This window comes from Opisthorchis viverrini, assembly GCF_000715545.1.
Source record: "Opisthorchis viverrini unplaced genomic scaffold opera_v5_328, whole genome shotgun sequence".
Classification (NCBI taxonomy): domain Eukaryota; kingdom Metazoa; phylum Platyhelminthes; class Trematoda; order Opisthorchiida; family Opisthorchiidae; genus Opisthorchis; species Opisthorchis viverrini.
The window spans coordinates 337,951-403,454 of NW_008751981.1; the positions used below are offsets into that span (position 1 = coordinate 337,951).

The 65,504-nt window shown below is 43.9% G+C and overlaps 2 protein-coding genes across 2 annotated transcripts; one reads left to right on the forward strand and one right to left on the reverse strand.

Moving 5' to 3' along the window:
- Nucleotides 1-30,335: 30,335 nt before the first annotated feature.
- Nucleotides 30,336-41,230, reverse strand: T265_15017 (hypothetical protein; the record flags this gene model as incomplete). Its single annotated transcript, XM_009176245.1, has 4 exons — nucleotides 30,336-30,445; nucleotides 31,569-31,826; nucleotides 35,128-35,224; nucleotides 41,159-41,230. Coding segments are annotated over 4 exons (537 nt in total), but the record flags the coding sequence as incomplete, so codon positions are not given.
- T265_09998 (hypothetical protein) lies at nucleotides 31,713-55,490 on the forward strand (the record flags this gene model as incomplete). Its single annotated transcript, XM_009176235.1, has 2 exons — nucleotides 31,713-31,990; nucleotides 55,409-55,490. The coding sequence occupies 2 exons, from the start codon at nucleotides 31,713-31,715 to the stop codon at nucleotides 55,488-55,490; spliced, it is 360 nt and encodes a 119-aa protein (XP_009174499.1).
- Between the last annotated feature and the right edge of the window lie 10,014 nt (nucleotides 55,491-65,504).

The following is a 65,504-nucleotide window of genomic DNA, read 5'->3' on the forward strand; positions in this document are numbered from 1 at the left end:
GTCAATAGCCGAAAGGAATCTGGATCAAGTCAGTCATTACCAGTGATTGATTGGGGGACACGCGTTTTTGTAGACACATTTCGCAATGTGTCATCAAAGCTTGAAAAATCGCTTGGAAAATATTCAGAATTTGTCAGGTTAAAAATTTTTGGGATTTGGGCTTTTCCATTGGTCGAAATTGCGTGATAAAAACCAGCAGCCGATTTCATTAGGACGTGTGTACAATCTAGCAGTTAAATCAATGATTTATAGCGGAGTTTAGTGGGCAGAGCTTATAGCAATCTGGTGGCTGTAGGTAATTGATTATTATCCAATCCTACTTACCGATCAATACTCGTAGGTTTTTGAAAAGTACGTGTTGGTCTGATTGGTGTTTATTGGTAAGTTAGGAGTATAAGATTGACAAATGACAAACGCATGGGACGAGGCGACCACTAATCGCTTCGGTAACAGATGTCTTCTGTTATATTGGCACCAGTACCAAAGCCAATATTTTGTAATGTACTACTCATTAGGTTGCTGAAAATCCGTCGGCAGCCTACGATCGGTTTCGCCCTTTTTGGGGTCTGAGGACATCACAGACGAGAGATTCAGCTGGGTTCCAGGTGAGTCTCTCGAAAAACCATATTAGTTTGCAAATGAGTGTATATTCTCTAACCAGTATTTTGCTTTATCTGGTTCATCGTCGCGTCTGTGCATTGCTGGCGAAACCGTGGATTCCTTCTTGACTTGGCCCGCTCAGTGGAGCGATGTGCTATCCGTTCACGATAGGTGACTTCTTGGTGCCTGGAATTACTCACTGTATTCGCCAACCCAGTCATTCCGGCAGCTCAACCCTCAACTCAATTTGTAAATGGGTACGCGTACTTCACCAATTGCGTAAAGTTTGATGTTCAAGCAGAACTCTCAATGACGATTCCTAAGGAAGGTTAAACTGGGGGTTAGCTGTCAAAGTGTCCTCATCTTCCTCATGAGTAGTGTGTTGCGCCAACAAGACTAATCACATTCCGTTGTCACATTAACCTCTGTTTAGTATGATTGAGAACAATGAAATCCGCCCACGTGGCCACGACATTCATTGCGGAAAACTTGAGCTAGGTGACGAGAATGGACCGCTCGGTTAAATGTGGGGGGAGAGGTGACTCAGACCTGAAGGTTCGCGGTTCGAACCCAACCTCTGCCTCTCGATTTCCCTTGTCTGGGCCTAGGCAATCTGGCAGTATCCCAGCCCTCGTGCTTCCTCTGGGTGCATGATAGTTAGGCACCGAAAGGGTGTTACAGATGAACGATATATGGTTTAACTGTTGTCTGTGGGTTGAGAAGAACTGGAGTAGAATCTACTGTTTAGTTCAGTCATTCCAGCCTTTGCATGTTTACACCAGAGTATTTCTTCCCGAGTCTATGGGAACGTGCTGGCCATTGTGGAGGCTGCTACGTCTCGTGTAGTCAGAACTCGAACAACTGCGCCAAAAACAACCTGTAGAGTATTTTCGTTTGAGAATGCCTCTCGGGGTGGACAGGAATCTTTCAAGGTCAACATTTTACAATGACTATAAAGTTACATTTCTATGCGTACACTTCTACATCCCCCGAAAAACCGAAAGAGACTGCTTTCTGGTACACCTTCTGGACAGGCTTTGGACAGAAGTCCTCAAGTAGTTGAATTAACAGCAAACGATAAGTATCAAAAGGGAAGCACCCTAAGACAATGTTACGAAAAAAGAATTGGAGTGCTGTACCGTCACACTTTATTTATTACGAGTAAGAACAATTCAACGTGACCGCGCCACAATTTAAACCGTGCTGCGGCTGCGATTAAATACGAATATCATGAAGCCGCGGGGGGTGGGGCGAATTGTTCAATTAGTTAGAGTGCAGATTTACTGACCGGAAGGTCCGTGGTTCGAACCCACCTCTGCCTCTCGACGTCTCCCGTCTAGGCTTGGGCAACCTGGCAGTATCCCAACCCTCGTGCTTCCTTTGAATGGCATGGCAGCTAGGCACCGAAAGGTTGTTACAGCTGGACGGTTTCTTACGGTTTCACGTCAGTTTGAAGATTTGTTCTAAACAAGTGAGCTATTGTTCTGTCAGTTTTGTCAACAAAGATTCCTGGTTTAATTTTTCGCTCATTATCTTTTGACAGCGATGGTGGATTAAGAAAAACGCCCCACTGGAGCCAACTGGAATTGAATTTGTGACTGGGTGGTACTGCTTATGTCTACCACATTCCGGTCTCAAATTCAGTTCATTGTAGAAAGTTCAGAGGGCCACTCACCTACTGAGCGCTCGATTCATGACTAAACCTACCTGCAACGTGATGAACAATATTTTCCCTGTGTTCAGCTAAGGTAAACGTGAGATGTCGTGTACAGTAAATAAACTGGAGATGCTGTTTCACATGTATTGTTCATATTTTGTTGTCTGATCATCCTTCAGACAGTTATCATGAAAATATATCGAAGAATGCACCCGCCAGCTTGAGATAACTCACTGTTGAAGGCGTGAACTTACTTACTGACCGAAAGGTTCGAACCCGACCCCACAATCTCGACTGCTCCTGTCTAGACTTGACCCTCGTGATTCCATCGGATGACGTGGCAGGTAGTCACTGAAATGATGTTACGGCTTGGCGACAAAGTACACGTAACTCGGATTACGGGTAGTGATTCGTCAGGTCGTTGCAGCAGGACTGTTCCATTTTCTTTGTAATGTACTACTCATAAGGTTGCCGAGTAGTACATCACAAAGATGTACATGCATCGCGATATCTCGAAAATCGTAGCGCCTGAAACATGAGGCGGGCTGGTGCAGCACATTCAATTGCCTGAGAACATCACAAACGAGAGATTCAGCTGGGTTCCAGGTGAGACTCTCGAAAAACTCAAATTAGTTTGCAAATGTTTGTATGTTCCATTTTCTGTTTATATTAATTATGGTTGAACCGAACACCACCTACACCTGGCCGGTTTTTTGCACGGAGACAAGGCCCTATCGTCAGCCCGCAGATTTGGCTGACCGATCGAAAACGTTTAACTTACATGTGCCAAGTCAGGGGTTCAACGTTTGTAAACAAGGTTTGTCCCGTAAAAGATACAGCGTTCCGCTGAAAGTGGAAAAAGGCTTATTGTAACCCGTAAAATGTGAGGCGTTCATGGCTCAGACACCAAAAATGGAATGGAGCAATGCTGCTCTTTTTTATGGTGTGTGACTTACAGGCGACACATTAGATCACGTGATCCGTCAGATTCTTTTGTGGCTTGTTGGTACCTATTGCACAGGCACCGAGTTTTGAGGAGTCTTTCTTTAGTGTTGGCTTGGGTATCCTGATTAGTCCTCGGTAAATTGAAAGGAAGGCAAAAGGAGTCGACTCTCTGCCTGATTAGGACTTATAAATACGAAGTCTGTACCACAACTGCAGAAAGGTCTTAATTCCCATGGTCTACTGTAAAACTTGAAGTACTATACTGTTGTGCCACTGTCTGAAGCGGCGGAGATGCTCTTAACTGATCGATACGTGTAGCTTGGGAGGCATTGAATAAGTTCTCGTGTTTTTATCGATCAAAGTACTACTACTAGATTTGAGGACTTCCGCGTCCAACAACGGGAATTGCAGGGAAACTCTAGAACGAATTCGAATGCTTCCACCTCGCTTGGATCGATCTTCAAACCCTTGCGTGCTGCAGATGATGAGGTTGAAAAAAGTTCGCTAGTCTCCATCAGGGTTCGTAGAATAAGCAGAGCGAAAAGCAAAACCTTTCCAAACACAGTAATGTAGATACAAGATGAACAAACCCGATTATTGCTCAAGAGTAGTCTAATCCAAAAATTCTAGCTAAACTTTTTTCCGTCATCACCTGAACAGCTTTTTTTATCACCATCCACACAGTTTTCGTGGCTCTGCTTTGCTGAACATGAGTCGTGATTTCACGGCCAACGCTTTGAAATGGAATTTGTCAGTGAACGTTGATCTGGTAGTGTTGTAAAAAAGTGTTGTATAAGGTGCACTGGAAATCAATACTGAAAAAGTCTCGGCTGGTTGATATTCAAGTAATCAATGCACTGTGTCAATCATCTATCGATTCGGTCACATTAACTGTGATCGTGAATAATTAGAGCTGGTGACGATTTCAATAGCGTCGTGCAGCGCTTTCCAACTCAATCACCACGTGCTGAACCTGAAGTGATGTGCTCAGGCTCAGAGAGCTGTTCTCTGGTGTCCCCGCGTCCCTTTGATTGGGTACTGAATCGGTATCGTATCTGTTTACCTAATCCACCAATCAAAATCATGAATTTGCCGTCACGGTTCCCCGCGTCTGATTGGGGAACGAAACGGTATCGAATCTGTTTACCTAATCCACCAATCAAAATCATGAATTTGCCGTCACGGTTAATGGATCGATGACATCCTCATTCTCATCAATACATCAAAGCGCGGTGATTGGGTGGTTCGTTTCGCGTGTGGCAGATGATTCACACAGGGCGTCTTCCTTTTGTTAGCATCGAAAAGACAACAGCGAATGGACTGCTCGATTTGGCTGTTAGATCTACAGAAATGTGAGTTCTGTCGAACTGGGTCTGACTGTTTTACAGATGTCTCGTCTCACCGTCGAAAATATGATGCCAGTGTTCAACGCTGATGCTTCGCTGCATGGCTTTTTTGAAAGCCTTATTGAACATGGATGGAGAGGGGACTCGGTGCTAGCTTACCACACTCATTCTAATGTACATACGCCTCAAGATACTCATTCAGGCATTCTGGATAGAAACTGACAACAGGAAAGCAACTGTTTTCGATTAGCAACCGTGTCTTGCAGCGTCTCCAACCAAACAAGGTGGAGATCAGCCGGACCTCATCTCGGAGGGCAAGTTTCACCAAGAATTTTTGTAATCAGTTCATACCCCTCTGCCAGATCAGACGCTTAGTAAATCACTTTTACCGATGTGGTGCGGCAGTATTGTTAATTGTGGGAATAAACTTTGTAAGTGGAAGATCGTCAGGGCCGGGAGCACGATGAGAGATATAGATTTGAACACTTTTGAGGCAGATAGTGTTCACAGTCCAACTTTTTGTTGTGGCTCGGCAGTCCGAATAGTTTCGCTGACAAGAGGCTTCCGAGGACCAGTTGAACGAATCCCGTGGAATAACCTGCGGAAGTTTGTAGCATTTTTCGCATCTTCCATTTCTTCGGTCTTTCGGGTCCACCAAGCTTTCTGGTCTGCACGGACACTCCGTTTCATCTGGCACAGATTTGGGGCAGGCAATCCTATTGTCTGTGTGTTTCGTGGCCAACACAAGGCAGGCACCCAGTAGGTCTTAGCCTACCTACATGGACGTTCAAGCCACCAGCAACCACAACGATATAAGGTTTTGAGGTCCTAGAACGTCATGAAAACTGTCTTTGGTAAATTCAGACCTACAAACACAATAAACAGAGTGCGGCGGACCTCACTCTCAAAATTCTCTTAGATGTTGTCAAACGAATCGCGCAGAGGCGAATATCAACGGGCATCCAATCAATTAGAGACGCCCCTGCAGGAGTATGAAAACAGAATTCTAAGTGTTTAGGGTTGTCACTGAAGTCGCATGCACAGGAGCTGCAACTGAATGTGAAGCACAGCAAGAAAGACGGTCAACCCTAGCGCCGGGATCTAAGGAGAGAGTATTCAAATGTGGATGGGGTAGGGTAGAAGAAGGAAAGACGTGAAAATGTAGGGGAGGCGTCAGCAGTACTGTTTCCGCTTACCCGCCCTGCTGTATACAGCAAGTAAGACGACTCGACTGGTGACCCTGCGCGATGGCCGATGTGCTATGTGGTTATTTTCAATTATAAGTATCATGTTTCTATGCCGGCTGGGGTACTGTCGGGCCGCCCATACCGAGACAGGAGGACGATTAGAACCCTCGACCAAAGCCTTTGGCTCAAAAGCCTGACCTCAAGGCAGGGGTGTTTGGAAGGAACTGCAAGTGCATTGCTATTTTTTTAGAACAAGTCGCAAAACATGCTCTAACACCTAACCAGGAGGGCCATAAGACTGTGCACGCCTACCAGCTTAACGTACCAGAGCACTACTTCCCCGCCGCCAAGGCTAAATATATATCTGGCAAGCTCTGAAAACGTCTATCTGAGAAAGGTGTTTAAGTTTTGTGGATGACGTCAGCAACACATGAAAATACTTTTAGCACATCATATGCCCACATCCGAAGTACGAACAGTAGAACGCAGAGCAGTGGCGATACTCATAGCGCATTTAGATGTCTTGTACAATAAGCCCTGGAATGGAATTGAACAACCTAAGAATCTTGCACGATTACAGGGATGGATGACTGGTGTCGTCAATGCTTCTCAAAATTCAGACAAATCAATGCTCTGGTCACACTACAGCAAGTTAGGCGACCTTATGTTCTACTTGGAACCAAATTACACGAAATTAGAGAAATGCACTCATTTGCTGTGATATCTCGAATATCGTAGCGACAGAAACATGAGGCGGCCTGGTGCAGCACACTCAGTTTCCTGGAAACATCACACACAAAGGAGATTTAGGTGGGTTGTAGGTGAGTATCTCGCGAAACCGAGTTAGTTTGCAAATGATTGTAGTTCGATAACCTCACACTGTTATCCAAACGAGTCATGCATGCGGCCGAATTTCGCGTTCCAACAGTACCAGGTTGCCGAATTCTACCGCCATAACCCTCACTGGACAAGCGTGGGTAGAGGAAGAACTATGAAATCGCCAACATTTCTAGACGAGTCTATGGAGAACTACTGCAGCCATCCCAGGTGAAAACGGTTTCGTTCAGTCTCGAAACTACTCCCAAGTAACTAAAGTCGTTCGTAGTTCTCAATCTCTTGGGTTTCTCTTAGCTGGACGATCTGATATCTGACGATCATCAGTCGGAAGTTTGTTCAGCTGCAAACGTTTTGTGCGCTTAACTAGGAATCTTAGAGTTGTATCCAACACGTTCCAAACAACTAGCAGTCCAAAGCGTTTTCTTTATATTTCGACCGGTACCTGTTCAAGCCTCATTTCCGGCGGGGTGGGTGAGGAATCGTACTACTGAATAGAAGGTTCTGGGTAGTGTTCAAAGTCTATTGGAAACCTGTCCGGAGGTTAGCCGTCCTCAATAACCGAATAGCACATCATTTGGACGGATATCACGTGCAGGACACGGACCAAACGAAGGCATGCTCTGATTGGTCAGAATGCCAACCAATCCAGATCCAGCATCTCTGGCTTGACGCTTCTCGCCTCCGCACGGAGATTCCAGCACGACCTTGTGGAATATTCTGTGATTTCACTATAAATAAAGTTGTATTAATTTTCCTTTGTCTCCTTAAAAGGATGTGTAGAGCTACCGTGCCTTTTGATATACCATAGTGGGCGGAGCAGGAGGCCAAGGGACCGATACAGAGTTGCACTACCGTTCAACAAGACACAACAAAACCCAACGGTCCATGCACGGATTACTGACATACAATAATGCATTGGTATAAGTCTAGCCAAAATGAATTCACTGGCGCCGAAAAAATCAGACAACAGTTGGTTATTAGTCTGAGATGATGTCACTGCACAACACCCTAATTCGTCCACCTTGATTATGGTGGTGATTCATTCCCGGTAACACGTTAACACGTGATTAACATTTAAGCGGAACATCAGAAATAGAGACTTGTTGTTCTCTGCCCGGGCTACTGACACCGGTTTGCAGGTCTAAGCGATCTGGACTGGCAATTCCTTCCTCGTCTGTCAGATTCACGAAGCAGTTCTACCACTTCCCAGTTCCTTGGTAAAACGCGAATAAGGCATAGTAAGATGTCCATAGGCCACTAGAACTGGTGAAATACTATTGGCAAAAGCTAGCCTAACAGGGTCTAGCATACGTTCCGGTATAAAGAGCTATGCCTCCTACTAGAAGGTGTGCATTTAAAAGTGTGAACATGGTGGAGACTAAGGCACCTCACTCAGAAAACAGCTGCCATGGCTACAAAAAACCTTGAGGGATCAGGCTACCCCCCGGTGTATTCTAGGATCAGAACCAACAAAATCGAACAAAGAATAGAAAAATAGAGGGTGTCTAAGCGATCGATTGAATGGCGTGAAAGCTCACTGGTATGTTACACACAATAGAGGCAGAATAGATCAACCGAAACAAAGGGACGGAAAACTACTGAAATTAACCCAGCAACACGCACGATAGGTGGACCACAAAGCAATACCGATCCCGAATTTACCCACAACTTGAGTTCCAGCTGATCACCAGACAACCAATCACGTTGCGATTATTAACTGCGCTTTAGGAGCTATATAAATGCAAGCATAATTATTGGCCAAAGTTCTGGGCATTCTAAGAAATGGGTGCGTGCCACGGGTACGCCAAATGGCTCCTTAAGGTGGTTTCCTATTGAACAGTCGCAAAACTCTTCATTACTTCAAGGGTGAAAAACTTTGTTGAGACTTACTTTGTCTCTGGTCGCTCACTGTAGATGATGTATTCCTTGCATTTTCGAGTTGGGACATCTTCGAACAGCAGTTGTACCAAATGCCCGTTCAAAATTCCCTTAGTGTCATCACTATCTCTTTGGATTCGTTTTTCACATCGTGCTGATGCACAGCGCTCAAATTGCGCTGATGAATCACCTGTTTGTTTAGTATGAAATGGAGAGGGGATGTGGTAACCAGATTCCCCAATAGGGAGTTGCGAGGAGACTTAGTTATATGTTGTCCAACCAGTGGGAGTTTCCACTGAAAGGCTTGTGTAAGTACAAGAGGGTAATACTTGCATTAATTGACGCAATTCGGAGTATCAACGCTTTCTGGCGGGATCTTTGCGAAGTTCACTAAGCTCAAAATTCTTGTTGAATAAGAATTCTAAAGGAAAGTTTGCTCCTAAAGCCGCATCTGGGAGCTTGAAACAACCCAAAAAACCGACTGGGTCGTCTGACGAGGAGCATCTTTCCAGCGTCGTCATCATCATCATCATCATTGTCATCTGTAATAGTCGCGTACTTGTCGTACAGTGTTTGTAGCTGCCACAGTTTCGTTCACCGATGATTTGGGAAGTTGGAGTAGATAGGTGCGCATTGGAGGCGGGGGCTGATAAATTGGTAAGTGGGGGAATTAGGAAGGAAGCTATGCATTGAAGGCAATAGCTTGGATGCACGAATGCCACTGAAGGCGCGACTGATAATTGATATGGCCCGTCTCGGGGTCCACATCCAGGAAGACAGCAATGACCAGCGCAGCTGAGTTTGCTGGTATTGGCTTTCATACTTCGCTGCCAAGTCATTGTTCGACCGCATTTGGCTACCTTGTTTATTGTGTCTGCTTACGCCCCAACTGACTGTAGCTCTGAATCTGCCAAGGACAGTTTCTATGACGCTCTGGGTGTTCTTCTACAGCAAGCTAAAGGCTCAGATGCCTTGTTGTTGCTGGTGACATGAACGCCCAGAAAGGTAGGTCGCCTAAGCGCTGCTGAGACCCGATAAGGTGGTCGTCTTGGAATGGACGGGAAACACACCGACAAATGAGACCGCTTACTTCAGATTTGTTCCGATCACAGGCTGTTCCTGTGCAGTACGAATTTCCGGAACAGCGGAAATCGCTTGATAACGTTGGGCCCAGCAACAAACTAGCGCTGAATCCAAATGGACCACATCGCCGTCAGTTATCGGTGGCGAGGGTCGATCCCCGCCTGCCACTCCTTCTGGAACATAACTTTTTTTGTTCATGCAACGATCGAATTCCATCGACAACTTTCACTGATAGCCTGACTTTTCGAGTGATTTTTACGGAGACGCAATACCAGTTTTCCTTTTGGCGGCTTAGCAGGCGGATATAGTCCTCAAGTTCTCATCGCCCTTACCTTCTACTTTAAAGCTAAGTTTTGCTCAAACTGGTGGAATATGCTCGTTTCCAACAGAACATGGTACTCATGAAATACTCCAGCGAACAGCATCTTCATGATTTTCCCCAAAATGATGAGCTGAATTCGGCTTCCAGATGAGTGCTTTTCGTCAGTTTCGTGCATTTTCGCGTTAATTTAGGATATTAGTTCGATGACAAATCGGTAAAATAGCCAAACTTTCGGGTGTCCCATCTGTTCGAATTTGACTCCTGATTGGTCCTTTTTAAACCTGTGTCACGTGGGCGTTTACGGTGTCCCGACCGTCCGTGTGCGTGACTGACTGAAACAAGCCGAGATTGCTGATTGGACAGCCTTGACTTGCGTTGACACTCAGCTGTGCACTGTGAAATATTCAGCTGATTGGTCTACAGGTATTGAGCCGGATTCGAGCAGCAACTGGTTGATCGTGTTGCCTTGTGATTCGTTCCCAGTTCTGCGTCGCTTGCTACGCCTTCGGACCAAGCATATCTTACGCGGACCGGATGTGTCTACGATAAACTTCTCGCCAGAATGTGCCCTGCTCAGCCCTCGGCAATTTTTGGTTCCGCGGAAGAACTAATTTGTAAAGACTCGGCAAATCGATACGGCGAGCAAATTGGCAATGAATTGCGGGATGATTGTATTAAACGTGCGAATTCCAAGTCTGCTCTTGAACACATCCGCAAGGATAAGAGCCTGTAACAATCTCATCGGTACTTTCCGCTTTCAATGTATATTTCGTTGTCGAACTTGAAGTGAACAGTATGGATACAACTTTTGAATACAACTATCAAAATTTCTGGCATTGTACTCAGTTGGACCACAAGTACAGTCTACCACTGTATTCCAGACGCACATTCGCGAAAAGCAGAAAAAGAGACGACATTTCCTGGGCGCAAAATAGACAGTCAAAATAGCCGTAAGCTTCCGTCAAACTTTGGTTGAACTTGAATGCGAATCGTACTAAATTCGCGGACCAAATTCATTTGCACACCATCATACATCTCTCTGAGATATCTCGAATATCGCAGCGACTGAAATATGAGGCTGCCTGGTGCAGCACATTCAGTTGCCTAAAAACATCACAGACAAGAGATTCAGCTGGGTTTCAAATGAGTCTCTCGAAAAACCGAATTTGCTTGCAAATCAGTGCATTTCGCTAATTTCGTGCAGTTTGAGTTCAAGTAGGACATAAGGTTGACAAAAGCTCGGGGGATGAGCCTACCTGATGAGTCCTAAGAGGAATGAAACCGGTCGTGGGCTGTGGACGACTTTTCAGCATACTCATGAGTAGCGCATAACGTTTGTTCACAAGGTCGTTTAATAATCTTGGACAAGCCACAAGATGTTCTCTACTCTTTTGTTCCGTCAGTCGAAGAATTTCATAAACGAGAGTCCAGCTGAGGTACGCTTGAGTCTCCGTTAAAACCAAATTGGTGTGCAAATGGTTGCAATTCGGTAAATTGAGGATGTTCCACAATCTCAAAAGTGACCTTGTGGCTGTAGACTGTCCGATTCTCTCAACTGCTTTTGGGTTAGACTTTAGGCCACGTAGCCAGAGCATGGTGGGGTGATTCAGACACGTCTGGAGTGTGAATTTCACTCATTTGTAGACATCGTGTTATGTCAATAACATGTCTGGAATATGTCTCAAGGGCAAACCTGGTTCTTGTACTTTGAGTAGGCCATACATTTTTTAGGGAGTACCGTTGACCGACGGGCGAAACTGCATTAATTTATCAGTTTCCGTTGAATCAACGGAATCTCCCGTTTGCTTGTAATAAACGCGTAGTTGGAGACTCATATCTTTCGTTTTGAATCGAAGCACCAAATTTGCATCAAACGTTGTGCCTAATGAAACGAGTCACATGTTAGTTAAAAAAAGGACTGTACACGTGAAAAAAAATAAAATGGTGACTGGGGTTATTTTACACTTTGCACTCTGATGAAAAGAAATTTGAGAATTGTTAAGAAGGATGATTTAGAAATTTGGTTCACAAGAATGCTCGTACAACTTCCACGAACACTTTGTTGAAAATAGAGTACCGAAATATGGAAAAGAAGAGTGAGTGTTGACGTGGCTACAACCGCAAACGATCCACTTTGCGTAAATTTAACCGTGGTGCCTCAAAAATGAAGCATTCAACAAACGAACGTGGGAGCATTTGAACTGAGAGACTAACCTCTACTGTGCGAGTGTGCTATCGTATCTTTTGAAACCAGTTGCGGTGCGCGCTCCAGTGCCCTAATGTCTGAGCAACAAAAAAAGTCGTTCGGCTGTAGCACTCTTTCGGTGCCTAGCTGCCATACCACCCGAAGGAAGCACGGGAGATGGGATACTGCCAGGTTTTCCAAGCCTAGACAGGGGAAGTCGAGAGGCAGAGGTTAGGTTGGAACCACGGATCCTGCGGTCAGTAAATTCGCGCCCTAACCACTTGGTCCATCTCTAATCAACAAAGAACACAACGAGGAGTGCAGAAGTTACAAGGGAATCGGCGGTATTTAAGGCGCACTTTCGACCTTCAATCCAGGCTCTCCAGTCGGTGTTGGGTGAACGCTCATCATCACCGTCATCAGCCGGGCTTCTGTAACATGCCTGAACACTCGTCATTGTCAGTGGTGATCGTGTGGCATACCTGAACACTAATCATTGTCGACCGCTGCTGAATTGATCGACTGCTTGAGAGTTCAATCGTAAGCTGACTTTTCTGGCCTGGATGATTGATGTCTCCCCGAATGCGATTTTAGCGAAGTCTGAGGGTCTCACAAACTGATTTTAGACACCACTAAATGACATGACGAGAGATGCTATGGTAACCTGGGTTTGAATGCCCAACCAAGGTGTTTGATGGACCAAGTTGCTTGTGTCCGAAGGCTCGTGATTAAAAACTACTTGAAGTAGACCTTCATCGAAGCGATTCTGAAAGTACCGTCTGGCCATAAAACCAAACGATTGTGGATTCGACTCACCTAGGTATAACGGTGTTGAGTAGCCTTCGAGCATCTTTCGTTGGGATAGTGCGCAGTGCCTGATTGGAAGGTAGAACACTGCGATGAGACTGGCTTTTGAGACGATTCATTGAAGAGGTGGAAAGTCATTGATTTGGGGACATCATCATCTAACCGGAATTATATCAGGCCGCACACGTTTTATCACGTTTTGCCATACACGTTTTACCATCTCTTTACCATCTGTTGTGGACAAGTCACAAACGAATGTTGTTCTGTCATATGACCCCGTGAATGGTAATTGCTGTGGGTAAGCTCCTGCGAAACTACTCACAAGGTTCATTTTACCTGAGATACCTGCGTATCAAGTGGTACTGTTCAACTAGAGTGGTTACCGTCGGCAGAGTGCACGCGTAATCCAGGGATTTCGAACCAGTGAACGGTGCGGGTGATCTGTGGTTCGGCCGCCGCACTTTTTGCCAAATCAGCTACCATGAATCGTGCCCAACGGGCACTTCAATTCCATTGTGATTCTCCATATTTCCGTTTGAGGAATCAAAATCAAACAAAAGCTGCACTTGGTGACGATGTGGCTTCCAGGGTGCGTGACGATCGAGTGTGGAATTCATGTATATATGTGTGCCATCGGGCGCGCGACCCAACTTACCAAGACCTTTTTTTGGGTTGCTGATAGATCACGAGTTCGAGCCCCGTCCAGGATTCTGTCTTGAACTGAATAATGTGTTGCTGGAGTCCCGATTTTTGTCTCCCTTCTCCTCAATTTCAATGGATGATTCCAAAATGTGGGACTGTGGTGTTTTGTACCTTTATGTTGCTTCCATGATAACATCAAGTATTTTGTCAGTCGCATAACCGTTTTTTGTTTGAATACGAAAAACTACACAAAAGCGCGCACTTGTACAGGTTCACGCAATATAAACGTGGTCACGTGCTTCGACTCACTCTTCTGGTTTCGCCCGCGCTTACAGCGGTCTCAAGCGCTAACTCTGGTATCAAAACATTTCAGACCATCTTCGGAATCTATTATATGTGGAAACTGCTCAGTAGAAGACCCTTGGACAACCATGATTGGATTATTGTTTACTCGCTCACCTGAGCCAAAGACGAACTATTTTAAAGAGAACCATTATTAGTGAGTCTGTTCCATCTGACCTCCTTATTATTGTATACCCAATTTAGCGTTATTATTTTTATTTATTTGCCACCCACTCCAGGTAGAGTAACTTATTGGGTAGCCAGACAACTGCAAGACGTATAGAGGAATGGTGGTTCCTTTGGTGATAAATTATTACTAGTCACTCGATATCCTGTTTAATGCAAGAAAATGTGGAAACATCATAAAAATAAGATTACAGGTAAGTTTGTAAGTAAGTATTGTAAAGCGTTTTCGTTTGTATTGATTGTATGGAGGACCTTCGACGGGGCACATCTCACGACTCGAACTCGTGACTTTCGAGCTATCAGTTGGACACTTGACCAAATTATTATGCAGATGAGTGTATCAGCCTAACTGTACCTCTGTGCACGTCAAAGTAAATTTTTGAAATTAAATGTGACGAAGTAGAACGCTGATGGCTTAGCTTCAGATTTTTGTTGATGACTGTTCTACGATACAGCGAATTCCCTGGAGTTTCAGGTGAAATGATGTACATTCAGAGTGGGCTCCTGGAAGCAAGCTCTGTTCAATAAGTGAATCCGATCTAAGTGAAAAACCGAAAAGCATAGTAAGGCTTTTCAGTTCAAACTGAGAATCGTCTTCCGTTCACACCTTACAAGTCATCAACAGCGACTCGAACCCGCAAATCACGGGATAGCATTGCTCAATTGACCGTTCTACCATTGAAAGGAAGAAGGCCCCCGCTGCGGAGTTATTTATCAGAAAATGCCAACTGACCAGTTACAGACTGTTATACAGGAAAGCAAAACCCTCATTTGCATCTTATTTACAAAAACTGGACATCCATCTTCTCCTGAACGCGTCTTCTTGAACTTTCCTGGATATTCATTGACTCCAATCATTTACTGCTCAAATCTAAGCAAATGATACACAAAATGATTCCACAAATTCCGCAACAGATCCCCCTTTTCAAGAGACGCGAAGCGAGTTTACGAGAACAGAACATACTACTCGCATGCTTCCCCATCAGTAGTATCACCGTTACACCATGACCGGCTGATCAATAATGTGCACAACATGGATGGAACACAAAAGCTACTTCTCCTTCAGTTACAGAATTCACATCAGGTGGTCACGTGTTGACTGATTCCTTCGGCAGAAGGATGATGTTTGAACCGCCATCTGAGCAGTCGTCACCGCAGAAACCAGTCACCATGTGACCACTGATGTGTTTAAACAACGAGTGGGCTTATATTCTGTCCGAGTGTGATTGAGTCACACTCGTAACCAGTGACTCGTGACCTGACGGCTTGGTGATCGAACTGGCGACCTAGAGGTCAAGCGGCCAAAACTCTTCCTAGTGTTGTAAGATGCATTCTGCCGAGTAGTCCTCATAAGGGTGAAACAGCTGTACAGTGATTGACTTTAACTACACAACGAAAGATCCACTGAAAATTCCAAAACCTCCTAATACTACTCATATCAGTAGGGAGGCTCTTCACCGTGAAATCATCTATTAGCATACACCGACTAAACAGTTACAAACTATTGGACAGGAAAGTAAACGTCTCCTATGCACCTTGTTCTTAAAAACGGAACATCCTCGCGCTTCTTCTTGAATTTCGTGGATATTCATTGAGTATCACGTGCTTGTAAACGGAGGCTACAAACCTCACCTTCCATTAGACTCGGGGCGGAGCTTCGAAAAAACCACATACTACTCACATGCCTCATCGGTAGTACCCGCCTTTACACCCATAACCTATACTATGATGGGAAGCTCTACTAGTTTCTTGTTAAAAGAAATCAAGAAAAGTATACCACATGAGTTTGTATTCCACTCCAACCCGTGAAATGGGTTGACGACATTTCCTGTCAAAACGTTCCGTCGTTGTTACCAGGACTGATGACATGCCCTGTGTGATTCATCCGTTTGTGAACAGTCGCATGACCTAGACACGTTAGCGCAGCCCACTGGATTTCTTACAGCAACATGTGATCAACAGTTCCCAGTCACGACAAACAGATACTGGTCTGGAAAGCACATAACCATCATGCTAAAAAGGACGTGAATTTATGTTACAGATGATGAGTGGAGCTTCTTTCCAGGATACAACCAGCACGAGGGCTGGGATACTGCCAGGTCACCCAAGCCTAGACAGGGGAAGTCGAGAGGCAGCGGTCGGGTTCGAACCACGGACCTTGCGGTCAGTAATTCGCGCTCTAATCACTTGAGACATCTCGCCCGCCGACGATACAGCCAGCAGGACAGCGTTTAGCTTAGTTGAACGAACCAGGAAGAATATGCCGCAAACCTGGTAATTTTTCAAACTCAGCAGGACCAGTAAACAAGAACAATCCGAACGAAAAGACACGTGGGCAACTTACTGAGTCCTGATCAATTCCAGGGATATTTACGACATTGTAAGTTTGTAAAATCATGAAGCGAGCCGAAGGAGAGTGGTTGATCGAGTGAGTGATTCGAAGCGACCCGAGTTTGCATTTAATAGCGGTCCGAAAAGACTGGGCAATGGAACCGCTTTGCTTGTCAACAACAGCTCAGCGATAGTAGGCGTTCATCTTCGTCTTACTCAATTAAGGGTTATGCAATTCTATTCCGTGACTAGTCGGTTTGAATTTCCTAGATTTTTCCTCTCCTTAGACAAGCAATCTTTCATAAAGGAAACTATTCACAAGGTTGGCAAAAACTCTTGAACAGCCCACGACGGGTTTTGCCCTTCCACTTTGGGCTTTTCAGATAGGCGTAGTTCCCGAGTTTCCGTCAACCTCGTGTTCTACTTGAACCCAAATTGGACTGTTTTCGAGAAATACACTCATTTGCAAATCATTTTGGTTTTCACGAGAGACTCAACTGAATCTCTCGTTTATGATATTGTTGTCTGATAGTAAATCAGTAACACAGCGCCATTGATGCTTGGCGGATGTGATCAATGACTGAGCCTGGTACAAAGAATATGCCCTACTTGGCGAATTGTAGAACATGGTTAGTCCTGGAATGCGAACTGAGAATCAGTCGGCGGATTGGTCACGTGTCTTCGCCGATTCCAGATGCACCAACCCCCCTAGCTCACACGGAGAGTACAAAATCAACATAATTAGTCGGTTTGTTCGTATGGCCAAAATTCTCAGGTGAAAGCGATAAATCACTGTTTCGTGTGCGTGATAACGCACTCACATTTGCTGCTGACACATTTTGGGATACTGATGAGTCCATAATTTCGCAGCATATTGCTTTTCCCAGACTACCCAACTTGGTATCCAGAGTAACATTCGCCAGTTAAAGTCTTCTCAGCCCGACACATTACACAGCTTCCACAAAGTGCATAATGATGTCAAGATTACCTGTTAGGTATCTCCAGATATTCGATTTTTAATGTAAGTTTTATCGAATGGACACAATCAACAAATCAATAATAATCACAATTTATTTGATTGGATGGTTAGAGCCTGGTGAAGTTTGTTGAAAATCGAACATAAGTCACTCGTCATAACAGTCGTCCCTTTTTGGATTTTTGGCCATTCATCCTTGCAAACAAGAACTGCACAACCGCCAACCTGGATAGCCTTTTCTAATTTTTTTTGATGGAGATTTTGGATATTAGCCGCGAAATTTGCATGCTGTTAGAGTAGTGGAACCTCATCAAAATATCGTTAGCGTGATATACTACTCATAAGTCGCTGACAATTCTTCGGCAGCCCAAGACCGGTTCCACCCTTATTGAGGCAGATGAGTGTATTTCGCTAATTTTGTGTAATTTGGTTACAAGTGGGACATAGGGTTGATCGAAACTCGGCGATTGCACCTACCTGGTGAGCCCCAAGAAGAGCGAAATCGAGGAAGTCGCGGAGTTTTCAGCAACCTTATAAGTAGTACATTACAAATATACATGTATCGCGCTATCACGAATATCGTATCGACCGAAACATGGGCGGCCTGGTGAAGCACATTCAGTTGTTTGGAAACATCATAAACGAGAGATTCAGTCGGGTTCCTGGTGAATCTCTCGCGAAACCAAATTAGTTTGCAAATGAGCGTATTTCGCTAATTTTGTTATCTGCCTTGATTTGGGTTAACTGACAACGTTGCGTCAGTAACAGCTGTCGTAGCATCTAGCCTCTCACTCCCACTGCACTGACATCCGTTCAAACTGTCACGGATGAATCCACTATTCACGACAGCAATTAAATGACTCCTAGCTCCGTTTTCATAAAACGGATTTTGTGGTCCAGGTCCGTATAAATTTGCCGTACAAAGCTCCGTTTTCATAAAACGGATTTTGTGGTGCACAACCACGTAGTCGTAAGTGATGCGTGTGCTTGTCACTCACGTGACTCTGTTCACATGCCCTTTTTCCTCCAAAAATTCACTCACAACCTGCAAGTATTTTCGACTCTCATTTTATTCACTCAGTTTTATCAGTTCGCGAAATCCATTCGGCTTGACCGGAGTCTGTTCGTATTCTGTAACGTCCACACAGCGCAACAACTGACCTTACTCACGAAACACCATTCGTTCCCGTGTTCTTTTACTTGTTTGGAACATGCTTATTGAAGCGTAATCACTTGTTCGTTGGTGCATCTCCAGTCCGGCTGTTGTTGTCGTTCGGTCAGGCGGGACATTCAAATCCCTGTCTTGGCCTTTGTAAAATTAGTCTTCGATGGCTTTGATCCATTTAATCACCCACCCGCAAAAAGTTGCCTAAGATTCCGGGGTCGATACCACGAAGAAACACTTGAACTCACGTATGTTTGTCGGGTCACACTTCTGCAACAACTGTTTTTGACAGACTTTACCAAGTTCTTGGTTCATCGCACTGATAAACGTAACTCGATAATTGCGTGCATTGGAGCACTGAAATATTCACAAAAGAGTGCCGACTAGCTTTGTAAGTGCAGTGGCGTAGCGAGTTGAGTTTTGAGTGCTAAAACGTTTCTGGAGACGGTCGTCTGAATTATAGTTAAGCAGAACAAATAAGAGAAATCACAACCAACCTTTCTGACGGAAATCATGAAGCCGGTGCTGACGGGGGTACCCGGTAGAGTTAGCCACGTGTACTAACGGTATTCTCCTCAGCTTAGTTCTAAGTTTGAGCCTCCCAAGCTAGCGTTCCCGTCAAAAACAACCACCAAATGGGCACGACGCATATTAACGCCCAAAACGAAATCAAGAACACATTTACAGCGCTTCATATATATATATATATGTATATATAAAATGTAAGCGGGGACAAACCCCTGAAAATTCTGACGCCTTCTGGATGCGACTGACATCAGTCAAATACTGAATCACGATTGGCTGTTTAGTTCCAGACTTTGACCAATCAGATCTCGGCCTGATGCTGGACCGACAAGCGTCCGGAACTTTTAGCCAATCTTGTGCGTTATAGGCCGCTCGGTCGTATCAGCGAACGTTAAGGTGGGATCCGTGTGGAATTTCGTCTGACACCCACGAAAACAGCAGTAGGAAACATTGCTGACGGAATATAATACTGCAGAGTTTCAGTCTCTCCAGTAAGCTTAATGCCATATTAGTAGAGTGAAGTATGCTAGCGATGACCATCAAACTCATTCTGGATTGGTTAATTATCAACGCTCCACTAGACGTCAGTGTGTTTGGGTTGGCATGGTGGAATAGGAAACTCCGAAAGAAGTTTACGGGGTGATATCCCCTAAACCTTTTAGTTTTCTGTCGCTACAACGGTTTCAACTACGTTGATTTAATCCACCACTTGGGGAATAGCTGACGCAGAAAGAATCACAAAAGAGTTGAGCATTTTGGCACCCCATTTCCAGCAAATGTACTTAGCACATAGCAACACTTCACCCTCTATTAATAAGGGTCCTGTATGCTTTTGAATATTGATAATATTAAGTTGAATTCCCTATGCTTTCCAATATTATTGATCGCGTCATTAGGTGAGGTTCCGTACATGGTGAGCAGTAGTCACGACTCATATGTGCTCGCTTTGATGATGACATCCTCCAGGGCTTCTAGTTGATCAGAATAAACGGTGAACTCAGATGGATGTTCAAGAAGAACCTTTGTACAAACTAAGTGTTTTTTCTTGTCAGAAAACGTGCTGTGAACGTTTGTACTCCTTGTCGCTCGCCCAACAGCTGATGTTGCACCTAACCTGCTCACAAGTTAAATTCCAGGGACTGTATGATTTAGATGCATACTCTTATCTTGGAAAATAGCTTTACCTTTACACGTCATCATTGTGGAGCTAGCCGAACAAAAAGCATGTTTTTATCGTTGGAGAAGCCACCTCTCTGTGGCTAAAAAGTCGAACTATACAGAGGCCTTGCGGTTGTGTTTGCTTTCGATCACATGTAGAAAAGATTTCAGACAATTTAAGACAGATAATCTCAAGCATACTCTAAACCCAAGCATTATATTTCAGACGAGTTAAATTTGCGAGCATCACTCAGTCTTTCATGCAACATCGACCGATATTGATCGCACAGCTAGGGGTCACGTGCTTTTGCTTAAAAAATAGAATAATCCTGTCCACAACCACAGTGTGAAATTAGCCGCATTGCTTCATAGATTAGTGCTGAATCCGAATGAAATGTTACTTCAGTGATACACGCTTAAAGTCCAACACAACCGTAGCCCGTTATTGCTGTCAGGCATCAAGCACACTCCGCGAGGGAGCACTTTAAACCATTGATTAGAAAATGTCAAAGTGAACCAGGGAAGCATCGTGCGAGGTCGAACCTTGTCTTCAGACAAGAACACTTCCAGTGTTTGAAAAAACCGTCAATCTATCAAACTTAACTGATCTGACTACACTTCGAACCGGTCGCGCTTTGATTTTTCCAGTTCATGAAGACATGAAACAACCGATCTCAATTTTTGTTTCGTTACACGCTTCCTGAAGGATACCGTCTACGTCCGGGGATCTGGCTTTGCTCAGGCTTATCTTATCAGACCGTTGGCATCACAGAACAGAAGAAACAAGGCCTATGTTCCGAAACATTCATGCGTTTATTCAGACAAGTTAGAAACTCGACTGCTTCCTTGCCGAGAGGACAAGAACTAGAGAGGCAGCTACTTTATTTGAGCAAATGTGCGCACATCGATCAAATTACAGTTGAATTCTACAGTCTCCTATGCCGGGAATTTAAAAACAATCAATCCTGCTTCCACACGCTTTGTTCTCTTGGAGGCAGACTGAAAGGGGCCATCGCTTAAAGGATTCGCTTTGTTCCAGGACGGTGCACAAAGGTCAGCAATCGCTAGCATCGTCTTCGAAAAAGGTTTCTGTGAATTACAAGCTGATCGCCTAAACGATTGAATTTATCAAGGATATTGGGGCTGATCACCAGTGAATAGATTGTCGTGTATGAATGCTGCGGGTTTTTTGATTCTACACATTATCGAGTGTGGATCGATCATCGATCGTTCAGGTGATCATGTGCAGATTCTTTCTGAAGGGCGTCTAACTAAATGCTCAGTGGGTGTTCACGTGACCGTCACAGACTGAGGTTACTGTAAGTCTACAGGTGGGTCATCTGATTCAAGTGGTTTTAGATACCATTTTTTTCACATTTTTTCTTTGTACATAAAGAAATTTAACTTCCGTCATTCTTTGCGTGTATGCTTATGGGAGAATTAAGGTAACCTTGACGAATTCTCTTATCGATCTTTGTCTTAAAATGGATACGCAAGAGTACCGAAATATGTCAGCAATATGGCTGATTCGAATTCAAACAAGGTTGTAAGAACAGGTAAAGATAGAAAGAATTTGGTTTGCGCACTCTGTGGAACGGCATTAGCACAGTGCAGTTTACAAGGCATAAATAAGCGTGAAAGAACGTGACTAATCAATAAATTTACGACAGTTTCAGGTCGCTAACCCTGGTATTGATGAGAGCTATGCTGGGGTCAGCTGACGTGATGAGGAGTGCTTTTGCGGCATGTTATCTAGCTCTCGCCCCAAACCTGCTTTAGTTCTTCCCTCGTGTGCGTCGCGGCAACTGCAGTGGAATCGGCGAATACAAAGACTAAGTAAGCTGTTTGATTAGGCCTTTGCGTAATTTGATATCCAAATGCATTAACCTAATGAATACCGCGTGTCTGTCAAGTACTGCCAAGGATTCACAAAGTTTACTTATCGTGCAAGTCGTGAGGGAGAGACCAAGTTACGTGTGCACTATTGTCAATCTGAACGTACCCAAATGGATTTCTGTTTTAGACGTAATACACTACTCACAAAGTTGCTAAGAAACTTCCACAACCAACGACCGATTTCGCCCTTCTGGGGGCTCATCAGTCCCCGAGTTTCCGTCAACCTTACGTTCTAATTTAACCCAAATTGCACGAAATTAGCGAGATTCACCTGGAACCCAGCTGAAGCTCTCGTTTGTGATGTTTCCAGGCAACTGAATGTGCTGCACCAGACCGCCTCATGTTTCAGTCGCTACGATATTTGAGATATCGCGATAAATGTATATTCGTATTGCACTACTCATAAGGTTGCTAGGAAATTCTCCGACAGCCCACTACCGGTTTCGCCCTTCCACTTTGGGCTCATCAGGTAGGCGCACTTCCCCAGTTTCCATCGACCTTATGTTCTAATTGAAACTAAATTGCATGAAATTAGCGAAATACACTCATTTGCAAATCAATTTGGTTTTCACGAGAGACTCACCTGGAACTCAGATGAATTTCGCTTTTGTAATGGCAGCCTGGTGTGATAGATTCCGTTGCTTAAAAGCATCATAAACGAAATATTCAGCTGGGTTTCAGGTGAGTCACCCACAAAACCAAATTTGTTTGCAGGTGAGTGTATTTCAGTAATTTTGTGCAATTTGGTTTCAATTAGAACATGATGCTGACAGAACCTCGAGGACTGTGCCCACCTGTTGATCCCGAAGAGCAAAACCGGCCGTGGCCTGTCAAAGAATTTTCAGCAACCTTATGAGTAGTGTATTACTTATAAACATGTATCGGGCCAACTTATCGCTTATCTGAGAACTTGATATCTGTTTCGGCTTATCACAGCTTGCTAGTTAGAATGTGTTTTCCTCTCAACTGGCAGTGTGTGCCACGGGCGATTGAGTGGGCTCTGCCCTTAACGGCAGCACATGTTCTGTGAGCACTTCCACTGTCATGCGTAAGCGAAACGGAGGGAATTGGCCGAACCACCTTTTGTACGTGTGCCAAATGAAGCTACTGTGTACAAATGTTTAAGGATGTACAACGGAGCACTATTCAATTTAGGGGATTGATGGTAACACAAGCCAGGCTCTGTACAAAAAATTTCGGTGAGGACTCTTATAAATGAGAGACAGGGTTAACCTCCACTTGAGTCTGCTACTCACACCAACGTAACTCACATGTGACTGGTTTTCTTGGTGGGGTTAACCAGCGGATCGATAGGCCAACCGCCGAATATTCGAGATGAGCTTGGTCTAATGTCCTGTCGGGAAAGTCAGATTCCTGAAGATTAACCTGAAACCTACTAAGACCCTCACACCCCACTGAACGCCGATCAGACAGTTTTAGATCAAGGTGCCACTTGAAATAGAGTATCAGGCCGTTGTACTTTTGCACTCGCTTGTTTGTTCCTAGCCAGCGAGTTTGTTTTTCGGAACTAAGACACTGTAGCGGGGAAGCAGTCAGATATATAAAATGTTCGCTCTTGTATTTCTCTCTGTCAATGAGTGATTTCAATGAGTGTCAGAGTCTTGACTAACCGAGTTTGTCCTTAAGGCAGACCAATTATGTAGTTGATACAGTCGCATCAGTCATTCATTCAAAGTTTAACTGTCAAAAGTTGTTCCGGTGTTGTGTAACCCGAATGATAGGCAAACGTTCTTAGATGAAACCTTCCTGGGGAGCTGTCAGTGATGTGAAAAGTTCACATCAGGGTATTTCATCATTCACAAGCTAAAATGAGGACGGAAACAAAACCCGGTAGCATCGTTTTCCTTCCCTGGGTAACTCACTCACTGTACTTTGCTTTCTGGGTTGCTCCACTAGACTTTGGAGCATCACACAATCAGTCAATACATTCATTGCAAATGACAAATCAAGAAGTAGTCAGTCTTGTCATGATTATCGCGAAATTCGGTGATTTAAACAGTCTGCATAAAAAAATCGATAACTGCCTTCATCACTCGAACGCTAGTTTGCACCGGACAGAATATTGCTAGGATGTCTCTCCTAACGGGATATTCTCTTCGTCCTCTGCGTTGAAACCGCAGCATTTCCACAGTAAAGCCTAAATATCCTTTCATGCATTTTATTCCAAATTTTTCCTGTTGATTTCTGCCTCCGACGTGTCACAGAAGAAGCAAGCAATATTGTTTTGTCTGATGTATGGACGTGCAACTCTGTATCGATCCCTTGGCTTCCTGCTCCGCCCACTATGGTACACAGCTCTTTATGGAGACAAAGGAATATTAGTACAACTGTATTTATAGGGTGGTCACAGAGTGTTCCACAAGGTCGTACCAGAATCTCCGTGAGGGGGCGAGAAGCGTCGAGTCACAAGTGCTTGACTCGGATTGGCTAGCATTCTGACCAATCAGGGCATACCTTTGTTCGGTTAGTGCCTTGCACGTGACGCATCCGTCCAAATAATGTCCAGGTGATGTTTGGTTATTAGGGACGGCTGGCCCCCGAACAAAAATCATATACAGTCGATTGAACCAATTATTGTCGCAACATTCACTTTGGTTGAAACACGGCCTAGTCAGCTGATGGTTCCACAGATTTTCAACTGTTTCTCCGTAAAGCTAACGCTAGGAATCTGGAACACAGATCTGCAGACTAAACACATTTGCAGGATTATTCGGTTTTGAAAAAATGCTCAACTAAATTCCAGCTGAGGCTCTCGTTCAAAAGACGCAAACTAGTGACTGGTGTCGGTTGGTTTAGGGGGCGGTTTAGGCAATGAATAAATCAATCAGTAGTGGACAGAAGTTTTTATGAAGGAAACTAGTCGCAAGGTTTCTGAAAACTGTTCGACAGCACACCACCGGTTTCGCCCGAATTGGGGCTCATCAGGTAGGCGCAGTTCCCGAGTTTCCGTCAACTTTATGTTCTACTTGAACCCAAATTGGGCTGTTTTCGAGAAATATACTCATTTGCGAATCGATTGGTTTTCACGAGAGACAACAGAACTTCTTACTTATGATATTCCACAGGGTGTCTCATAATGGTCGCAAAATTTGACTGGATGAGTTAACGTACCCAAGCGAAGAAAGGATAACAAAATTTTTCACTTATAGTAGCTACATAAAGGAGGTTTTGTGTGCAAGTATTGGCATTTTTTCTATCTACGATGGATGTCAGTACGCGCACTGAAATTGTGAAACTCTATTATTCCCTCGGTGAAAGCACCACCGCTGCACTTCGTCGTTACAAAACCAAACATGGTCTCATCCAAGATCCTCTCACCGTGTTGACCATTACACGCTTGGTTGCAAAATTTGAGTTTACTGAATCTATATTGGATTTTCTTGGCAAAAGGAGAAAGTCTCTGAGTAATGAATGCCGTCGAGCAACTTGAGTCCAAGAGCGCCATGGCATCTTGGTCAATAACTCGGGTGTCTCAGTTGACCGGCATTCCCCGCGCCAGCGTGCATCGTATTATGAGACGCCACCTTCATCTCTACCTGTATCATTTCACTTTATTACAAAACATCACGGAAGCTGACTAGGAGCAACGTGTTACATTCGCTAACTGGCTGCTGGATATTGAAGAAATCGTTCCCAACATTTTATGGAGCGATGAGGCAAATTTTTCTGCGGATGGCATAATCAACAAACATAATTGCGTGATATGGTCCCGTGAAGCTCCTTACGAGTACCTCACCCATAACCTCCATTCCCCTCATCTCTGTGTGTGGATGGGATTCTCCTCAAAGTGCCTCCTGCGTCCCTTTTTCTTTGATGCTACGGTTTCCGGCGACATATGCTCAATATGCTGCAGATGCATGTTATTCCGTGACTCAAGCAGCACAAGAATTCATCAACCGTCTTTCAACAAGATGGCGCCCCACCACACTACTCAAATCAAGTGAGAGCAATTTTCTGATGAGAGAGTCATTGCTCGTGGATTTCCAAACTTTTGGCTTGCAAGGTCACCCGATCTCACCTCTGGATTATTGGTTTTGGAGAATGATCATGGCTCGCGTATATCATGAAAACGAAGAATTTTGGGTTAAGAGCAAGAATTGAAGAGGAGTGTGCACGAGTGGCGCTTGAAGAAGTTAAACATGTTGTGTCTCACATCTCATACCGCCTACAACTAGTTATGGGAGAAAGAGGTGGTTCCTTTCAACATTTTTTATAATGCCAGCTTATTCAAAGTAAACTTCCATGATGTACGTATGTCCACATAAAAAATAATAAATGTTTAAATTGATATTAAAGTTTTAACATGGGTCTTATTTTTTTGTATATTATGAGACACCCTGCACAACTGTTGTGGACTTTCGAAGAGATGTTAGCAAACTTTTGAATAGTTTCCTTTATGTAAATATACTGCGATATCTCGAATATCGTTCCAACTGAAACATGAAGCGGCCTGTGTGCAGTACATTCAGTTGTAGAATATCATAAACGAGAGATTCAGTTGAGTCTCTCGTGATAACCAAATTGATTTTCAAGTGAGTGTGTTCCTCGTGGACACAAGTTGTTGTTTGGATACTTTGTTGGTGCATCAGTAGAAAAAAAACTGTCGCAAGCTATCGATTTCCCGAGTACAGAAGACAAACTTTCGCGCAAGATAGAGTACCTTTCTGGCGGTTTCTCGGCAATGTGTGGCCACCAAAATGAGTGTGGTCCATAAACCACCTCCAGGTGGTTTGGAAATTGGACTGCAGTCAATACGGCATCCATAAAGTAATTCCATATGCAGTATAGTCCTTAAGTTGTTCATATGCGAGCTTTTTTTATGGACTGTTGATTGTGTGGCACGTACTATTTATCATTCTGCGATTGCAAGCAAAGGACATAGTACACTGGTTGAAGTGCATTCACGTCAAGGTTCCGCACACACTGAAGATGAGGGAGCTTTAGTTTGCTGATAGACGGTCCTCGGACAAAACAGGATGCTAAAATAAGATTGCTGGATCCGTCCCCTCAAGGCTCTGAACAGTTGGATATGCAGATGTATCGTGCAGATGCACGATACACTTTATTCTTCTAGTATGCTTACGACGTAGATACTACTTGCAGCAGAAACAAGTAACCTTAGTGACTGTCAACACCAGTTATGTTGCTTCAGTATGCTTCAGGCATTTTGTTTAGAAAAAACAAGGAACATGTGTGTAACGACGCATACGGAAACTGTAAAATCTGTTCCCAGAGTCAGTAACAAGTGTACCTGTCCGGTGGCATAAAGTTTGTCATTTAAGTGGGTTTTTTAAGGTGGCAAGTCATTGTTCCCTATACCAGGTTGGTGCATCTCCAGGGCGTTGACAGCCCATTTGAAAATGTCAAAGGCGTCGTGAGGAAAGTCGTTTTTACGACCAGCTGATTATTGACATATGAAGATCTGCTGTGAAATAGTCAAGTCACCTTTCAAACGGCTGCTTTGGGAGGCTGTTTTTTCACTAAGAACAACTCTAGCGTTCTTCATCATTTAAAATTGACACGATATCAATAAAGGATCAATAATTTACACACCTGATGGTTAAAAAGGACGATGGGGTTCCAGAACGTTTTCTGACTTAATTGGATGGTTAAAGGTCGTTGATTGCAGACTCACGTGTCACGTGATGAGCTTCATCCGCAGCTCCCACTAACTAGCCTTGTATTATCCTCGAACTGTGGAGTTCAGTTCACGTGTGCAGACAGTTGGCTTATCGGGTGGCTCCCGGTCTGTCCGCCAATCTTGGCTCGCAGATTACCCGTCATCACTCGAGGAGAAAAAATTAATGTGTAATTGGTCGGGTGGTCCCACTATCCGTGTGTTCCGTCGTACAGTATGTGAAGAGCATATTCAACCTATGACTTGACTGGACGTCCTTACAGCCTCTTCATCTGTCCTTTCTCGAAGTGTCACATCACGGTCACTCCATCACCGTTTGGATGCTCTAAAATCACTCTAGCCGTGGTTAACATCGCTATCCCAATATACTCATGTCCAAAGGAATATTCATGGAACCACAGCTCCATGTATCATATGTAGCTGCGTGCAAACCTACTTATATTTCTCACAGTAGTATGTGTAATATACAATATTTCTAAAGATCTCACGCTATTTCAAAATCGTTCTACCCCACAGAATTCATATTTTCCTATGCACCATGTTCCTATAGGCTGCAACCTGTTCAGAACAGCAGAAAGCGTACCTTAGACCGAGCAAGCAACGTTTTTTTCTGGAACGAAATTCCCCTCCTTCGACAAGTACATTCATTCGCAAATCAATTTAGTTTTCACGGGAGACTCAAGTGAATCTCTCAGTGATGATGTTCTTCACTTGAATGTGCTGCACAAAGACCGCCTCAAGTTTCGGCTCGTACGATTTTTGAGATATCGCAGTGAAGCATCGTTGTTGACCACTGATGTCATGCTGTCGATGATGATAATGATGACATCGCAGTATATTTTCATAAAGAAATCACTCACAAGGTTGCTGAAGACTTTTCGACAGCCCACGAATATCATGTTAACTGAAACATGAGGCGGCCTGTGTGCAGCTTATTCAGTTATAGCATATCATAAAGGAGAGATTCAATTGAGCCCCTCGTGAAAATCAAATTGATTTGACAATGAGTGTATTTGTCGAAACCAGTCCAATTTGGGTTCAAGTAGAACATAAGGTTGACGGAATCTCAGGGACTGCGCCTACCTGATGAGCGCCAAAAAGGGCGAAACCGGTCCTAGCGGCCTTATGAGTAGTACATTACGAATATACATGTATTGCGAAATCTCGAATATCGTAGCAGTTGAAACATAAGGTGTTGCACGTTCAGTTGCCTGGAAACATCACAAACAAGAGATTCGGTTGGGTTTAAAGCGTGTCTCTCACAAAACCAAATTTGTTTGCAAATCAGTGTGTTTCACTGATTCCGTGCGGTTTGGATTCAAGTTGAACATAAGGTTGACGGAAACTTGGGGAGCCCGGAGAATGACGAAACCGGTCGTGGGCTGTCGAAGATTTTATCAGCAACCTTGTGAGTAATGTATTAGTTTTCTTTATGAAAATCTCCCCCGTTTTGGTTTGTGACTATAGATTGTCGGAAAAATTCCAAAACTCATTTATTCCTGCCAAGTTCCAGCTGGATGCATATTCACCCGATCTGGTAATGTTTGCCTGACTCGTCTACCGATTTCCATCAGTGACGCTAAAAACCGTGCAAAAAACTGATGACTAGTTGGCAAGCAATACTTTACTTTACTTTACCGTTAAATTAGAAAATTGAAGTTGCTTGGCTGCCATCCCCTCAGAAGAGAGCACAACGGATGAGATATTATCGGGCTACTCAAGGCCTGATAGGAGCAGTACAGATGCCGGGTTCGAACCACCGACCCACCGGTCATTAGGTTCGCGTTTTAACCGCTGGGCGACCTCAGGCTCTGAATAAGTTGGAGCGTTGAAATTTGACTCAATAAAAGTGAAGCCAGGCACGGTCCGTTGAACTTTAGTGAAGCCAGGCACGGTCTGTTGAACTTTGACTACTGTATTAAATCTAGAACGTTGAAGGTTTTGTGGGTCAGGCTCGCCATGCCGATAACTTCGGAAGAGAGATGTTGGCAGTCTACACAGCCATCTTTTGTAAAAAAGATAGCAATTTGCCACATCCGGGGCAAAGCGCGCACTACTTGTTTGATAGTTAGTCGTATAAACCGCAGATGCTCGGCACTTTCTCGCATCTTGTCTGAGTAACATCCAACTGAGAAATATCTATTCACAATTTAAGCTACTAACCTGTAGACGGATTATTTGGACAGAATGTCTCCTCATGATTGTGAGGAGTTCGATTCAAGCTGACATTTTGACAGAATATTGTGAACCTGTCGATAAAATCTTCGTGACGGTAATAAAATGTGGTCTACGATGCCTTCACCTTAAGTGTGGAAGAAAAGTTGTGGTGTATCTGGCTTTTTTTTGACAAAAACTGTTATGTCCTTTTGGATTTCGAGAGTAATTTTGCGGGCTCCTGGACTGGACGAGATCAAGGGCCTCTCTATCGTCTATTACGTTGACATTTGAGATTCCCCACGTTTATTCTGTCCGCATGTGTAACCCCCACCCCCCTTTTAAGTTTAGTGCGTGTATATGAACTGGCGTTTGTTTGTCCTTACCTCTTTACTCATTTGACCTTGAGGTCATCCAGCCATTTTGAGGCCGACTTTGTGTACGAGTGACTGTCTCACGTGCGAGCCTGTTTGCTCATTTTGTCTGTACTTTTGTATTCCAAGAAGACCATTTGTTTTGAACGAGTATTTACTGTCGAGGTTTGTATATTTTTTGAATTGATGTCTTAGGTTAATAGTACCGTATAGAAACCCAGCTCCGACTTTATTTTGCCTTCCCGGAGGTTCTGGTACAACGCGTCACTCGAAGATGCCGTTCGCAAGTTACAGACTATTCAGTTATTACAATCTGTTCGGTTATCAGAGGTTACCGGTTTTTTCTTCTGGGAAGGGTTTTATCCCCATGTGCGTAGATCCCATTGTTGAAGGTCTCATACATGCCATCATCCGAATTTCTTGAAGGTCTCATACGTGCCATCTTCCGAATTTGGTTGAAGTTCCAAGTTCCAAGCAAGGTAGATCTAACCAGAGACACCTCGTCTGTCCGCACTTTTAAGCAACTATCTTCAAAACTTCGACCACTTGATCGACGCGTGTGTGTACGTTCCTAGTGTTGCATACGACAATATAAAGCTTTCCGGAGTCGCATACCAAACCTCAAGGCTGAATGATCGAATACAGGTAATAAAAAACAAAGCATGTATGACTTGATCATGCGATGATGAGTCAAACACGCAACACGGGAACCAATGCGATCTACCTCAAAAAGAATATTCATTTGATGAGTTAAACACGCAACACGGGAACCAATGCGATCTGACATAGGTACATTGTTACCCTCAATGGTGTCCTGGATATCATCTCCTTGTTCTACCCTGTCATTGGAGATCACCAGCGTTCCCATCCTTGATCACACCGGGATTTCCTCTCAAATTAGTCGACGTGCAAAATAATGGCACTCGACGTCAGCATCTGGCGACAATTTCACCTCTTTCTGAAAGACCGGACCTTTCTGCAGCTGAAATTTGTGTGCAGTTTGCTTGAGAATACATCAACTTTGTTTTTTGGCCGATCGATCACCAGTTCATCAAAAATTTCGTGACAGATAGTCTTTTGCATGCTTCCATCCTGTCTACCAGTTCAAACGTGGTGATTTATGCAGGCTCAGTGCTGGAGTTAGATTTGGGAAATTTGCTTCGAGTGTCAAAGTTTTAATCTGGCAGCGTGTGTATTTCGGGTGATTCCTTTGCTTTCTGTCCTCACGGTAGCCGCACCAAGAAAGGCCAGTCACATCAAGTCGAGAGGAGAGCTCTTTCAAATATGCTCAGCAACTTAGTGGCAGCTCATACGGCAGTTTTCTCTCTGAGGAAGGCCTTCGCTGTGAACTTCGACACACCAGCCGACCGCCAGAAGGCTCTGGGGCGGTTCAAGACGGCCAGGATGGCACCTGAATGTGACCCGAACGTGTCCTCCGCCGGCTTTGCCTGGATTAGATGGACTGCTGTGCCAGTCCAGTGCTGTCTGACCAGTTTGTCGAAGGTGTGCAGCCTGCGTCTGGTGTCCAGTTGCGGTTGGTGAGAGCAAAAGGCCGGCTGGGGGTGTGGGAGCTGGCACGGCAGTTGGCCGAGGCACCACTGGCCACGTTGCATTCTCAGGAGAAGAGGGTTGGCTCACCAGTGGACGAACTTCAGACCAAGGTAGGCCACCTAGCTTGCAGCCATCAAGACGGAATCGCGGTGACACGCTCGAACAAGCGTGTGCTTCAAGTATGGTAGGTCTGGCCACTAGAAAATCAATGTCGTTCTACCTGACCACTTGACTTGATTTTAGGATGAACGCAAGAGGGCTATAAATACGGAAATGTGAAGTTAGGCAAACATGCAGTGATCTTCTGAAGAGCGTTGTCCGCCAAAACGGTGCAAACTAACAGCTCACTTTACTATGGTTACCCCCGAAACAATAGATTTGACTAGTTAAGGAAAAATATTGAAAAAGCAACAAGTGTTCTTAATTTTAGTATCAATGTGTTCATGTGACTCCAAATATATGCTGTAAATCCAACAGCATAACGTTACTTCCATCATACCAGACGTTATTGGGATATTTCCTCCTCAAAAAATTTGAGAGCACTTGATGATCATGTCATAGTTAGAACGCAATAACTTCATTGACTATCCCCACACTAGTCTACCTAAATTTCAGCCCTTTCAAACCGCCGCGACATTTTCGTTCCTGTGATTTGACTACTCATTAGTAACTTAAATTGTGAACAGATATTCCTCAGTGGGCTGGGAGTTAGCGGTTAACAGGATGGACACCGCCTGGAGTGAGAAGAACTTGAGTACTAATCAAGGATTCTTTGCTGTGGTACTCTAAAACATGGATAAAAAAAGTAGGGGACAATGGTTGTTTCTTGTCATCAGAAAACTTTGCGAAGCTGAAAAAGTTTCAAGCGCATGGTCACATGAATTCGCGGGTACAAACTCAAAAACCGGAAGGAAAGGGGACACAGTTCGGCACACCATGGGTTAGCACAGATACTGTCACAGTCAGACTGAGTCGTGATGTCAAGAAAGCTTTTGATCTGGTGTCAAATTGTGGAATTTCGATAGTGTCTGCGGTCAATAGCCGTCAGAATTATACCGTCAGCAACTGGTTTGGGAATAAACCGGGTACAGAACGCTGAAGACCATACCACTGGAGGATTCAGCCGAATGAGGCGCAATTGTGCTCGAGTAGGAATCTCTCCAACCCGCACTCAGAGGAACGTGTACCGCTGGAAAATCACTCTGCCATAGGACCAACATATTTCTCTCCACTCGAGCATGCGATTGAATACGGGGGTCGGTCAGACAGTCCTCCTTTCAGAAGGACCCTGATGGTACGGCTTGAACCGAAACCCAAGCACAAGCTAGAGGAAATTTCAAAACAAAACTTTGACGGTCTGCAGTCTGTGCATCTTTAGTTTGGAGACCAAGATATAAACATGTTTCTCCCGATAACGCTTTTTCAACCTTCTGTTTTGCATAGTGCATGGATAGCGGTGAGCCCGGAACAGCTTAGATCATTTGGAATGCCGTCATCTGACTAAACTTTGCTTCAGTATGAAACTAGCAAAGTGAAACCAATGACTCACTGAAGTTCGATTTTTGTGTGTGAACTCTACACTGTATTGTTCTACTGACCACTTCGGCATAAAAATATGAATAAAAAATTTGGCATGCTGAGGAGGAAACCCTCTAATATCGTGATTTGACTTTGTGTGAAACGTAGAATGGACTCATACTATCGTGTACATGTACAAATATATTGTCTATTTGGATGACGTATATTGCGAACCACCCAATAAGTGTGCTCAGTTGTCCCTTTTCGGGTTTACCCCCGAATACGCCTGCCCAAGCGAGCACCGGTGGCAATTTAGAATGGACTCATACTATCGTGTACATGTACAAATATATTGTCTATTTGAATGACGTATATTGCGAACCACCCAATAAGTGTGCTCAGTTGTCCCTTTTCGGGTTTACCCCCGAATACGCCTGTCAAAAGTGGGCCCAAGCGAGCACCGGTGGCAATTCCCTCTTTCGGTTGATAAGTCTCATTACTAGAAGTAAACGGTACTTTGTAGGTTAGAAGTGGCAACAATTCATTCAACTTCAAGACAGGTGTGATATGTCCCAGGGATACGTAAAACTAGAAACCGGGCGGGAACACAGAACTCCGGGAGAAATCTCGTTCGATAGATTGCTGTATACTTCCGATTCCGAAAACCGGACGCAAAAAACACACGGTAGTCAACCCAACCAAGAAAGTGAGTGCCACGAAAATCACATAGTTTTCTTTGAAATGTGCTACTCATAGGGTTGCTGAAAATCCGTCGAGAGCCCACAACCAGTTTCGCCCCTTTTGGGGCTCATCAGGTAGGCGCAGTCCCCGAGTTTTTGTCAACCTTATGTTCTACTTGAAACCAAATTGCACGAAATTAGGAAATGCCCATATTTGCGAAACTGAGAGATTCAGCTGGGTTCCACCTGAGCCTCTCGAAAAACCAGATTAGTTTGCAGATGAGTGTATATTCATATAGTTTTCCTCTAAAGTGAGCGGACCCAAAGAGTAAAGGATACAATGGGTTGGAAGCAGTAACATCTGTGACCTTCACCTCAACCCTGGTCCCTTCTGATTGGTTCGTCCAATTTGCGCGCACACATTAAAAACCGCACCGTTTTTGCCTCTACTTAACATCATTCAAGCCAGTAAACTGTTTGGAATTACAGAAACGATACGGCATATACGATGGGGAGTTTCTGTGACTATCCCTATCTGCTTGGCCGAGGTCATCCAACATTTTCAGGTAACGCTTGTAATCACGACACTGCCCCCTCCTGATCCAACTTCCTAACTGCGTTGTTTAGTCTGATGAAAAAAGTCTTTTGAGGAGATGCCATTGACCATGTTGTTGAATCTAACTTGGCCTTATGCTAATTCTGCCATTCATTTGCTTACTCCGTCTATGTACTTTTGATCGCCAGTTGTTTTGCTTATTCGCACCCGCCACTCACATTGCCGCAGAGACCGTCGTTTCCGACACTTGTGTATTGACCTGTGTGCCTGTGTGTGAATGTGCGCTGCTGACCTACTTACCCATGTGCGTTCATGTCCCGTTTGCTGAGCCTGCCTTGACTTCAGCGAATATACACTCACTTGCAAACTAATTTGGTTTTTTCGAAGGACTCACCTGGAACCCAGCTGAATCCCTCGTTTATGATGTTCTCAGGCAACTGAATGTGCGAAACCGGATGGGCGAAACCGGTCGTGGGCTGTCGATAGATTTTTAGCAACCTTATGAGTAGTACATTACAAGGATATACTGCCTTGACTTGTTTTCTCATGGGCTCTGCGTGATCGCACGTCCAATGCGAATCACGAGACCGTCGGATGGAACCCACGCTACTGAGCCATCATTCCGCTCGCCGTTGTTTGGTGTGCGGCGGACGTTGATACTGCGCTGTGCCGGTCAGTGAAGGACCTGTGAACTTGTTGACGCTACGAACGTGAACAACTGAGGTTTTTTGTACACATTTGCTTACCTTAGTGTAAATAGTACCGTAGAATTACGAACCCAATTCTTCCTTTTGATATTTGGGATTGTCAAACCTACAGGTCGCTCAAATTTCCGTATCGGGAACCTCAACACATGTGTTCTAAAGAAGTTTGGGCGATTGGATACACACCACCTTTTGGTTCTTCAACACCCACCCCCTAAAAACCCACACACAGAACAACTTCGCCTATAGAATATACTCATACTCAGGAGGGGATCTCATGGTATGTCTGTGGAGCTCTTCCTGCCCGTTAGTATTCCAAATTTTCTTCTGTTTTAACCAGGTGTGAAACCGCTGAGGAAGCCAGACCCAGACGAATACTACCCAGATGTTATCTGAACCCTTTGAGCAACGCTACGCACCTAAAGTAGGACTGACACGTTTCAGTAAACTGTTTTTTTACCTTGCTCCAACTTTAGATCACCCATCAGGTGAGTGGGGTACGGTTTGCGGAGTATACGCAATATAATCAGTAGTATTGTGTGACTCGGTGGGTCTTCTGTTGTCTCAACATGTCATTATTTACACACACTCACACACACACACAATTTAAACCACCTCAGATTGTGTCTAATGACGTGGCTGAAGAACCCTGGTGAGCCAATTAACATACGCAACTCGATCGCAATGGGTCCCAAACTCAGGCTGCACATCACCCTTGTTTTCATTGTGACGATATCTTTGCAAGCTCCGTGTAGAAGTCACTCATCAGATCACGCGTCACAAACACTCAAACCACGTGACAATTCCTGTCCCACTAACAGTTGATGACCCTCATAGTGCTTCATTTACGCATTACGTTTCGTTCCACACTACAATACACACCAGCCGAGTTAGTCTTCGGTACATCACTACGAATCCAAGGACAGTTTTTCACCTCAGAATCTAGTTTCCCTTTGACACCCAACTGAAAACGCATATGTCGCGTCTACGCTCTTAGTCTCCGCCAATCGTTAACAAACCGTTCCATGTTCCTCCTGATCTCTCCACTTGTGAGCACGTTTTTATCCGCTGTGATCGCGTCTTTATGAGGGTCCGTTCAATGTTATAAGTCATCACACCAGATAATTCGCCATTCATTCACGTGATAACGTTAGTATTGATCGCCTGAAACCGGCTTATAGCATTTCAAGGCAATCCAGAGGAGTACTTGTTAAATTTACTACAAAAGCATTTTGGTGATTAGCCAAACTTCCCGAGGTATCTATTTCTGGCTTGGATTAACCATTGTGTTCCAAACTGGAAGTTTGATCCGAGGGACAAACGGCCATTGTACCTTCAGGAAGTGAACAAGTCTGGCTTTCGAGAGTAGCTGGTTAGGTAAGGTTAGACAGGAAATGTTGTAGAAAGTGCTTTGTGGGGAGCAGTGAACGGCGGACACAATGACAGCGCAGTGAGGGGAATGTCAACTGGACAGAACACAATTGAAGGCCTTAACTTTGCCCTGAATCGGTCTTTCTCCGTCATCGGCTGGAATATTTGTGATCGAGACACCATCCGGTCTATGATCATCCATGCGTGAGTCTCGAGGTTTTCTCAGTTGTTGAAAATGATCTCCGTTGAAAATAGAGAATTTGTGTAGGACACCTCAGTAAATGTTGTCTGAAGGGCGTTGCATGTCGTTTGAGATGTGCGTACCTCCTGTTATAGGCGTTCATCTCTGTTGAATCGTTGTCTGATCCGCGGAACGGTGAGGTGTGTAGGGTTGTAGCTCGAAGTTTTTCAAAGACCTTTCAATAAAAAAACGTGCTGTTTGAGATGGCGTACCTCCTGTTATAGGCGTTCATCTCTGTTGAATCGTTGTCTGATCCGCGGAACGGTGAGGTGTGTAGGGTTGTAGCTCGAAGTTTTTCAAAGACCTTTCAATAAAAAAACGTGCTTTCATTCCACTGGCAAGTAGCTGAAGTTCGAACAAGTGTGTAAAAAGGTCAAATCGGTTGAAAGTATTAGCCACCCGTTTGAAAATTAGAAAAACATGTCCTGAATGTCAGACAAATGACAGACAAGAATTGAAAACTATTTGTCTCCAAGTTATTCAAGGTCGGTTTTTACCTAATTGGTCGACCCAGACTACCGACCACTACGAGGAAATGAATTAGGAAACTACAGAACTCAGAGACGGACAAACTAAAACGAACAAACAGACAATCAGTTTGAAGTATCGAAACTGCCAAAAATAGGAACCACCAGCTCAACCAACCAACCTCAAAGAAGGAAGACTACAACGCAACACTTACCAGGAATGGACCAATCAGAAACGGACGTGAAACACCCTAAACAGCCATTCAACAATCCAGTGGAATACGGGGCCTACAGACTGCAAAGCTGCGCAAATTACGATCAGTCCAATAATACTACAAGGATGGCAGGATATTAGATATATAAACGCAGTTGGGTACGAAAGAATCACTCACTCAACTGCGCACTGACGATGCCCTCTCGACTGGAGACGAGACGTTCGGAACGCAATTGCGAACAGATCAACCAGCATCTGATCAGCCGACAGTGAACACAACCGAGCCACTTACATTTCCACAAATTGACTTGTTGTTAGTTCATGTGTGGCTAAATGTGAGCGAACCTTCAAAGGTATCGTGGTTGGTAAGGCAGGTTAGATGTTCAACCTGCAAGCGGGCCTGTTTTCAGAAAACATCTTCATGAGCGAACCTTCAAAGGTATCGTGGTTGGTAAGGCAGGGTAGATGTTCAACGTGCAAGCGGGCCTGTTTCCAGAAAAAATCTTCGTTGATTATCCACAATATGGACCCAAAAACGGAGGATGTATACACGCACATGTGTATGATAGTTGGCTTGACACACGAATATGCTTGTCAGAATTGAATAGATCATCGGGAGCTTGTGAAAACGAGTAGAAACGGAGACGAATGTGCTACTGCAGGCAAGTCTGTGGGTCCCATTAAAACCTGAGGCAATAAGATCGGTAGGCGAACTTGAAAACGCTGCTGACAGCCAGCCTATAGGTGTTGGCAATGCAATGAAAACTCTTCAGTCCGTCGGTAGTATATCACGCCCTCCGCTGCACAATTCCAACAACTACGTCTCGGGCTGCCCAGGAAGAACTGTTTTGTCCATCATGAACCATGATAAACTGGAGCGAATGCACTCAATTTATCAGCTGACACTTTGCTTATGGAGAGTCATCATGATCATCTGCTTTATCAACCTTGAACTTATCGTGCATTGGTTGCAACTTCCACGATTTCGTTCGACGATGACTTGGTGAGATGGGGCAGTTAGTTACGCATTTTATCAGGTAGTCGATATAAATGACGTGGAAATATACGACTTTCAGTGCAGTTTTGATTGAAAATTTTTGGTAGGGAGCTTTGCACTGAACACACTAGTGGGTATTTTTGCGAAATATATTCATTTATACACCAATTTGGCTTCTAGGGCGCATTCAGTGGAAGCTGTCGACTATGATATTCCTCAACTGAACGTATCGCACAAAGACCACATTGCGTTTGAGCTGCTGCGGTATTCGAGACATCGCAGTTTCTGAAACCCCTCTGACAGCCTACAGCTGGCTCAAAAGGCAGAAGCGGTCCCTGAGTTTGCCGCTCTTGTTGGACCACAACTGCATTTACTTTCATGGAAAAGTCACACAGTTTCTTGATGATGTTCAGCACTCTCGTTATTTCCGAAAATAAAAACGATCGCATCGAGTTTATAAATGTAGTGAGGTTTTATCCGTGCAATTACTAACCAAAACAGATTTTAAAAAGCTTTAGAAATTTGAAGGTCAAACCATAGCCTTGTCGAATCGGATGTTGTAATCCAACGTTTCGGTTGCCACTGGCAACGGATTTCTACAAGTTATTTAAAAAGACGTTTAAATTTTTGTCTGTCGTTGAGAACCTCGTCACCCAAATCAGTGGTTTCACTGAAAATCTGTAAAACCAACAAACCGTAGTGGAAGCACCAGCGATCAATACATCCGAATTGCGTCAAACGTGTTACTGGCGCCAACATTTTGCCTATCTGGCCGGGACTTACGGCTGACCAGATGTCAAGCTGGAATCTCAACAGGGGCGACACAACAGCAGATGGAGACGCTTTCTTGTCAAACCAAACACGCACGTCTGGTTGTCAAATGATCCCGGGAACACACCAATCAGAAGATATGATGGCGGACCCAACGATGAACTTGGCTCACGTTTACAGGATTGTAAGATCCCTTAAAGTGTTGTGTGAGCGGCAACCGGATAACCGGAATACTCCTGCATCTGAGCCTTTAAATTTCTCTGTTAGAAAGCACCTGACACTCAATCTAGTTCGTTACCATCCAACAGAAGTTTGATCAAGGCGTGCGCAAAACTTGTGAGTGCGCCTCTAACGGATTTGCCCTCGTGTTGAAAATGGGATATCTAATTGGAGGATAGGTCTTAGGCAGTTTAAACTTCAAGACTTAATGCACCTTTGTTGTATTTGAAAAGAAAAAACGAAAGACTGTGTAGCGAATATACATTCATTTGCAAACTAATTTGGTTTTTTTTCGAGAGACTCACCTGGAACCCAACTGAAGGGCAAAACCGGTCGTGGGCTGTCGACGGATTTTCAGCAACCTTATGAGTAGTAAATTACAAAGAAAGACCATGTACTTCTCACACGTCGAAGTCCTTCTTGTCATCAGAAAATGACGGGAATATGAAGCTATTCTATACACATTATTAAAGATCTAGCTCAGTAGTTAGAGCGTAAACGCAATGGCTGGACGTTTCGTGGTTCGAACCCACTCTCACTATCTTAACTGGTTGTGTATGGGCTTGAAAACCTGGCAGAAGCTCAGCTCTCGTGCTTCCTTCGGGTAGCATGGAAGCCAGGCACCGAGCAATTATTACTATCCTGTTATTACATATTGATACGATAAGAACAATTAGTGAAACAAGCATTTAATGGAACAGGAATTACGTATCACTCTTACTTTGATTCGCAGCTAATCTGTGCCGTGAGACTACACAGTAACGTATCCAACTGCTCCAATTTCCCTCGGATTTTGCACCGTTTCAGTCTTGAATATTGTGTTTGGCTTACTCCACCCCTCGGTCGCTAGTTAGGCTCATCGATTTGGACACAGTGGTCATTCTCTCACTGTCCCAATAAGCATAACTGGATCCCCCTTTAGGTTCACCCGTAATATGAACCAACCAGACTCTCCGGTTACTAGGTTTGAAATCAACGTCCAGGAGAGGGAGTGTACAAGTACCATATTGTTGACCTCAGGGTTGAGCTGAGACACCGGATCAGCAAACTGCCAAAAATTTCCTTAAGTTCAGGTGTTTGCTTATGGATGAACTCACATGTGGCCACAGGTGAATTAAAACACCAATCACGCTTCCGTGAAACGCGTACCCTGAGTAATGCTAGCGGGAGACATTGTCGTAATGCGATTTTTACACAAGGAAACGAGGATGACTTTCCAACTAACGTATCTTCAGAACCTCTTTCTTTCACGTTTGGCTAAAACCGAACAAGGTGACATCTCTGTAAAGATGGTTACTGCAGTGTTATTGAGGCGAGAGAGGGGTACAAAAGACTGGCAGCGCTCTCCGCAAATATTGACACGGAGTTGGGGACCCACCATCTAACCTCAGATAAACTGTGGCTCCGATTATTCCGTCCACAAATCTCATTTATTTTAGTCAGTATTGGACACCGAACAAAATTGCAGTTGTAGAATATCATAAACGAGAGATTCAGTTGAGTCTCTCGTGAAAACCAGACTGATTTGCAAATGAGTGATGTATTTCTAGAAAACAGTTCAATTGGGGTTCAAGTAGAACACAAGGTTGACGGAAATCCGGGGACCGCACCTACCTGATGAGCCCCAAGAATGGCGAAACCGGTTGTGGGCTGTCGAAGAGTTTTCAGCAACTTGTGAGTAGTTTTCTTTACAAAAGAGGATGAATTCAAAGTGCTGTACTACCAGTCACGTAGTGGGCCAATCAGATTACAATACGTTTGAAGTTCCAATCAGTGCAAACCCACAGTTATGTGCAAACCAAATGAGTGAAAGAGTGCTTTTCGCACTGCACAAAACCACGGTAGTCCAAGTGCGCTAATTGGTTGTTAATCAGACCATCTTTCGATCGATTTGCAAATGATTTCTTGACTTAGAAGGGAATATAGTCACTGAACGTTTGGGTTTGTATTTCCTCTGAAGGGTAGTTGAAAACTCTACTCTGATTGGTTGCTGGAGATTAACCTCACATTTACTTTAATGGATAATTTTCAGCTTGTTCGGCTGACACGCATCTGACTGGTTCACTCGATACCATCGATTCAGCGGTTCTATTCCGTAGTTTTGATTGGCTCCTTTATGGTTCTTGTGTTTTGTATTCCGGTCGGCTTTCCTGGAATTTGATTGGTTGAACAAACGCCTGTTTGTGGTTTTTCTCTTCGTTTGATTTGATTGGTCTATTTTCAGTTTTCCTTGCGTCCTGGTCTCATTCTCTGAATTCTGGTTGGATCAGTAGGCACTTTTTTCTGGAGCAGCTTTTACTGCATTTGGGTATTATCCCCGGTAGTCCACTTCCTTCTTGTTTGTAAATTATTGTGCTCATGATTTTCTTCATCCGATTTTACGTTTTGCGGATGTTTTCTGTTGTTTTTTCTCTGGTATCCCATAGGTGCTGACCTTGAGGCCCCTTGAGCTCTTCTGTCCCCAGATTTTTATGAGCCAAATGGACTTCAATGTGCATTTTGTTAGATTTCTTGGTGGCCTCTGCGGCAAGGTGATTGGCAAGCAAAGCAAATGAAGATTAATAGTACACACCGCTTTCACAAATGTTATCGTTATATCGTGCTTTTGCAGTCATTCTGGAATTGCGGTTGGTTTGACCTCGTACTTCTTTATTGAACTAGCTAAGTTGCATTTCAATTTAAAGGCTTTCCAGCCAGTGCTTCTTAGATGATTGTTCCTCCGGGAGCCTCTTTCTTTGAACTTGGCCAGTGTGATGTTTCAATGCTGCTCGATCATAAGAGAGCAGGACGGTTCACTACGGTACATTACCTTAATGAAACGATTGAGTTATATATATTCTCAAGGTACTTACTACTTTCGATTGGCCTGTTGGCGTCACATCCTCTTACACGAGTAGCTGAGAAAAAATCCAACTGCTCAGGTTAATCACCCTTTTCTTGCCTAGCTGCCCTGCCAACGGGGGGAGGCACCAGTGATGGAATACTGCCAGGGTGCTCTATATAGAAAGGAGCAGTCTAGCTGCTCAGGTTGGGTTCAAACCAGGAATCCCCCGGTCCGTGGGCTGGCGCCTTGACCCTATCTCGAGCCCCTGGGGTAGGAAGAGGCTAGAAATCGGTCGGAGCTGTACCATATCATGGCCGTTTTACGATATCAGCTGCAAATAAATATTTCTGATAGCAGTGAACTAAAGTTAGCAGTGAAAGGGCATTGAACAACTTGTTGGGGATCAAAAATAGCACCAGTAAACGAATCAATAACATTTTTGAAAGGTCTGTAACTCGGAAAAATTGTTCCTCCTCTTCCAAAGAACAATCTGATTCGCATTGTTGTCCAGAGTTTTTCAAAGTCTTTTGGATGGAGCATTTATTACTCTAACGATCTGATACAATTCATTGATATTTTTTGTCAGAACTCGGAGATTGCTCTAGCTTTCTTACACGCAGCCATCTTTGTGAGACTGAGGTAGACAAAGGACCACTAAGGATTGAAAACGATATTGATTTGAGGAAGAAAGCTCTTCGCCGCAAGATCGTGCGTCGGCAAACACCCACTAAGCAGTTACAAATTACTGGACAGGAACTGAACATCCTCACGCGTCTTCTTGAACGTTCATGAATATTCATTGACTATCACACAATCCTAAACGAACGCCGCAAAGATTTACATAGCTTCTGTAATAAACCTCACCTTCCATGAAACGCGGAGAGGTATTACGAGAGAAACACATACTACTCGCATGCCTCATCAGTAGTAGCCGCCGTTGTGTTAGAAGCCCAGGCTGCAATAATGACTATTGATGTGTTCTTCGAGCTCGGCAACTTTTTTTGCAAACTTCTTGCCACAAGTCTCTGTGATTCACTACAAATAGTTTGAATGCGTGGTTTCTACGCGTACACTGATTACTATAGCGTTTGCTCATCCACAAGACTGACTGAACAGTAGGCTATCGGGTACGCATTCCTAATGGCTTGTAGGTTTGTTCATTTCCCAAATGGTTAACAACCGGATGACATTGAGAATGATCTCTCCGGTCCTGCCGCCGCAACCTTTGGTCACCTGTTTCTTGATTTCTCGATCTGATGCTTTGGTCTGACTCAGTGTTGTCGAAACAAGTTCATGGATCGCACCCGACTAAAAATACTTGTGCATAGGGCTAAAAAAAACAAAACACAGCTATAAAAATACCTCTCAACGTCTCTTATTTCGGTAAATGAGGAGCACGAGAGACAATAGCTTCATCAAGAAGACGATATGATCTTGGCAAGCGGTAGTACAAGAGATGAGAGGAAGTTCCCCAATCAATAGTTATGAGCCAACTGACTTGTTGAAAACAACGTTGTTCACACATTGACGAGAGCGTCAATTCATTTGTAACCCATTGAGGAACCTAGTTCAGAAGTCAATAGTGTCCCATAGAATCCAGGTGGGGGCACGGGTGCTTCACTGCGTTACACACATGTCAGCTTATTTGAATAAAACTACCCGGTACGCCGAATCGTCGCAGCGGACAGCGCGCTTGTCTATAATTCTAGGGGTTCTGAGGTCGACTCCCGGGGTGCCGTGTTTTACCGTCGGAGGAGGCACTCGAAAAGAAATGGAGTTGACGCGAAATTGCAGACACAACATTGGCAGTTGTAGGAGTGTAATCCACGCGACTCAAACAAATATGAAAGCTAACGTTGATCCGCATGAGGAATCAACACTGGTTCCAAAAGAACGGTTCCTGTTCGTTGATTTTGGCAACTTTGTGAATAGGTCAACGGGTAAGCAGCAGGCCAGTATTCGCCAGCGCGCATGTGCTAGGTTATGCTGGAGTGACTTCTACGCTGCCATCAGATCTAGCTAGCTGGTTTGAGAGTACATAACCCCAAGGCCTCAATCCCCATAATAAACAGTCGATCGCCCCGTCTCCCTAAGCTTATAGGCTCCAGCTGTAGCCGTATAAAGTCGTCCAATAAAAGCGATAGAAGCGGTACCGTGACTCATGAGCGTGAGAAGTTTTGTGCGGATAGAAGCCCGGCTTGTGGTCGCCAAGATATCCCTACGGATATTCCAACCTTGCTGGGAATCACCATCAATGTGTCAGATGAGAAGTCTCAACTTCCCTACTAGTTGTCGAAAACGAAATCGTTTGACCAAGAGCGTCCAGTTGGCGGTGTAATTAATTCGTACTTGGCATAGAGCAACACTCATTCTCTGATCACGTGGCACACGTGGTCAAACCAGTTTCTCAGAGCTTAGGCACTCCAGATTCCAACGATTCTCATGAGAAGCATGGTACCCATTAGAATGAAAAGCGCGTACAGTACTTCTTGCCTTTCCAGCATGGTTCGGCTCCCCTTACAGAGCGAAAGCGCCCACCTAAGAGGACCAGACATGAACTTTCCGACGGTATAAATAGAGCTCGAAGTACAAGTTATCGCAAGAGTGAAAATCCTATCATCACGCAATAGTTTCGTTACATGGATGGCCGAACAAATAACCTGTTTCACCATACATGCTTACCTCAACTCACTTGGTCAGAATTTCATCATCATCATCATCATCATCATCATCATCATCATCATCATCGCCAGCACCATCGTGATCTTCAACATCATGGTCGCCATCATCATCATTATCGTCATCATTCTCGGCACCGTCGACAGCAACAACAGATGAAAGCACTGGTGCTCCATTTCCGTACATTTACTTTGAATCCTTACAATGGAAAGAAGAAGGGTATGGACAAGGAGAGGGATCAAGAACTGGGCTTCAATTAGCATCCGAGATGCCTACACCTCCAAAACCATTCGACTAATCAAGATAGAAACTGACAGCGTGAACACACCTGACATCGATTAGCCAGCACGTCATTCATTGTCTCCGGGCAAGCAGACGGGGGGGGTCATCCTAGGAGATAAACAGCATCAGCAGCACCCAAACTTTTCGAAAAAAACATCCTCCACTTTCTTCTGCTGTATCAAATTCTGTCGAATTTTATGCCCACAGACGTCTTTGAGGAAAATACTAACTGTTACGTCAAAAAAAACCCGGCTCCCAATCACCTCATTACGAATTCGCCGGTTCCAGCCAATTTTGTGAGATGTCGGTGGTCAAAGTCCTGAAGATGTCTCAGATACTCGGCTCGAGTTGGCCAAGTCTTGCAGCCAAACAACGAAACAGACCGCATCATTGTTGGAGACAGAGTGCTATGCTTTTTTGACATCACACTTGGTGCACAAATTGGTAAACGCGATTCTGGCTTTTGAGATCCATGCGTTAACTTTGTAGGAGCCAATTCAACTACAAAGAGACGTACAACGTTTTGAAACTTCCCGTTTTTTATTCCTCAAATTGGTCGATCGGTGTATGTGGGGGTTCCTACAACGTCCCACGACTCACCGCTGCAAGACTTCGCGCTGAAAATATTACCTCGAATGTTGATGCGGTTTGAAACGAAACTACCAAACTCAACAAAAAATTAAGTCATCAGAAGGCAGCTTTTCCAACAAACATGTCTTGTTTTGACAATTTTGTAACCAGCCTATGAAGTGTCATGTTCCTCCATATGCATGGATAACAGAAACGACGGGTTCTGTTCCGCCTATGTATAAATTTAACAGAGCAACTGAGCACTGTTTTGAATACTTCATCTCCTGCTGTGACAATCACTCAAATGGTCGATCAGATCTGTCATTTTGGGTGTTTGAAACGTCACGAACAGCGACAGGAGGCTGTTTTTTGGTTCTACAGCTTGTCCAATCACACACCTCACACACCTTCAAAGCCTATTTTATATTTTCTTGCTCGATTTTTAAAACCCGGAAAACTGTAAATCAGTGAGTGTGTAGTTGAAATTTAGAAAAGGGAAAAAGCATTGAAAGGATACTGAACCTTCCAGTTTGGTCCCTACTGCTGAAACTCAATGTTTCTGGATTACTCGGACAGATGCTGGTGGGCAACTTTAGGGTATCCATGTAGGGACCGCGTCATGATCTACGCTCTCATCGACTCGGCCAGATGTGCGTAGATGCATCAACCCTAATTGAGATAACATGGTAACAGTAGTTCGCGAGTGGATCAGTTTAAGCCCACCCGGGATTGCCAAGTGGTTAGAGCGCGAACATACTGACCGGAAGATCCGTGGTTTGAACCCAACCTCTGCATCTGGACTGCTTCTGTCTAGGTTTGGGAAATCTAGCAATATCCCAGCCCTCGTGCTTCCTTCGAGTGGCATGGCAGCTAAGCAGAGGCGGCACAGACCAACGAGTAGTATTTTAATAATCTGAGAGTTGTACATTAGAGTGTGGCGTTAACAATGTGTTTGCAGACTGATGTTGATGTCTTCGTCAATCAATCTGAGAAGAGCTATTCCCACCTCTTGCAACGTGGTACAACGTTTTCATAAAGCAAACTACTCACAAGTTTGCTGAAAACTCTTCGACAGCCCACGACCGGTTTCGCCCTTCTTGGGGCTCATCAGGTAGGCGCAGTCCACGAGTTTCCGTCAACCTTATGTTCTACTTGAACCCAAAATGGACTGATTCCGACATATACACTCATTTTCAATTCAGTTTGGTTTTCACGAGAGACTTAACTGAATCTCTCGTTTATTATGTTCTCCAACTGAATGTGCTGCACACAGGCCGCCTCATGATTTAGTTGGCATGATATTCGAGATTGCGCAGTATATTTTCATAGAGGAAACTACTCACGAGGTTGCTGAAAACTCTTCGACAGCCCACGACCGGTTTCGCCCTTCTTGGGGCTCATCAGGTAGGCGCAGTCCACGAGTTTCCGTCAACCTTATGTTCTACTTGAACCCAAAATGGACTGATTCCGACATATACACTCATTTTCAATTCAGTTTGGTTTTCACGAGAGACTTAACTGAATCTCTCGTTTATTATGTTCTCCAACTGAATGTGCTGCACACAGGCCGCCTCATGATTTAGTTGGCATGATATTCGAGATTGCGCAGTATATTTTCATAGAGGAAACTACTCACGAGGTTGCTGAAAACTCTTCGACAGCCCACGACCGGTTTCTCCCCTCCTGGGGCTCATCAGGTAGGCTCAGTCCCCGAGGTTCCGTCAACTTCATGTTCTACTTGGTGCAATGTTTCTTGTTGCAAGACCTCCACTGTTCCAGCTTACTGAAAAATGTTGCAGATCTATTGAATTGTTTTGTTCACATTTGGTTTGGAATGACAACCAATATTACTGATAAGCTTTATAGGATTTCATCGGCAATATCAGTGTAACTGTGGATACTACTGATAAAGCTTGCGAGTAGTATGTGGTTTTCTCGTAAATCCGCTTTGCGTCCATAGAAAAGTGATACTTATTACGGAATTTGTGGAATCGCTTTGTAGCATTCGTTTACGTTTGAATGATAGTCAATGATTATCCAGGAAAGTTCAGGAAGACGCGTTCGAGAAGAGGACAGATGTTCAGTTTTTATAAACAAGATGCATGTGAGAGTTTCGCTTCCCTGTCCAATAGTCTGTAACCGTTCAGTTGATGTTTTCCAGCGCATAACTTCGCAGCAAAGGCCTTCCTTTTCACCTAGCTGAGTGGTCTGCTACGATAATGGCACATTTTGGCCACGCCGACGTCTCTCCATACCTCAAGATTAGAAATGAGTTCACGAACTATGGTGGGGAGTTTTTTTTTCAAATTTGAAATTGCCGCGGCTGTCGAGTTGCCCGTCAGTCACGAGCGGAAAGTCGGAGCTGAGAACAACGATGCCATTGCGAGGCGTGAACCACAACAGTGTTCCTTCATCAAGAAGTAGTGTAATGGCAACTGTTCTTTGAAATCAATCTCTCAAACCCGAGAAAGAATTATCTGCAAACACAGATGCAACAGTGGTCAAACCTTTAATCTTCTGTCGAAATGCGAATTGAAATCAGTTCCACTGTGGGACGAGTACCTGAATCAATAATCAAATCGTACACGGAGTCGGTACCTAGCGGCATATGAGATCTTCGTGTGGGTTAGCGCTAAATTATTGATGGAGTTCATCCTGTCTTGTGGATCGAAACTTTGAAGGGAGAGTTTGTCTTCCAAGTGAAGTCAGGCTATGCTGAACAGCCGAAGAGCCTCGTACAGCTACTTTGTTCTTACTGGAAATCACCAGGAGTATATGCTTCATGACGTTTTTAGGGTGTTTGGAACCGGTCAACTCCGGGAGAGCAGTTTGAGCAACTAAGAGTTTGGTCACGAGCGGCTGATCTGCTACGCGATTAAGTCACCCATAAAAGACTTGGCCGAGGAAACCATATCACGTTTTCACGCATTGATTGGCTCATGGCCGAACCTACTGGCCCGGAGGTACTGGGTTGGGAACTTTATGGAGTAGTGTGGGACGCGTTCTTCTTCTGATCCTCAATAAGGAAGAAACTGCTGTATAGCACTTCAAGGCTTAGTACTTACGGGAAGAAATCTTCACATCTACTCATAGAAGCCCCAATGTGGAAAGCCAGTTTTGATTGTGGCTAAAATGCCTACAGGTGGATGGATGGTGATTATATTCCAGACCCAAATTTGAGTGAAAAGTAAATAGGTTCTAAATGACCTTGGACGTCCTCTTCATCAGGAGAACCAACTCCGAAAGTAACGGGTCTGCATAACAGCCAATAGAATAATCGTTTTCGTTCAGACAGATTTCATTGGTTGTTCTTCACTCGCCCTTGACAGATGAGTTGTAATCTTAGTATCCCTTTTTTGACCCGCTTGTAAGCGACAGTGATCAACAGATCAGCCGGCTTGCACGTCCATTGACTTTTTCTGGTTTGACCAAGCGTACCAGGCGATCAAGCGTCTATCCGGACCGGGGTTCACGGCAATAAGGAGGTATTAAGGAGACTGTGGTCCACAACACTCTTAAAGAGTGGTACGTCAGTGGTGTTTCAATTGCATCTCTGATCACTTTTTCATTCCGGTATTCTGAAGCACCATCAATCAAACTGTGCACGTAATACCATGTTCACAGAACACTTCTTTCAACCGGTTTGTAACGCATCTAATGAATGAAAAAGGAGTAGTTAGCGGCGCAACAAAACGCGTATGATTTAGATTGGCGTGTAATAAACCAAAAGTAATACTTCAAGGAGAGACTAATCATCAAAGACCAAACGGAAAACATTCTACCCTCAAAAATTCGAATCGGGCGATAAATTTGAGTTCTTCCGAACTAACTCTGAGGTAGACGTTTAGCCCCATCACACACAACCTTAATCACGCTTTGAACTTTTCAGTCTGGTTTCCTTCGTCTCAGAATAACCGAAAAAAAACTGCGCTCCATTGGTGAGCTAGTAGTTCGTTTGTAGTTTCGTTGGTAAATTTTCAGGTGAAATGCACTCGTATATTTCTCAGCGGCGAGATGGATCGGTGGTTAGAGCGCAAGTTTACTGGCCGGCAGGTCCGGGGTTCGAACCCGATCTCTGCCTCTCAAATTCCCCTGTTTAGACTTGGAAAAACTAATACTTTCCCAGCCCTCGTGTTTTCTTCGTGTGGCGTGGCAGCCAGGAACCGAAAAGATGATTTAGCTGAATGGTTATCTTATCTTTCACAGGCGATGGAGGACTATTTTGTAAACATTTGCTACGATCCATATAATCAGCAGAAAACAGTTAGTAGTAGTTGGGGGTTATCGATTGAGTGGGATTTCTCTGAAGCAGGTCACGTGATTAACATCTGTCAAGAAGTGGGAATCTCACCGAGCAACCATTGCCCGAAATCGATGATTTTGTGTGAAGCATTCCTAATCTACGATGTTGTATACATGTGACCATGTAATACTTTACTATCGTGACCGAAAAGAAGGCATCTGAACCTTTGGACATAACTCAATGTTTTCCATTGTTTTGATAAAATGGAGCCCTGTTCTTAGTCTGCAAACAATCGAATGTCTCACGAACAATACTGCATTCACTGCCTTAACTGTGGGAAAATTTTTGTATGCAGTTAAACCAAATTAAGTATTCCGACTACTCAGAACGCTGTCAAAGAACACGTCACAGTGAAAATCCATTCTTTTAACCTACCAAGAAACTTATGTGAGTGACGAAGTTTCTTCCGCATTAGCAACATTGTGTTTTGTCTTTCTTTAAAAAAATTTTCTATGGCTTTCCAATGTGAAGTAGATGTGTGCAAGGTAGTCAAAACCGAATATGCACTACTCATAAGGTTGCTGAAAATTCGTCGACAGCCCACGACCGATTTCACTCTTCATGGGGCGCAGTCCCCGGGTTTCTGTCAACCTTATGTTCTACTTGAAACCAAGGTGCACGAAATTAGCAACGAAATCAGCAACCTTGTGAGTGGTGAATTACAAAAATATAGATCGTGATATCTCTAGTATCGTCCCAACTGAAACATGAGGTGGCTTGGTGCAGCACATTCAGTTGCCTGGATACATCACAAACGAGAGGTTCAGCTGGGTTCCAGGTAAGTCTCGCAAAAGCAAATTAGTCTGCAAATGTGACTATAGGACTATTCAATTTACACAAGTAAAAGTCTTACTTGAGTTCACCACATAACTACTGTGACTCATTGGAATGCGCTGTCACGTGACGAGATGGCTTATTGGTCGAGAAGCGAACTTACCAATCGGTTCCTGGTTCAAACTCAACCTTGGTGATTAATCTCTGGTAATGCTTACAAGTGCATAACACACCTGAACTGTACACATTCATGACATCAACAAATTTGGCATTGACCGACGCACCGCAGAATGCCGGCTCGCCAGTGTGGGTTGTGATCGTCTGTTTTGAGGCCAGTTTGAAGTTTCTGTTTGGTGGCGCGGAAATCACGAGTGAGCAATTCAGGGCACAAACACGCATGAGTAAGCAAGTCTACCAGACACATTCACACACACACACACACACACATACACCGATGCCGGTCGGGCAACCTTTGCTGCAAGGTGATTGGTGGATACGGACAGGCGAAACAATGGAACATCACACGCACATGGTCGGGGTGAGTAAATGAATGGGGTGTTACCATGAGAGAAACTACTCACAAGGTTGCTGGAAGCTCTTCGACAGCCCACGACTGGTTTTGCCCTTCTTGGGGCTCATCAGGTAGGCGGAGTCCCCGAGTTTCCATCAACCTTATGTTCTACTTGAACCCTGCCTAGGCTTGCGTAACTCCAGGCCTTATAGTTTCATCAAGTGGCGGGTCAGCCGCGCACTGAACGGATGCCATAAATGTCGCTTCGTCAGATATTCAGCTAGTTACAGGAAGATCTACGGTGGGTTTGCCTTGTCAGACCGGCAGAGAGCGTGTGACCCAGGGACGCTTACATCGCGCACAATGACAGCGAATCATAGTCTGATCGAAGAAGCGAGGATCCGAGCAGGTCACCGCCTAGTAAATTTGAGAGGAAAATGTTGATTGCGAATGTGTGTGAAAAAAGCATGTCAAATCTCCAAAATGTTATTTTAATGGCTGTCATTCGTTAATGACATTTTCGAGATTGAATTCTAGATTTTTTTTGTCACGAAGGAAAGCCATTCCGTTGTGCGTTTTGTTGTGGGCAGGTGAGGGACAAGGTAGGCAGGTGTTTTGGAATCAATTATTCATGAGTGTGAATGAGAAATCAGAAACCAAGCGAAGCTTTTGGTAAACAAAAATGTGAGTACAAAGCACGGACTGATGCCGATATTTGGACTAACGCTTCGCGGTAGAACGTAAATCGCCAGCAACAGGAAAGCTAGCAAGTTTGAAAGGCTCTCTGGGTTGAATGGGTTCCGAGCAGCTGCCCGTGAAAAAAAAACAAGTCACCAACACGATAACGAATGAATGGGTTCGAGCAGCTGCCCGTGAAAAAAAAACAAGTCACCAACACGATAACGAATTTCCGCAGGGAGTTAACATCTCGAGGAGGTGTTGAATGACAAATTACTTTTTGGGAAGTGCGAGCCCTCTAATACGCTAGCGATTTCTAGTTGAAAATATGCAGTCAGACCACCAGAGGTCAATATGATGTAAAAAAATCTGGCGGATGATAAATCTTCCTGAACGAAACTACTCATAAGTTTGCCAAAAGTACTATTTGGCAGTGCACGAGTGGTTATGCCCTTGTTGGGGCTCATCAGTGTGTGGTATAGTCCACGACACACTTCACGCAAACTGAGACTGGAATGACAGTTGAAATTGTGAATATTATGTAAGGATAAGTAATAAATGTATGCCTTATAATGTAAAAGAACCAGCGTGTTCAGTGTGCAGAAGCCATAAGACCATAACCAAAATGGTCGCATTAAAAACGGAATTCAAATTTTGGTAGCTTTGTGAATTTGATTCATCATACAAATCAACGAATCCCTATGGACGTGTTTTTGGCAGGTGCACTTTTAAAACCAATTTTGTGTGTCACGTTCACAACTGAGGGGAAAAAAGCAATGTTTTCATTGAAAACAGAGTTATTTTTGGAAGCCTAGCTGTAAACAGACAGATTGACTGGCGATTTGTTCCTTACAAGAAAACGTAAAATTCCATTCCTCGACGAATTTGAGGTGAACGAAGTGGTTGTCCGTTTCTGCGTGGGCGTCCAAATCCAAAGTTAAACACACCATGGTAAAAGTGGAGGTCAGAGAGACGTACTTTACTCCGGTGTAAGAGCGTGTTTGGAGCTGATTGCAAGATGTGGGGCGTCGCGAATCCGAAACACAAACAATTCACAAGTCACGTGAACCATGGGTTTGAAAGGTTGTCACTCGAATATGCATTGAGTGGTTGGATTCTGTGACCAAAGAACGATTGGTTCTTTAGACTGTCCAGGTGTGAGTTGATCTCATTGGTGATCAGCCGCTCCGTAAACTTCTAAACTGGGACACCGTAGTTTCGAAATCCATTGAGTCTCTTGCAGATTATTTCTCCAGGGCTTCCCGAGTTTTGGTACACACTGACCTCAAATACATGAAAAAGAGTTCACTGAAGTCCGAAAAAAAGCTTCAAGAATGCGCCTGGTGCTATCGTCATTGTGGACGAAACTAAACAAGCACATCTATACGGTGATACCCTTTCAGTGAAGCCCCTTCCAAGAGCAGGCGAGTGTTATTTCGGAGGATAATATTCGTCCTTGAGGACGATCAATACATTCTTGCTAGCCAATGACTCCCTCAGTGCCATACAGACCTTAGGATCGTTTCGTTCGTTCCAGGAAGTGTGATGTACCAAGAATCGACCACTGTTGAATGTCATTCATGAACTAGCCACGAACGATATCTGAAAGACATTTTCTCTCTAAATTATCCCAACGGGCCTGATTCCGGTGACTGTTCAGGAAACCATTCCCACAACAACCTGGTTTGGAAATTCTAATTTTGGGTGATGAGGGCGGCGAACTTCCCACTACAACATCCGTTATCAATATCAGTCAGCTGGGAATGAATTATCTTTGCGGTAGGATTTAGATTACGAGGATGAGGAGGATCTACTACTGATAAGCGAGTTGCCCCCCCAAAAAGTTCACTTTCCACACGGATACCATCGATCGGGGGACTGCGACGTGTCTTCTGCGTTGAACGAGCCTCTAATAAATGAAGATGTCCGTTCGTGCGCCACCTCTTCTACCTCATTGACGTAGTCAAATCCCGTTGTCTTCGGCCATTTGGTTGCGTCCAAGTCTCCCAGTCCTATCTGAGAGCCTTACGGGTACTTGTATCAGAATGCAATCCGTTCCGGTAATTTATTGCTCTCCGTCGAGGAATTAGACAACCACTGCTATGAAGATATCCGTGATTTTATCAATTTTTTTGGGCTGGGAAGTATCCAAACATTTATTTATTTATTTATTGTTTTTATTTTTGAAGAGCATGGTCACAAACACAATAGATGAATGCAGGCGACGAATGCAAAAGGGTATCAGGAGTATATGACCTTGCCAATCCTCATTTACGAGGAAAACTAGGAAACAAACTGAGTTTCAGAGATGGGATGTCTTTCAAGTGTGGCTGAATTCTTGGTTTCACATTGAATAGAAAGGAACACCTGGTTGCATGAAAACGATCTGGGAACTGATGAAGTGCACCCTCACTAAAATTAGCGAAAAGAGAACTTACTAAAAAATCGTACCATTGTAGCTCCAGAGTACGCCATATCGGTGACAAGGTTTTAAAAAGCCACCGGTATGCCAGTTGCAAGTGAGACGTTCATTTGTCCGTTAGAAACGTCAGTAAGGTCCATGGTACATTTCGCTGATTTTGCTGAGATGGACACAAAATATTTTGCTTCAGCCAATCGGCCACTCGGTGTGTGATTGTGTATATATTATCGTTTATTTTTGAAGAGCATGGTCACAAACATAAAAAGTGAGTGCAAGCGATGAATGCGAAAGAGTAACAGGAGAATATGAGAGAAAAGAGAGAAAAGGTATCTCATTCAAAGTTATGCCACTAGGCGATTCCACTCAGACAGAACGTATGTAAAAGTGCTTGGTATGGAAGGACGTGTGTAAAGACAAACAACCGAGGAAAAGACAGAGATTCAATGGCAAGAATGTACACTCAGCGCTATGTACAACACATAAAAATGTCGTAAGTACGCAGAAAGCCCACAGTGGCAAGTAAACACAAGTCATTTACTGTACCCTTAGGGAGTCCCAGTCCAATAATAGCCTTGGTTGATTGAGGAAAGTAGATTCCTCGATAAGAAATGATCATCGGTTGGCGAACCAAAAAGTCGACATCACAACCGATTGCCCGAAGAGCTGAGATTATGGCGAGGGAATATTCATCAGCACCATACTTCTGCTTCTTCTCATTCCACATTCCGCGCCCATTCTTGCAGATTCTCGTGAAGTACACACTGTAAACTGTCCATCGTTGGTTCTTGGGTTTAATAACTTCACTTTGTTTTCTATTTTAGGGTTGATAAAAAAACGGAATTCGCAACGGTTCTGGACGATTTGCCGAGCGTGCATCGCGAATGTTCTGGTGATCTCGAATGACAAAGAATTTAGTGAGAACGTGCAATCTTGTACATACATACTTGGGGACATACAGAGAGATAGAAAAGGTGCGTGGATGCCTTCAAAACCGGAAATCAAGTAACGAACCCTAGGGAAAATGCATATGGCCTTTCGCCTCAATTAGATTTCTCATTTTGACACGTTCAAACAAAAAACAATGTTGTCATAGTGACCTATTCAGTTGAATGTCGCCTCATTTAGAAATGACGAGGAAGAAATTTGACATTTTACTTCTGTCAATACTCGCATATGCACTTCAAGTTTTACGTGTCATCAAATCTTCGTAAGCTCTAATTTCATTCCGTGGCTAATCCGCGACGAAAAATCAAGCAGATTTGTACAATAAACATCCAGCTGAAGGTTATGTCATTCGACCGTGGGCAGCCGCTTGACATCAGGGGTAACTTCAGTACAATGCCATCGAGCTTCTGCTGATTTCTCCATTTCAATCTCCAGTTGACCGTCCCGTCCGACACTTGTGTATTGGCATGTGCGTCTGTATATGTGAGCGTGTGCAGCTGACCCAGTTTACCCATGCGCGTTCGTAGCCCGTTTGCTGAGCCTGCCTTTTCTCATGAGTTCCGCGTGATCACAGCGCCGAAGAAGACTGTCGTCGGAAGGGACGACAGCGACCCACACGACTGAGCCAACATTCGGCCCGCTGTTGTTTGGTTTGCGGACTTGGATCAGTGACTGGCTTGTGAACTTGTAGACTCTACGAACGTGAGCAATTGGGGTTTGTTGTACACATTTGCTTGCCCTTGTTTGGAATTTCGAACCCGATTCTTTCTTTTGGTATTCGGGATTGTCAAACCTACGCGTCGCTCAAAGTTCCGGAACTAAGGGAACCGCAGCAGTCATCATCTACGATTCAGGAAGTGTTGCTTGCCTCCTCGCGCGACTAACTTCTATGAGAAAGGCGCTTGTGATTAGCTTGCAGTTGAGCTGTTCGCAACCGCTTTATCGCCGTTCGACGTGACATTGTCATCCGGTCGTGTACAGGTGGAACGATAAGTGGTCACCCCAGTGGTGATGCTAATGCCGCAAGGGGGAGACTCATTGCTCGCGTGTCCCGTGTGAAGTTGAGAAAACCGCAGCAGGTTCTATGAGGAACAAGCAAATCACATGAATTCTCACGCATGGGTGGTAACATCTAAGGGACGTCTCTCCTGATGCGAAGCAGTTTTTTTGGATTCCTTGCTCGGAATGAGACTATACTTTGTCAGAATTGTAAAATTCGTTCCTTTTTTTCATCGGAAGTAAGGCAATCATCCATTCCAGTATCGGTTTGTAAATAGCATCTGGGGATATCACTCTCCGTCGCTGTCTTACGCAAAATTCCTTCGGTAGATGGGTTGTTTCTGAACATTTAGAAAGCATGTGATTCGATCTTTGCTAGATTATAATATCTTTCGGAAACGTTGTCAGCATTACTGTTCCTGACAAAGCAATCATTCAGCATGTTTCTTTTAAGTCCTTTTCATAAAGGAAACTGCTCACAAGGTTGCTGAAAACTCTTCGTCCTCTTAGTGATAGCTACTGAAATCCGCAATAAGTAGAGTCAAAATTGAAGAGCGTGCGATTTTATCTGGCGCAGTGCGAACGAACTCCAAAGATTGTGGAACACGGGATTTTTCACGCGTTTACACACGGCATGGCTAATTAAATGCCGTTTGCTAACGGTAGGCGGGAATGAGAGTTAGAAGGTGGCAGCTGATTGGCTCTTGAAGTAATTCCATGAGTGGATGTTGACAATTTTACTCACATGTGTTTCATTTTGATTTTGAAGGGAGACTCACCTGGAACCCAACTGAATCACTCGTTTATACTGTTCAGGCTGTCAAAGAGTTTTCAGCGACCTTGTGTTTAGTGTGTTACACGTATGGCAATACTTCGAATATCGTGCCAACTGAAACATAAGGCGGCCTGGTGCAGCACATTCGGTTGCTTGAAAACATCATAAACGAGAGATTCAACTGGGCTCCAAGGGAATCTTCTGTCGAAACCAAATTGATATGTGAACGAGTGTACTTGTCAAAATCTGTCCAATTTGGTTTCAAGTAGATCTTGGGGAGTATGCCTACCTGACGAGCTCAACGAAAGACGAAAAGGGGTCTTGGGCTGTCGAAAAGATTTCAGCAACTCTGTGAGTCTATACGTCTATACGTCTATACCTTCACACTTACTTCGCATTCAGAATCAAACTCGACGAATATATTGATGAATGTCCTCAGGAATGGATTAGATTTCCGGTTGTGTGACTTTTGGTGCGCACTCGACATTGAACCTCAGCTACAAGCGACTCGATATGCGATGGTCAGCGATTTTCGCACAGATCTATATCTGCCCTGTGATTTAATATAGATACTTTGGGTTAGCTCAACTTGGCTAATAAAACCTGGAAAATTAAGAATTTGTGATTGAACCATTTCTCCAAGTTTAGCGTTGAATGAGTTGTGTCGTTATGCTCCGTACTTTGTGTGTGGATGCACGGCCATTTGCGTCACTTGACCTAGCTTTCATATCACCTGAACGAAGGACGACGGATTAGCCACAACCAGGTTTCTCAAGCCTAGATAGCAACAGTCGAACTGCAAAGGTCGGCTTCGAACGACAGAACCTCCGATCAGCAAAGTCACACGGTAATCACTGAGTCATCTGGAGCTGCCTAACCATTTATTAACTAGCAATCATCATTAGGCCAGGTTGTAACATCTAGGCCGAGGTCTTGCTGCGAATAAAAACAAACTCATGTGGTGAATAATTCTCCAAGAAGACTGATAATTTTATCTTGTTGCATTTTCATGGGAAAGTCAACTACCTAGCAGGTACATAGTTCCAGCTTGCTGAACTTGATGGGTCGTCGGATGTTAGATCGTTCCAAAACATGGTCATGTATGTAAACCAAACCAAAGGTTTTCTGCCGCTTGCTCAGCACTATGCCAGTATTCCTCAATCAATCAATCAATCAATCAATCGTTCAATCAATCAATCAATCGTTCAATCAATCAATCAATCGTTCAATCAATCAATCAATCGTTCAATCAATCAATCAATCGTTCAATCAATCAATCAATCGTTCAATCAATCAATCAATCGTTCAATCAATCAATCAATCGTTCAATCAATCAATCAATCGTTCAATCAATCAATCAATCGTTCAATCAATCAATCAATCGTTCAATCAATCAATCAATCGTTCAATCAATCAATCAATCGTTCAATCAATCAATCAATCGTTCAATCAATCAATCAATCGTTCAATCAATCAATCAATCGTTCAATCAATCAATCAATCGTTCAATCAATCAATCAATCGTTCAATCAATCAATCAATCGTTCAATCAATCAATCAATCGTTCAATCAATCAATCAATCGTTCAATCAATCAATCAATCGTTCAATCAATCAATCAATCGTTCAATCAATCAATCAATCGATCGATCGATCAATCAATCAATCATTTCTTCGATCTCTCGGGATGATATTCCACTAAAATCTATCTGACACAGAGCAGGACATTTTATACAATTTTGTGATTAATACTTCAGTTTCGAAGACGTTTTTTAAGCGGACATTGGATAATCGGATGGAAACAGTTGTCTTGAGGATCCGTCAGTGACAGAAGTTTGATTTGCAAAAGACTGAAGGGTTCCTAAAGCTCAGAACGATCAAGTAAGCCGTTGCATGTAGGAGTTATCTAAGATGAAGGGTTATCGAAAAACGAACCCGGACATGGTGAGCGACTAATGCGTCTTATGGTTTAGGCAGACATGCTCAGAGAGAAACTAATTAAGAAAAATTTGCGGAGGAAAGGTGTGTGCGATAAGACAAAGTGATTACAGGTAACCCTGCTGAATGTTTCTGTCTGTGGCTGAAGGCAGTTTACACTGGAAAAAAACAAGAAGCACTACAAAACGGTTCTATCTTTATTGAAGATCATCTACAATGTGCATCCCAAGAAACTCCAGTAGGAAGTTTTGAAATCGTGACCTCCCGACTAGCCGTTTTCGTACAGATAACAGTTCAGCTATGAACGTGATTCTCACTCAGCAGAATATAGCGCCGCGCCTCGCTTATTCAGGGAGACTAGGTCACGTGGTCACATACTGATTGCCTTTGCTTTAATGTTTCTTCAGCCTAGCCGGAAGTCCAAGTATCAAGTTCAATTATTCAGCCTTAACGTGACTGATACCAGCCAATGTCCGACCGCCAGTGTACGAAACCTAATTAAACATGTGAAATATAAAGTTGAATGAATGACTGTTTGGGCATAGCGTGCATTCGCACTTGTCTTGTCCGGCTGAGTCTGAAGGACCGAGGGCGACTCGGTTCACCCGAAAACAATAAAATATAATCAAACTATAAGCCCTTTTCAAGTTCAGTTCGAGTCAGTTTTCGAATTCGGTACGCTGAAGACTCACAACATGGAGCCGTATGCTTGCCGGATAGCCCTAAGTAATCGAACTGATGGATGCGTCATTTCTGTTTTATTTAGCTTCATACTACTGATCAGCCAGATTGGCTACAATCAGTAGCTTGCACATAAGGTCACCGACCATAGGAATCTGCTTTTAAACATTTCGTGACAATCAAGAGGACATTATCAGTGCGCGGTCGGGCGTTCACATGGCTTTCCAAAAGAGTATTTAACATCTCTCGATGTGACTGGCTGATCCAGAGATCACTTTGTAGTGATTTTATTGGTCTGGTTTCAATTCGTGTTCCTGTTAGTTCCACAAAGAAAAACGGCTCTACAAACATCTCGCTCACCTAGCCACCATTGTTTCGGTCCATTGCCATTCGGTACTTTCGCTCTCAAACATTGGTGCTGTAAGTTTCCGCATACAGAATCACCGTGCTTTTTTTTACAGGTTGCGACATAAAATCCCAGTAGAACGTCACAACTGTTTAGCGTAAGGTTGACAAGTTTGCCCATGGGATTCATCGGAGAATCATTTGCCGCTGGTCTCCGCGTTTTTCTACTCGGTTGGGCTCACATAATTTTGCATGCATCCACTTTCTGTTTGACAGTTTGAAGGATAACACTTGTTCTGGCAATACGTGAACGATGGTCACTAATACGTGGGCTAGGTTCGCGTTTGATTCTACTGCTAACTCTTTTTGATCTGAGCGATATTCACGTAAAGTTTGAGCAATTTAAATAATGCACTAGTCGGTGAAAAGTTCAGACTACAAGTTAACGAGCAATTTTTCTCTGTTCTTCTGTTTAGTACAGAACGACGGATCAGAAATTTAAAACGAAGCGATCGATACAAGTCAATCGAGGATGAAGCGGAGTCTGCTAGTAGATCTGTGAAAATTGTTTAGGTCACGATCGATCGGCCCGAGTGGCCAGCGGTCACGTGACCAGACCATAGAGCAGACCGATATGCGTACGAATGCATTTTAAGTGCACAGACTTGAGTTGCATGAGTGAATCGCGATTGTCCCAAATGGGGCCAGATATTGGTACTGAAAGGGATAAATATAAACGGTGATAGAATTGATCACTTGGCTCGTCTGAAACAGGCCGATTGACCGATCACTACGCTAGTAGCAGACCTCAATGCGGTTTTCAGCCAGAAGGGGTTCTGCCTTTTCGTGGGTGTCATGGGTTCTGCTATACTGTAGCGGGTGGAAGATTGAAGCTCTACACTTTCAGTGTGGATCGGTAGGATATTTTTGAGATGAAGAGGCTTCATCTGAGTAGTCGTGAAACACACTTTGAGTTAAGCTTCTTGTAAGGTTTTCTGAAGTGTATGATATAAACGCCGAGTCAAGTGATTTGCGGCGGGATCTCATTTGGAAGGTAAACTGATAAAGCTCGATTTCTTCCGGGCGTGGTCGGTTTGATTTTCATAGTTGTAGCAGCCGTGTTTTGAGGAAACCTGTCGAATGGTCACTTTTTGCGAAGCTTGCCAGGCAGGCGAGCAGATTTGTTGCCTTGTCAGGACCACCTGAAACTAACTGTTCACTCTTCGGTGAGATTGTATTGTTCAAGTCGATTATATTTAAGCCACTGAGCAACTACTTAGAAAGTGTGATAACCTTGACACTCGGCGCTACAAGGCAAACAAATAAATACTGTGAATAGTCGCGTCGGATCCAGTAAAGCTGTTTGTCAACCAACTTATGGACTATTAAGTACCGGCGACTCAAAAACAGTTGGAAACCCAATGAAGAAATCAAGAGAACGCAATTCGCCTGAAGCCACGTCAGCGAAAGCCCCGTGTGACGCACGGGTGAAAGGAAGAAGGCCTTCGCTGAGGAGTTATTTTTAGAAAATGCTAAGTGAAAAGTTACAGACAATTGGACAGGAGATTAAAACTCTAATATGCGTCTTGTTTACAAAAACTGAATACCCATCTTCTTCTTGAATGCGTCTTCCTGAACTTTCCTGGATATTCATGGACTGTTGCTCAAATGCAAGCAAATGCGACTCCACAAGTTCCGTAGTAGATATCACTTTTAAAGAGACGTGGAAGGGATTTACGAGAAAACATACTACTCGCATGCCCCCCATTAGTAGTATCAACCGTTACACTGGTAGGTCAAAGTCAGACCTCTTCAGCCATTGCCAGCCGACAGCCAAAACATGCTAGCCTGCCGAAACGTGTTCTGCGTGGATGTAAAATTTTGCATTCAAGTTGGAATTAGGAGTTTCCAAACCGATGTATATAAACAGGTGTAGTGAACTCCCAAAATTTTGCCGAAGAGATTACTGTTAATAGAGAGATGAGAAGTTTAGAAATTCCTCGGGAAGTACACCCATTTTCAAGTCAATTTGGTCTTCACGAAAGACTCAAGTGAATCGCTCGAAGAGTTTTCAGCGACCTTGTGAGTACTCTCCCTTAGAAATTCCTCTTTTGGACAGAGAGGATTTCGATAAATGCACCACTCATTTGCAATTTAATTTGGTTTTCACGAGGAACTCGACTGAATCTCTTGTTTATGATATTCTACAACTGAATGTGCTGCACGCAGGTTGCCTCATGATTCAGTTGGCACGATATTCGAGATATCGCAGTATATTTTCATGAAGGAAACTACTGACAAGTTTGCTGAAAATTCTTCGAAAGTCCAAGACCGGTTGCTTAGAATCTTCATAAAAGGGTGATTAAGCTGGGTTCCAGGTGAGTCTCTCATATAAACCAAATTTGTTTGCAAATGAGTGTATTTGGCTAAGTTCGTGCAATTTGGTTTCAAGTAGAACATACGGTTTACGGAAACCCGGGGACTGCGCCTACCTGGTGAGCCCCAAGAAGGGCGAGACTGGTTGTGTGCTGTCGATCAATTTTCAGCAACCTTGTGAGTAGTTTCCTTTATGAAGTCGGTAAATGTTGTGTTGAGCCGAATGTAAACTACATAAATTCATTTGAGATTCGCGCATACTAATTTTGTGCACATTTGTGTGGGTTTTGACAAATTGATTCGTTCAACCGTTATACATTTAGTGCAATTATGAGCGTTATTGGTTAGGAAGACAGAAGCGGCCGCGAGAGCGAAGTTGATAGAGCATCGTTCATAAAGGCTAGAAAACTGACTAGTGTGAGAGTCCTGTACACACAAGCACAACTGATTTACAAATAGATGTGAACATCCACCGGCAGAAATCTTGCGTTTTATGAGGCTGCTTCAATTTGAGAATGCCGTGGGGAAAGTGGATAGTGGCGTATTCTGAAGTTGACGAAGAGTGCACATTTCTGTGGCCCCTTCCGGGGTGTGACATTGTCTAGAGGTCTTTTGAAGAGATAACCTCACAGCGTCTGCATAGCCTATACGAGCATATCAGAGCAAGCCTGATATATTCTCTGTGTTTCTCTGTTTCTCCTTGTATCGCTTCATGAGGTTTCATGATTTTTGGGTTGCTTTTGAAAAGGTCATAGGTTCATACGTCTGTTGATTGTTGTACTTTGAACCGTCCTCGGGTACAAAGACATCGTTTTATGACTTTAGTGGAGTTCTAGGTTATTTAATGTAAAAGACAGGTACGTGTTTCACGATTTTCACACGTCTTGTTTATCCTCCGAACTAATCAGTAACAAGCAGGATTTCAAACTAGGGGAGGTCTTTGGGTTTTCATCTCTAAACAAAGGCTGTGACAGAAAATTTCTGTTTCTTAGTTTAATAAGCCCCATGTCAAAGCACTGTCATATATGAACCGGTGTTTACTAAGGCTATTTTTGTAATTTAACTGCACCATCTTATATAAACGTGAAATTGTTGCATTTCGCAACGTTCCCTGCTGTGTCCGCTTGAAAAAACCCAGGACCTGCTGGAGACATGCTCAACAGATAGACAGACTGTCCAAGACTGAAGGCATATCTGTCACCAACCTGCCTACACATGTTTTGTTTCATAAACAGATGGATCATTGTCTGCGTCATCATGGTGCGGCGAAATTTAAACTGATGAACGAAAGCTGTCAAAGCTATTTGCACGCCTGATCACAGTTGATCACAGCCGTGCATTAGGACTTTAACATCAAAGCTTTCATGATCACTTTTCAATTTCCTGTGTATTGCTGATCGATGATTTCAATCGATCGATCCAAGTTGTGACACATTTGAATTGTACTCCACGGGCGAAACTGAGTGAACGTAGTTCACTTTTGCGCCTCGCGAAATCTTCATATGCCAGAACAGCTCTTGTGCAACAGATCTGTTGCAAGTTCACAAATGAAGAAAGCAACATATTTTCCCGTTGCTCAGTTTTCCGAAACCACTGTGGCCAGCCGTATACTATCAAAGTGTTAGAATTATGTTCATAATCACACCACTTTCTCGTTTGAACGGCCGTCCTCCTGTTCTAGCGTAATTATTCCGCTGATTCCACACCAAAGGGAAGCAGTGGGCTCGAGTTTCGCTCTTACTAGAGCTTATTAGTGGTGCATATTTGAATCCTGAACATCTGACATGCAAGGCGAGCGTGGAACAATTACTCCACGAACGCATGTTGGACGCATTTGAATTCTCACGTATGAACAGGCGAAGATGTTCAGGTGTCGTAAACCGTTTTCACGATGGCATAGGTGTCTAAACCACAGGCGGATCGCGCCCGTGCTCACGCTACCTGGTAATGATGGGGATATCTTCAGTGTTCTTCACTGAGGCACTCTCTTGAAAGCCTCTCAGCGAGTATACATGGTGTTTCGTTTAGTAGTGGTTGAACTGGTCGGCAAAGCATCTTTGTTGAAAAGTGACGTGGTGCTCTCGACGGTGATGATGATGATGATGAACGGGGATAAAACGTTTCCTAATATGATGCCCGTACAAGTAATGTTTGATCACAAGAGAGAGGGTCATACACAAAAAAATACGGATAACATTGCTTTTTGACTGCTTTAAGTTTCAGGAAACCATTAGAAGAAATTCACGAAGTTCAACTTCGCAAATCAGTCATAAGAACAGTCGAGTGAACGGCCGAGAATACGTTTGAAGAACTGAAGCGTCTTGAGTTGCTAGCGTCTTAGGAAGGCCAGTAGGAATAGCTACAAACAGATTGAAGATAGTCGAGGGTCTTGGGTTGGGGTTGTTAGCGAAGGCCAGTAGGAATAGCTACAAACGGATTGAAGATAGTCGAGGGTCTTGGGTTGGACGGAGGGGGCGGGTTGTGGTTAAAACCGTCAATCCTGTAACAGGCAGGATAAGGATCACCCGAAACTGCATCTCTTGTGATAACACGAAGACATGGTAGAGAAATTCATTGACTGAGACTATTCTTATCACATGTTTGCCTTCAAAACCGGAGTCCTCTGAAGCTCGTTGGGAAAGCTTAGTTTAGTGAAGCTACCTTAGTGTACTTTATGGGAATACGGCATGTGAGCACATATCCAACTTGTGCTTTAGTCGTGTCAAGCAGAAGTGCGTTATTAGATCTCTAGCTCTTGTGCAAAACGCACAATATTAAATGATGTAACTGTGGATACTACTGTTGAGGCATGTGAGTAGTATGTGATTTCTCGTAACTCCGCATCGCGTCTAATGGAAG